General features: G+C 39.1%; 1 non-coding gene across 1 annotated transcript; it reads right to left on the reverse strand.

Annotated features, from left to right (window-relative positions):
- Positions 1-30,762: 30,762 nt before the first annotated feature.
- Positions 30,763-30,869, reverse strand: LOC115803186 (U6 spliceosomal RNA). The gene has a single exon (XR_004023852.1). It is a non-coding gene; the product is annotated as a U6 spliceosomal RNA (small nuclear RNA).
- Positions 30,870-72,089: the final 41,220 nt, after the last annotated feature.

A 72,089-nucleotide genomic window follows, 5' to 3' on the forward strand; every position in this document is an offset into this window, starting at 1 on the left:
GAGAAAGTTACCTGTCTGAACTGACTGGTTTCCTGTGAACACACCTCAAATGGACCTTCACCACGACTCAGAAATGTTTCCTCAGTAACTTTGCTCCCCAGCAAGATTTTAATTTCAAACCCTCTCTCTTTTCACACTTCCCACCCTCTCATTCTTAGCTGAATACCTCACTTCATTTTTCATTCAGAAAATAGAAAACATAGAATGAAAACTCCATCTGCCCACAGCTAAATCTAGAAACCTAAGTTCATTTGCCCCCATGTTTGTTATGTTCCCACCTGTTACTATGGAGGCCAGTCTCTGCACTGTTGCTCTGAATCCCATCCACAGACTCTCAATCACCTTTCCTGATATACATCCACTTTCCTACATCCTCAGTCTTTCCCTCTTTCCTTGCTTATTTCCATGTACATGTAAACATGTCCCGCTACTTACCTTCTTAAAATATAGTGTTTCATTGATCTGACATCCCCATCAACCACAGCTCAATTTCTCCATCCCTTTCAGGAGCCCACCTTTGTGAATCATCAAGCCTTATTTTCTATCTCACCTTCTATTTGCTTTTCACCCAACTCTAATCTGATTGTCACCTTCACCATTTCATTGAAGGTAGTGGGTTTGTAGTATGGTGCGTTAAGTTTAATTTAGGAGGACATATTAGCAAAGTCATTTAGCTTTAAATCCAAGCCAGTCTCTAGTTTAGATCCATCAGTAAATGATAATTTGATTTTCAGTTTGGACTCCCATTAACATCTTGGCAGATGAAAAAAGAAAGATCATTTATTGGCCCCTTAAAAACCCTAGCAACTTTATGAATCAGCTAGGAACACTGGAAAACAGACAAGTACTGGAAATTGGGACTTAAAGTAATATGGAGATAAGCTTTTCTGAATGATTGGTTATTCAGTTTTCATAAGTACACATCATGTTGATTTTGACCTTGGTGGGTCACAACAGCTAAATATGACTGATGTCTCAGAAGCAAGGATAATTTTGGTTAGATGAAGGCTTTTGTAAGCAGAGGCTTTATGGACAGACTGGGGCAGCAGATGCTGACCTGAGCCAGGCAGGTGCAATTTCTACCTCAATGGCATAGTCAGTGTGTGGTTTAGATTAGCTGGAAAAATCATCTTTTCATCCTAATTAAGATCTGCCTCAAAACAAGCAGAGTTTTAACATATGGAGTCTAAGTAATTGGAGTTGAGGAACTCAAGAAATTGACAGAGACTGTGTCAGATGGCAGACGAAATTGGAGAACAGGACCCTGAGTAGAAATAACAGTTTGTAAATTCGGTTGAGATTTTCTATAGAACAAGGCCAAGAAATGTTTTGTACAATTTTGAATTATTTCCATGAAAAAAAACAAGAACATTTTCTTAAAATTTCAGCATTTAAAGTGTGTCAGCTCTTTGGAAAATTTACTCAAATGAATTACATGAATCACCCCGATCTTAATGAGTACTGTTGGCTCAAACCTCTAATCCATATCTTGAATACAGTCACTTTTTCTACATCTCCACTGCTTCCACCACAGCCTCAGGCATCATCATCATCTTTTTCCTGGGTATTGCGATAGCTTCCTGGTCTCTGTCGTATGCGTGCCCCTCTAGAGCCCAGTGCTCTACACAGCAGCCAGAATGACCTTTTACAAATGTAAATCAAATCATACCATTTTCCTGCTTAATATCCTGCAGTGGTTCCCATAGCAATTAAGTTAAAATCCGTTATTACTTACCATGATTTACAGGGACCCTACATAATCCACTCCCAGCCACCCTTTATCATCTTTTCTCCCGGCAACTTTGCTTCCACTGCAACAGGGGTCCCCAACCCCTGGGCCACGGACCGGTCTGCGCCTGTTAGGAACCGGGCTGCACAGAAGGAGGTGAATGGCAATGGAGCGAGCGAAGCTTCATCTGCCGCTCGCTCCCCACTGCTCCCCATAGCTCCCCATCGCTCGCATTACAGCCTGAACCATTCACCCCCGCCAGCACCGCCACCCCCCCGTCCTGTCCCCCATCCATGGAAAAATTGTCTTCCATGAAACCATTCCCTGGTGCCAAAAAGGTTGGGGGACCGCTGAGCTACGATCTCAGGTCATTCTCTTTTCAGAGATTATGCATGTTTTATTCCTTTGGCCTTGGAGTGCTTCCTCTTTCTTATCCCCTACCCGTCTCCATCCTTCCATTCAGACTTTAGTTCCAATGTCATCTTCTCAGAGAGACATTTCCTGATCTCATTATCTAAAGCAGTGCCCAACTCATTCTTTCACCTTGTCACTTTCTAACCCATGACCTTGTTTTCTTCTTTCTGTAACACCTATCACTCTGAAATTATCTTATTTATGTATTTATTATTGTCTGCCTATCTCACTGGAATGAGGCCAGGGACTTTGGTTCATGGTTGCATCCCTAATATCTAAAAACCATGCCTGACAGCAAGGAGCATCTGTCACGCTGGTGATTAAGCGATTTGCCTCTCAACACCAAACTCTCCTTTCAATGTTGCGCTTTGTGCTGCTGGGGCTGGGAACCTGCCAATCACATTTCTCTCCCAGAGTTGGGCTCCTCTTAGGTTCTGCCGATTGGCGGCAACAGAGGAAAATTACAAGGCTGGAAAAGAAGAGGCCTCCTCCTACTCGTTCTTCTGTGATTCCTGTCAGCATCCCTGCACCAACATTCCTTCACCATGGCAGTGACACTTGATTCAGCAACAATCAGCTCCAATTTGCAGACTTCCATGCCTCCAGAACCAGCCCCATCACTCTCTCTCAGACACATTAACACCAACCTGCAGCACCCTCTCAAAAGACTCCAGTTCCAGGGGGCCTTCTAAGCCTGTAATCCAGTACTGCCCAGTAGAAAGAAAATGCAAGTCATTTGTAAAATTTGGTTTCCTTGTAGTCGCAGTATAAAAGTAAATATAAATAGATGACATAAATACGTTATTTAACCCAACATATCCCAAAATATTGTCATTTCAACATGTAATCAATATAAAAATTATTAATGAAATACTTTACCTTCCTTTATTCACACTTAGTCTTTGAAATCTGGTATTTTACACTTTCAGTTCATCTCAATTCAGACTAATGATGTTTCAAGCTCTCAAAAGCCGAATGTGGCTGGTGGCTACCATGTTGGACAATACCACCCTACCTGTGATAAAACCATGTTTCCAGTTTTTTAACACCTACTTAATCATTCCTTGTATAAATCATCCTTGATTGAAATAACTAGTCTGCTTTCTATTCCTTAGCTGAATTCTATTCAATACTTTTGTCCAATAAATGAATGATGCTGTTGGGAAAATAAGATCATTATAACTTAAAATGCTACACAGATGATATGGTTTAATTATTTGGAACAGAGTAAAAGGACTGAGCGTTGCTGAAGAAACAGAGCCTGGCAGAGTAGTCATGTAATCTGAGATCTACTCACTCATGAGCTGGGGAAATGTCTTTTCTCTGGACTGTGGAGCAGTCCAATTTTGTCACCTGCCCTCTCTACTCCCCTTCATATCACAAAGAGAGACATGACTATTATCTGATGGAATTTGGCCAAGGTTTTTGTAAAACCACAAGATGGTTTTGGAATTATCCAGTACAAAATCAAAATGCATTATAATACTTTGCTTCTAACGATTTAGAGAAAATTTGAAAATGTTACCTTTTGTAGGCACTATTGTCAGCTACATCTATGGAAAGCTTAGTCAACTTAGGTTAAAAAATAAACAGATAAACAAGAAAACTAACCATTTACTTGATTATAGGAGCCTGGAAACCAATTTAATTGTATCCAACTTTTTAATGAAATTCTGCCAAATTGCTTTTTTGTGTGCAAATACAGCTTTGGTGGTCAGAGTATTTTATGTTAGGAATTCTGAATGTGAATAAAATATTTCTTTTTGCCATATGCCAAGAGGCTAGACTATCTCTCTATTTGGTTTGGTCACATTGTTTTTGTAGCAGGAAGGTGACAGTATGGGCTAGCTCTGATTTCATAAAATCAGGACAACAATGCTTGCCCTTAAAATAGATTGGGGACTAAAGGCCTCTTTTCTTAGACCCTGTTATGGATTTCATGAATTTCATTCTCTATTGTCTTATCATGTCCCTTTCCCTCTCTTAACCATTTTTGTTCTTTGTCTTCTTTTCCCTTTTCTTATGCCCTGGTACTCTACTGCTGCTTTCTCTTTTCTACACTTGGAATCATTACTCTTTTGTTGCCTAAAGGATACACTTCCCATTAGGACTGGAAGAGCCTGCCTAAGCCAACACAGATGGAGGAAAAGTCTTTTTTTGGGGGGCAATCTTTCCTACCCCCTACCTTGATGCATCTGATCTCTCATCTTTCCCTTAGACCTGCTTCAATTTATATTTTTCATTATAACTTTCTGGAACTTTCCATTCTTTTTTCCATTCTCCAGTCTTTCCCCTCCCACTAATGTAAATTTTCAGCACTTAAGACTTTTCTCTTCAAGGCAGTATGTGAACTTTAGTTAATCCTCAGCGTATGCTCTTTTATTACCACTGCTGTATAAGGCAGGAAAGAGATTGAGACTTTCCCAGCTCCCAGAGGGGTCAATTTGGCGTCAGAACTACAAGTCTGATAGGCGTTATGCTTAGTTCTTTATTAAGACTGGGAGATAAAGGCTCTGTCTCTCTCACATAATTGTTCCCTGGATTTATACAGTGCCCTATTCCTGAGGATCCAAAAGCGTTTGAACACAATTTGCCAACAGCTTCACAGGGTTCAAGGAAATTAACGCTTGCCAATATACCTGTTTGTGAAACAGAATCAGAATCTGTCAAATAGGATTTCATCAGTAGGACTGAAACAAATGGAAGAGACTCCCTCTCCCTTTCTTTCATTTTTATTTGGATTGTGCCGAGAACCTGTGTTTGTAAGAGAATTCTGCATGGGTACTTACTGCAGGCAGATGCTTGTTTCCTTGGCAGAGCTGCATGGTATGCAAATCAGTAGCTCTGGGAGATACAAATCTCACAGGCAGAATGGATTTTCTGTAGACCAAAAGGCATTTCCAAATTAATCGCAAAGCTGCCCTATGACACTGTTGTGAAGTAGGCTAGCAACTTGCCCAAAGTCACATTGCTTGTGAATGCTGGACCTGAGACAAGGGCCTCCTTCTCTGGAAGGCTTCCCATCACCCCACACTTGGCCTCTGATTTCTCCCTACTGGTGAGTCGGTGAGTCATACAAACTGACTTGCTACCAGAATGGGTCCAGGGGCAACTGGCAGCAGGAGTGCATTGAAAAGGATATAGTCTCTTACCCACCGCCTAACTCTGCTCCTGAGTGGGGCTTGGCTGTTCTGATTGCACAGAAGTTTCAACTTCCTCTTGGTGAGGATACCTGGGAGACTCTCTTCAGTTAAAGCAGTTAAAGCTCTGCCTCTTTACGAGGTAATATGCCCAAGGCCGTGAGTGCATTGTGTAGGAGAACTGCTGAGTGGAAAAGTGAGTGATGAGAAGCATCTCCATCCCCCAGTATACCCAAGATGTCTGTATGGACTTCCTGTAGCTGCTGTGATAAGTCACCACAAACCTTGTAGCTTAAAACAAGATACATTTATTCTCTTATAGTTCTGTAGGCCAGAGGTCCAAAATCAGCATCACTGATGTTGGCAAGGCCTGGTCCCTCTGGAGGCACTAGGGGAGCCTTGTTCCTAGTCTATTCTAGCTCCTAGTGACTCAGGGGTCCTTGGCTTCTGGCTGCATCACTACATTCTTTGCCTCCGTGGTCATATCACCTTCTCCTCTTCTGAGTCAAATCTCCCTCTTTGCCTCTCTGCAGAGACACCGTGATGGCATTTAGGACCCACCCAGATTTTGCAGGATCATCTTCCCATCTCAAGACCTTTAACTTAATCACATCTGCCAAGATGCTTTTTCCACATAAGGTAAGCTTCTCAGGGGCCTTTATCCTCCCAAGGCAGGGTGTTAGATCAAGGTAGGTATTTGTCTAATTTCTAACATCTCTAAAAATACTTTTTAAAAAGTTTCATCTCAAAAATTTAAGGCAGTTTCTTTTTTAAGGGATGTAGTAACAATAAATACTACTCAGAGGAACTTAAAATATTCCTGGTGTTTGCTGTGTGGTTCCATTGTAATGGTTGGAGAAATTTCTGGCTTGGCCATATATTTGCTGGGTTATAACCAAGGGTTGTAATGTTAGGATACTGTTTTTCCCAGACTCAAACCTATCAACATGTATTTACTAGATTTTACTTCTGACCATTCAGAGAAGGAGCAGTAAAAGAATAAAGTTCCCTTGAGTATTATGTTGGTTAATTTGTTATGTGGGGTTTGGGGAAGAATTTTGCTTATGAACAACTCCCTTCCGTCTTCTCCCTTCTTGCATTATAACTGATCATTTTAGTGCCTCATGGCACTTCTCCCTTCTCAGAAGTCTGGTTTACTTTTATTTCCTTAAAGGAGACTATCAGTGTGGTCTGTTTAGACTTTCACTGTTATTGGAACATTTTGAAATTTGCTTATATTTATCTTTGGCTGAGAAGGCTCTTAATAGGGAACTATACTTTCCATATAGATTTCATGGAAATGTGAAAAGAATTTCAATCTATTCTCAGATTTTAGAGGAAAAAACCTAAAGTCTTGTGATTAGATTTAAGGTTTGTTTGAACTGTAGGTTCAAAGAAAAAAACATGGGATGTGAACTCATATGAAATAATAATCATAGAAACTTCTTTTGTTATGAAACAGCAAAACTAAATTCTGAAACACATCAGATTCATGGAGGTATTTATGGATGGTTTATAAACTGCTAGTAATTTATATGGAGAATAATGATTATAAACCTCAGTCCTTGTTCTTCTTACTTTTCAAGTATTTTTCATTTATCTTCCTAAACATAATGTTGAATGTTCCATTTTCCTAGAGCAGTGAAAAAATTCCTGTTAACTGGGCAGGATGTTTCATTTCTTTTATCACTGTTCCTAGGCCATCAATATAAACAACTGGATGCAGCCCACACTGCAGCCTTCCATGGCTTCATAGGGTGTTTAACCACCATTAGTGCTTAGCTTTCATAGATCATGTAAAAAAAAAGGAAAAGACATGGTATAAAAAGCCTAGAGAGCAATTTCTTCTGGTTTAACTTCCCACGACTACATATCAAGTTCTGTCACATCTTCTTCATTCCTAATACCATCCCAGTATCTCCATGTCTTTCCACAGCATCACTGCTCTCTTGAATTAGGCCATCATCATCTCTTACCTAGGTTATCAGAACCATCTCCAAACTGTCTCCAGTCTTGTCTTATCCCACACTAATGACCTACAGTCTTTCTAAAACCCAAACTATGTGATTAAAACTGTGGTGCAACCCACAGTCCTCAGGATAAAATCCAACTCCTTCACTTGTCCTTTCAGATTTTTCATGATTTTGCTGTTTATCTTTTCAACCTCATCTCCTATCTTTTCTTCCACCACAATATAAATTACAAATATTGAAATGTTGGTAAATCCTTTACAAATATGCTTTTTTTTTTTCTTTTTTTTTTCTTTTGCAGATACTGTTCCTTCAGACAGGAACATCCTCTCTGTCCTCTGATTCCTTTTCCCTGTTGCTAAGCCACTCTTCTTTGCTTGATTATGTCAGTTTAGCAATTACCTCCACCTGGAAATCCGCACTCTAGCCCCTCCCCCAGACTAAATTATATTCTCTTTCTACCTGCTTCCTCAATTTAGCCCTTATCACACCTTGATTTTGCCTTTGGTTAATTTACCTGCTAAGCTTCAGGGCAAGGACTGAGTTTTGTTAACCGTTGTGTTTATGTAATAGGCATGCAATAAACATTTATTGGCTAAATGAAGAACATTAGTCACATAGGTTTGTCATGAAAATGATAACAGAAAAGGAAAAGACAAAACCTGCTGAGTGGAAGTGTCAGCCCCATTACATATATGCTATCATTAAGAAGAACCTTAATTTTCTTTGTTCTTCTTTCTTCTCCAATGAAGCAGAAGTGCTAAAAGCAGAACTTTGCAGAATAAAGTTTCTTGTTTTCTTACAACTTACTTATATAGTACTTTAAACTGGTCTTGATATCTCTTATTGTCCTAAGCTCTTCCTGCTGCTATAACTTATTTAATTTAACTATAATGGGTTTATCTTTTTAGAGTATTTTATGTGTTCTTGTTTATTCCTATAAGAATTTTTTGAAGGAACTTTGACTTCTGTCAGAGAAAAAGTAGACTCTATTTTAATTTTTGGAATGTTGTTTTTCATGATTCTCACCGTGGCCATGAAATGCAGTTGCCCAGAGGGAAGGCAGCAACCAGACGATGTACTGGAGGGATGTGATACTCTTCTAGTAATAGAGGGAATTGTCAAATACTTCATAAACATAGTCAAATTTGACCTTATTTACTTTTTATAGTTGCACCATTTAATTGAAGAGCAGACCTTTTCTGACTTGCATAACTCCATAAGTCTTAGGAGAAAGTTAAATATTTAATAAAACATGGCTTTTCCTAAAAGATTTGTTTTTACTCTTCTAAATTAAAATGCAATTTAAAATGAACCCTCTAGTTATTGAATTGTTTCTGAAGGTTTGGTAAAACAAAGTATTTAGCAGGAAGACAGAGGAATAGAGGCTCAACCTTCCACCTTGTGGTTCTGTTGGACATGTCCCAATGAATATTCTGTTGAAAAACTTAATATGTAAAATACTGAACTTGTTTTTTCCTTCCTTGCTTTCTCCTTTATTTCCCTCCCTCCCTCTCTTCTTTCCTTCTTTCCTTCCTTTTTTCCTTCAACAGTTACTGAATCTATGTATATATCATTCACATAAAGACCTGTGCCTGCATCTTAACATCTATATAGGAAACTTAGCAACTGTCAAACTGAAAAAAAAAGGCACAATCTAAAAGTTGAGAGTTATGTTTTATTCAGGGCACAAATCTGAGGACTTAAGCCTAGGACACAGCATCTCAGGTAACTCTGAGAGACTTCTCCATAGAGGAAAGAAGGGGAGCCAGGATGTACAGGAGTTTTTGCAACAAAGACCAGGTAGTCAGAACATCAAAAGATTATTGTTAATTAAAGAAAACCAGATATCTCAAATTAAGTAATTTAGTGCTTTTCTATGTATGGGAAGTTGCAAGAGTCTGGGCTCACTGAAATCATTCCTTTGAATATGCACCTCGGCTATCTGTGGCCAGTATCCTGTGTTCTCTCACCCTGAGTTCCCTCAGGGCTCACCATCAGGGCAGCTGTAATGTGATGGCTTGATGGTTGCAAAATCCTTTGTTTACTGATATGGCAGGGAATATTTTTCATTCACACATCTATATAGGAAAAAAAGATAAATCACCATTATAAAGCAGTTTGATAAATACAGAGTTAGAAATATGCATAGATACTATGGGAAGAGTCTTCTATTCACCCTGGCCCAGTTTTGTAATGAGAAGAAACGATTAATATTAGGAAAAGCTATTTGCAGGAAGGAGGCATGAGCTGCTATTTTGAAATATAGATAATATGTAGGAATATATCTAAGAGGAACAGAGGAACAGAAGGAAGGGAGCAAAGACTGTGTGCAAATGTGAGGAGAAAGAGCAAAAAATATTCAGTTACCAGCAAATAGTTTGGAATACTTGGAATTAAAACTTGCATGAAAAGTAGGTAGGAATTTATGAGGCTGTGACAGGACACAAAGTTGGAGAACTAAGCAGGGTCAGATATGGAAGGGTTTTGTACAGGTCAGAATACATTTTTGAACACTAAGGCACATTGCTATGCTTTGAAACAATGCGCAAATAAATTAGACAATGTTCCTGAATAAGAGAACCCAGAATTTAGTAGGATAGTAGGATACGACGACAAATAATTGCAATAAATTTAACATTGTCAAGTATTTGGATGCTTTCCAAATGACTGGGAGCATGTGGAGGGCTTTAAGTGAGAGGAGAGAGAATTACATTGCATTTTAGTATCTCTCAGTATTGTAAAGAATGAAATGGAATGTTGTGAAGCCACAGATTATGACATCATTTGGGAGATGTTACTGCACTGGTCTAGGGGAAATATGAAAAAAATACCAGTGGGGATAGGCAAATGAGGACAGAGTTGGGCTGTGCTCAGGAGATAGAGCTGATCAGACTTCAGCATCACTCAACTGCTATGGGAGAAGAGAATGTTGTCCAAGGTGCCTCTCAGGTGTCTGACTTAGAAAATAGAGGAAGGAAGTTCTCTGTTCTTTTTACTCTGTTGGAAATTTGACTTTTGCAGGGACATGCTGGGAAGGAAGCTTCTGCTTCTCTCTGTTTCCTTTGAGGAGGAGTATTCAGCTTGGTCAGAGTTTAATACTCATTGGACAACCATTTATTAGAGGGTGGGACTAGTGTCCTCAAAATAAAGAACCAGGCAGAAGACGTCCCCTTTCTTTGTTGGCTCTTATGGGGAGGGCTTCTCCTCTGCATCCTGTCTGCATCTGGGTGGTGAAGCTGCCCTTAATGCTGCCTGGGAAGTTGACTCAGGGTCTGCCCTGTGGACATGTTACTTTTTCCCCAAAACTTGACTTGAGGTGAAAAAGGAAAGTTCTTCTGGTACATCTCCAATACAGTGTCCCAAACCTTATTTTTCGTTGTTGTTCTTCACCAGTTGCTAATAAAGTTGATGTTTTAGCCTCATGTGCACTGATGTTTGCATGTATGATCTAGGGTCCAGAAAGCTGAACAAAGACTTCTTAGCTTCTAATGAGCAATTGAATGCCATTCACCAAGATAGGAAAACACAGAGTTAACTATTTTATCCCTCTAAGTCTTTTCTTCATTCTCCTTTTCCTTTCTCAGGTGATGGGGTAATATCCTTCACTGAAACTCTAAAGCTTCATCATTATCTGTAATAGCTTCTTCTCTCTCATCACCAAGTTGCAGCAATTTCATTCTTGAAATGACACTCGAATCCACTGCTTCCTTTCTATTTCGGTCATCACAGGTCTGGTGCAGACTGCCATAATCTCCAACTTAGATGACTATAGAAGCTTTTTCATCAATCTTTCTCCCTCCAGTCTCTTCTAACTGTTTTCAAAGTTTTCCTTGATGTATGTATATCTGATCATATCACTCTCCTGCTCAACAACTTCACACTCATTATTGCTTACAAGGACAGACTTCCAGAAGGTGATGCCAACCTACACATGGAGTGGTGCAAAGGAAACTGGTTGACAGAAGATTTGGGTTCAGTTCTGGCTAGATCTAGTGATCCTTGGGACCTTACAAATTATGCTAGCTACTTTTTGTTTCTTCATTTATGAAGCAAGAGAGTAGAATCAGATGTTCTCTCAGGTCCTATTCAGTGGTATATTTTTTGATGACCACATTTCTACTTTTCTAGCCTCTTATTTTTCATATAAGACTTACAACTTACAACAGGATACTTGTGGCACCATAAACACACTCTGCTCTTTCTTGTGTATTGTGGCTTTCCTCTCACATTTGCTTAACACGAACTTCCATTCCCATCCATTACTAATTTCCTCTGTTAAAATTTTACTCATCTTTCAAGGCCCAGATCAAATTCAACATTCTTAACCAGTCCTCTCATTAATAATTCCTTTGTGGGTCCTCTCAGCTCTCTCTGTAAGTCATTAAAGGCATTCTGCAATTGTCAAGGTTATCTATTTTTCTCTCCCGAATAGACTTTAAGCTCCTTAATGGGTAGGGTGCACATGTGTTCTTCTTTGTATCTCTCCATCTTGGCACCTTACACAGGGCAATGTCTCAGTCCATAAATGTTGCCTCACTGAGTGGATGTGATAAACATGGTGCTTACCAAGAAGTATTGTTTTTCAACATGATCACTTTGGGGGCTCTTATTCGTCAGATGAGAAGAATTTCCATATGAGCTTTGAAAGTTTTCAAAAATCACATTCTGCCTCAAGGGACAAATATTTAGTGAGTGAATGTACTCTAATACTTAAATAAAAAAACATCAAAAAGGTCCAGTGCAGCGGAAGAATGCTTGGATTAAGTGTAAACTCTTATGGTAACACTAATGGGCAACGCATTTTTGTTGTGTGTTCTTTGCACTTGTTTTATGAAATCACTAAAAATATATTCATTTGTACTTCATACGCCTCCAAAGATGATTCAATAACTTTCTGGTTTTTAAAAAATGATTTGTGCTGAAAAATTCCTGTGGAGATAAAAAAATTTGCTTGTTCACGACACTCTGCATAAGCTCTTATTCTGATGTTGAAGATGCTGACTATATTGCTATTTCTTTACCCTAAATACTCATCAAATAGAGTTAGCATACAAAGCTCTAATTTTGTCTTTGTAGGCAGAGGAGGGTGATTAATTGCTGCTTATTCAAAAAGTCAGTTAATGGAAAGAAAAAGGAACTAACCCAGTGTGGGACTGCGTTCTCCTTTTCTCCATCAGAAATGCTCACGGGGCACTAGTCTGATTTAGGCTCTTCAGATGTGGAGATAAAAACTTGCGCTAATTGTGTCTTTAAAATGGGATAAACACTTCGGCCTTTTTCTGAGCTTTAGCAGAGAGGTTCACTATCATGGACAGTGCTTGCCATCTGAAATTGTACTGCCACAATCAGAGTAATTTTCCATTTAGGAGCCCCCTGCAGCAGCTGAGCGCTGGCAGATCACTCCAGTCCCCTGTGCTTGATAACTTCCTGGGCTATGTAGAACTGGGGGTGAGGAAGAGGATAGAGAAAATCTTCTTATATCTTAGCAACTAATTGATTTAGTAGGATTCATGAAATTCAACAGATGTACTTATTACTTGCCTTGTCTTGTCCTAAATCCATCTCAGACCACTGTGACATGGAAATGCAACTCCTTTCTGGAGGTACTTAATCCCGCATTGCCTAATGATGTCCAGTGCTCAGTCTGTCTTCCCAGCATGCTACTTCTTCAGTTTCGTGACCTGATTTGAGTGAATGACATCTGTTTTGGGGGAGGAAGTCTGATGTGTGGAGGATTCAAAAAGAGAAAAAAAAAAAGAAAGTAAAAGAAACTTTGAAGAGGAGATTTCATTTTAAAATGGGACAAATGATGCAGTACCAAGAATTTCGATATGCAAATCAACTAAAATAAACTGTGCTGTAAGGTGGTGACATGCACAATGTCATTTAAAGAGGCCTGTTTATCCTAGTTATTTCAACTGCTTAAAAATCAATCTCTGCATCTGGTAAGAATCTGCCAAGTTTTACAGCTAATTTTCACACACACACAGGATGGTTTTCTTGGTTACAAGACAGAATAGATACACTTGCTTGTTTTCTTGCATAGAGCTCTTTCTATCAGTTTTTTTTGTTTGCTTGTTTCTTTTTTTTTTGTGTGGTACGCGGGCCTCTCACTGCTGTGGCCTCTCCCGTTGCGGAGCACAGGCTCCGGATGCGCAGGCTCAGCGGCCATGGCTCACGGGCCCAGCTGCTCCGCGGCATGTGGGATCTTCCCGGACTGGGGCACGAACCCACGTCCCCTGCATCGGCAGGCGGACCTCCAACCACTGCGCCACCAGGGAAGCCCCTTTCTATCAGTTTTAAACTAAATTCTCAATGGTTATTCCCTGACTCAGGAACTAGTACTTTGTGCTAACCCCTTTTTACTTATGGTCCTATATTTAAATATTGGGAAAAAGGTTGTGTAAGTACCTGAGGAAGCTGGCTTGATATGGAATTAGGTAAATGGTGTGTAGGTAAGAAAAATAAAATGGGATTGGATTTATCCATTGAGATGAGAAAAGGTTACTGAGGTTTCTAGAAACAAACATTCTCTGTATCAGGCATCAGTTATCAGTGATACAAATAACCATTCTGGCTATGTTGTTGGGTAGAGTAAGATTTTGGGGTGAAGGGAGAGGATATAATATTCTAGGTACAGGGCTCATAGAAGAGGCTGCATCCAGTCATTCATTCACAAGAAAAACACATTTCCAAGTTGATTTTTTATAGTTGGATTTTGAGGAGTTGCCACGTTAATCAAAAAATACAAACTTATCCAAGTAGTATAATCCATACAATAATCTTGGTTTCCTTTCCTACATAAATGTTGTCAAAAAATGTCACCACATTACCAAACCAATTTCTTCTTTCCTGAAACATATAAAGTGGTTTTCTAGAGGTTCCCACAAGGGGAGTTTGTTTGGAAACATCACTCTTTCGTCCTGTTGGCTGGCCTTAATTATTTTTATTTTCCTCTGCGGGGTCAGAAGATTTGGCTGCTTTTTCTCCTTGAGGTTAAAACAGGAACTTCCAAATGCCCAGGGAAATAAATGTGTTCCTGATTAGTTGCCCAGTAGAATACCGTAGCTGAAATTATTGTTTTTTTCACGGTTATTAATACTGAATTATGCTGGCAAAATGGTCTAAGATCCTACAATGAGAAGAACTGTATAAATATGAAATCACAGTGTTAAACAACAGCTACATCCTCAAAGGATATTGGAAATTCATTTATCTAGATTTAAATATGAGAAAGAACATGAAATATGTTAGCTTTTGAGATAGCGATGTGGATAAATTTGCAGGTTCATATAGAGTGATTATTTGAAATCTGTTCTGATTTATCCAGCTGGCTCTTGCCTCCTGGATTGGTAGTAGATTTTAACATAATGCATTTCTTTCATGTTTCAGACACCCATGTGACTTTCACCGGTAGGTAGTATAACACAGGGTGTGCTCTGGTCATTGATGAACTTCAGTAATCAGGGAACATCATCTTTGCTCTAAGTAAATGGAACACAGGTGGCAAGCTTAATGTGCTGTTCTAAATTCTTTATATTTAAATTGGGAATTTTTGAAACATTTCATTAGAAAAGATTTTTTCCATCTTCCATTTTTTTCTTTTTCTTTAAAACCTGTTAGGGTGGAAAGATGTAGAACATTTATTTATCCAGAGCTATGCCAGAGACCCCACAGGGGAGGCCAGTCCTGTGAAAGGCCTGCAACAGGATAGGGTTGTTGTCCTGGGGACCATCCCTAAGAATGTCTCCTTTTTGTCCCATGACTATGGAATCTCGTTGAAACCACCTTCTAATGGTTACCATATCCAATCTCTTGTACTGTTTCTCTCTCCATTCTGTAAACCATCATTTGAAATTGTGGGGACGTTGGGAATAATGGAGTGTATTGGGCAAAACAGAGAGGAAGCACCTTAGGTGACTATTGGCTTATTTCAGCTTTAGCTGTATACTTCCAGACTCAGTTGGTGACACAGGAAACCTAGAATGGGTAACTTGGGAGAAGGAGGCTTTAAAATTTTTCCAGTGTTTCTGAGACATATGCATTCAGGCCTTGTTACTCTAAGACAGACCACTGTTAGCCATCTGAACATTTCTATTAATTTTCTAAAATTCCCTTGGGGTAAGATTGTCAAATATAGCAAATAAAAATACAATAAAGAGAAATATTGCATGGGACATACTTATATTTTGAAAAATTATTCATAGCTTATCTAAAATCCAAATTTAGTTGGTTATCCTGTATTTTACCTAGCAACCCTATCTGGGAAACATATGGAATTTACTACCAAACCCTTGTTTCCTCAGGTTGAGCTTGATGTGTTAACACTCAGAAAAAAAATAAAATAATAATAACCAAAGGAGACCAGCTAAATCTCCTTTGAAGCTGTAGGCTTCTCAATATTCCTTCCTTCAAAAAAATTTTTTTTGGTAAATATTTCATATACTCTAATGAATGAAATATATATATGTACTCTAATGAAACAAATATATGTGGATGTATGGTTAGGGTTTTCCTTAAAACTCTCCACAAGCCACCTCAGCTATTTTGCTCTCTTTGGACGACCTTGGCTACCGCTGTAGTGGGAGGTGGACACCAGAAGGAGGGCTCACTCTTGCCTTTGCAGTCTCTGCAGCCTCGGAGCCTTACTGACAGAAGTCAAGAAGGCGTCAGAACACTACGGACAGCCACTCCTCTGCAGGCCACAGCAGCAGGGTTTAGGAGATTAGCTGTGCCTTAAGAATAAGACTGCCCCTCTGCAACTTCCACATTTCCACAATTAAGAGTCTAGAACTCTTGAAGTTCCTGAACAAGAGCTCACTCGCTGGAATGAGAGCCCACTTATAAGGATGAGAGAGCTCACAGCCTTGAAGCCATGAGGACTAACCTCACCATGCCTTTCACCCCTGTTCAGGTCAGTTACCACAAGAAGCCCAGGGACCCCAAGTCATTCCAGACTCTCATACTCATTGCCTCACTTCTTAGCTCCTGAACCATGTTAACTTTTCTGGAACAAATGGTCAACTGCAAAAACATCCCTATATTCTCAACCTCTTCTGTCAAAGTTCCTTTCATTTTTCTTGTCTAACTAAAGCCTGGCTTACTTCCCCTGGACACCCTCAAATATAGCATTTATCTCCCACATTCCTTGTAAAAAGGATGAGATGGATTAGGCTGTTTCATTTTGACCACTTTCAGATCATTCTGTCTACCCTCCTCTTCCTTAAATAGACTCAACTTTTACCCCCCTGTCATCAGACTACAGTATCACCTGCTACATCTTTTGTTGCCACCATCCACTGTCCCATCCATCCCTTTGGCTAGTATGCTGCATCCCTTGAGGATTTATCTTACTACTCCTCACTCCAGTACCACTCATGCCACATGCTTAGTGATTACAAGTCCACACAAATCACCTTTCCAGTCAGTCCTCTGCACTCCCAGTTTCTTAGCCTTCATTGGACCTCAGCCAACCACTCCTATGGCTATAATCTTGATCTTTTTATTATCCAAACACATTTTACCTCAATCATCTCATTAACTGATTACCAACCCCACCCCTTCTTCCCAGTTTGCTTCCTCAGTTACCTCAACTGCAACCATTTTTCACTCCCGCCACACCCCACCCCCGCCCCGTTCCTACTACTTTTTCACTTTCTCTAAATCCCTAACCTCCTCTCCTAACCTCTTATCTAGTTTGAAATCTATGGCCAATCATTATACTCATTCACTTGTCATCTGCAAATACAGTCATCCGTCAAAATCCAGTATCCATAGGGGATTGGTTCCAGAACCCCCCTCACCGCCCCGGGATACCAAAATCAGGTGATGCTCAAGTTCCTTATGTAAAATGGAGTAGTGTTTCCATATAATCTGCACACATCCTCCTGTATCTTTAAATCATCTGTAGATTACTCATAATACCTAATACAATGTAAATGTTATGTAAGTAGTTGCTGGCACACAGCAAATTGAAGTTTTGCTTTTTGGAACTTTCTGGAATTTAAAACAAGAAAAATTTTCAGTCTGCAGTTAGTTGAATCCCCAGATGCAGAACCCATGCATATGGAGGGCCTACTGTACCCTCAACTCCCTTGTTCCCTTTCCCTTTGTTATACTTGGCTAAATCACAACCTTGGTTAAAACAAGCTTTTGAGTACTTCTGTGACTGAATCCAGGCAGCTGGTACAAGTGAGACAAAATCAAACTCACGATGATTGTTTTCACTTTAAACACATGATCATTACTTTCAAGGCAGAATTTAAGGCTGCCAGCCATCCTACCAATCCATTCATTCTCCCAGTCTCCTAGATTCGTGCTATGTACCTCCTCTCTTTCAATCATCCCAAGCACCCCCATCCCATTCTAACTCTGGCCTAACAATGCTGCTTTTTACTTCATTGGTAAAATAAGAGCAATCAGAAGAAATTTCCACATGCTCTAATCACCTACCTTTATCTCAATTCTACCTTCTTTCTCTTGCTGTAAGTGAACTTCATATTCCTGGCTAAGGCTAAACACTCCTTGAATGATTAGAGCCTATCCTGCCTTCCCTACTCAGAGACAACACTTCAGCAATTCTCCCCCTTTTTTTGTAGCTCGCCAAACCTCCTTAAATTGGATTATTCCAATTAGATTATAATTGTGTCCTTATTTTTCCAATATTAAAAAAACAATACCCTCTCATGTCACTACTTCCTCCTTTAGGTATGATCCCATTTTCCCTTGAAAGAGTTATCTATGTTTGCTGACTTTCTGTTTCCAATTACTCTTCTCCTCTCTCTTTTTAATCCACTTAAATTATCCTTTAATCCCCACTATACCAGTGAAACCATTCTTAACAAGGTCACCAATGATCTCCTTGTTGCTAAATCTAAAGATTATTTCTCATATTTAGCTTGACCTATCAGAGGCATTTGACTTAGATTATCACTCTGTCTTTGAAATACTTTCTTCACCTGACTTCTAAGATGCCACATTTACCTAGATTTTCTTTTACTTTTCTAGATATATCTTTACCATTTTTTTTGTCTCTCCAATTTCTGCATGTTGAAATGTGCAAGGCTCACTCCTTAAACTTTTTCTCTTTTCTAAGCCTTCTCTCCCACTCCCCAGGGGATCTCATCCTGTTTCATTTCTAAATATTATCTTTACCACCTACATGCTTATTAATTCCTATGTTTATGTCTCCTGCCTGGGCCTCTTCTCTGAACTTCAAAATCCAAATGAATCCAAATATTCCATATACACAATGCTACTTGAGGTTCCACAGGAATGTCTAATAGACATCACACACTTAACATTTCTCAAGTAGATCTGCTGATATTCCCCACCTCCAAATCTGCTCTTACACTTGCCTTCCATATCTTCATTAATAGAAAATTCATCTGCCTACCTGTTCTAGCCAAAATCTTTGTGTTATCCCCGACTCCACTCATTCTCTGGTATTCTATGTATAATTTGTCATAAAATCAACTGATTCTACTTTCAAAATATATCCTAAATTTATCCCGTTCCTACCACATTCACTATGACTCCTGAGTCACTTGCCTGCATTAATGCAATAGACTCCTAAATGATCTTCCTTCTTCTGCTCTTGCCCATTTTGGCCTAGTTTCAACCAATCAGATAGATATCTTGTAAAGTATAACTTAGTTCATATCATTCTCTTCACACATGGTCTCCATCTCCTACCAGGCCCTATATTATTATCATTCTAGTGTCTCTCTGACTTTACTTTCTACCACTATGTCCTCCTTAATTCCACTCTGACCACACAGGCTTCTTTGTTCTTGCTTGAAACACATAGTCAGACCTCCACCTCAGGGCCTTTGCACTTGCTGTTCCTTTATATGAAATACTCTTCCCTCAGATAGTCACATGGCTATCTCTTTTGCTTCATTGATTTTCACTCAAAAGTCCATCTTTTCAGTGAAGCCTTATCCACTTTATCAAAATTTTATCTACTTGCCTCCATCCTGACACTTTTTTCCTTCTTTACCGAATTTATATTTTTTAGACTCTATCACTTCTATAAATTCCTTAGCTACTTTGTTTACTGTTTGCCTTCCCCACTAGACTCTAAGCTCAATAAGGTCTGGGATGTTAGTCTGTTTCATTCTCTGCTACATATCCTCAGTGTCTTGGAACATAGAAAATGCTCAAATATTTATTGAATAAATTAAAGAAGATATGAACACTCATATGGAAGATGTTCCTGAATTTGTGAGGCATATAAAATGACTAACATTGTGGATTTGATTCACCTTATCTGTTCCTGGGTATTTTATGGATGCAAACATGATTTTTCAGAAGACTAGGGAAAGAGGCCTAGAGAAATGTGTGTATTAGGGATAATTGCTTGGGGTATGAGATTATTTTAAGTGAATAAAGGTTGTTTTCATGGAGTAAATAGCATTTAGTAAACTAAAGCTATAGAAAGAAACAGCAGACCATTCTAGATGTGGTAGAGCATTTAAGTAAAGTGGCAGAGGAAGGAGGGAGATTTGTGAATAAAATGGCCAGCTTTCTTAGCTATAGTAAGTCATCTTTTGTATTGAAAAGGACCAGGAATCAGAAAGTATAAGCGCTTGAGCAGAAATGAAGCTTGATTTCTCATTTTTCAACAGGCTATGTTAATATTTGCCCTACCCTGACTTTCATAGTGAGCTTCTATGATTATCAAATGATATGGATACAGAAATATGCCGTAACTTCTGAAGTGCTACACCAATGCAAGGGATTATTTCAGGGTGCCACCATCCAAGAAATGATCCCGTAGGGAGTGTGAAGCAATACACAGTCAACAGAATGAAAATCCTAATTTATCTAAAAGCCTATTGTTGGCTACTGGGGAGAGGCAGAATGTGGTTAAACCTGCATCGTCTGATGGATTATTGTGGTCTGTGGTGCATAAGAGGTTAAAGCAACTGATTTGAAATCTAATGGCATTTCTGGGTGTAGTTTGGAGTCTGCTCCCAGTATCTCCTCAGGGCTATAATGTGACTTGAAGTGGAGGAGAGACTGAAGACGTAAAGTAGCTTTCAGAAATCTGTGTGCAAAGTAAACAGCATCTGGCCAGTCACTTTGGTGGACGTGTTTCCAGGGAGGTATCACCAGGGAGTCTGTGATAAATGCCTTGGTAATGTTACAAATGGGGAAGACAAAAGATGGTGAGCCACACAGAGCAAAGCAAAAGGTCATGGGCTTTGAGGTTGAACAGTTTCTGGTTTGGCTAATAGGAGTGACAAATCCTGGTAAAGCTAAAGAAAATGTGGCAAATCAAAATACTCTGACTAAGCCTACACACAGGTCTTATGACTTTTGTAGTTATGAAGTTTTTCCTCATTTCTAACCTCCTGTAGCAATTTAAGCCTGTCTCCTCTTTTATAGTGGTCATAAAATTATTCAGCTTCCTTTTAAAATACAGCTGCTGCATTTGACTCTGATCTCCTGCAGCACTGAATTCCACTGTGTGCAGAAGTATTTCATTTTATTGGTTTTTAAATTTTCTTGCTGTGCCATTCATATGAGTACTTATTCTCATATTGTGCGATGGCATTTTAAGCTTGGAATTGATAACTTTGTTCCCCTTGTACCTTTCCTAATCTTAAATGGTGCAATTAAGTTCCTTTCTAACCATACTCATTGTCAGACTGGAGAAACCAGGTTTTTATAATCTTTCATTGCATGTCAGTCCTGCCAGACAACTTACCTCCCTCCCAGGCCTAATCTGGATCTTTCCAAGAAACACACTGCTCCCTACCCTATAATCACCACCAGACAGCAATTGTGAGATACGGTGAAAATCGTGAGGTCATTACCTGACAAAATCTTGCATTTAGGTAATGCTTTTATCTCTAAAGATACCCGTTGTTCTTTGCCGACAATCTCAGCATTGCAGACGGCACTCAGCCTGGGAGGAGGAACGTGCCTCTCAGTGTGTGTCTGTGGTGACTCCTTGTAAGAAGTTCGTCCCATCTTTGTTCCCCACCAGGCAGAGAGTATGAAGATCGCTAGAGAGGTCTTGTGGGTCTCCTGGAAGGGAACCATGTTTGCTGTCGCTGCAGGACGGGCTTGTAGTGTGGTCAACCAAAAACCAAATAAAATAAAACAGAACACTGAGCAATTGCTAAAGGCAAAGTAGAGTGTCAGTCCAGCTTTTGCTATGGCTGTGCTTTAAGCATCAGTGCATGTAAGAAACCCCAGACTGGCGCTAGGATGATACTGTGTAATTGGAAGCAGGCAAAGCAGAGATACTGGTTCTTATTAAATATTTGCAGGTTTTAGTAGTTCTGTGTACCTTCTTTTTAAAAAGAAGAAAAATCCTCCAAAGGGGTTCACAACTGAGTATTCACCCCATTTGCAGCTCTTTGACATGTCCATGTGGCATCTACCTCAAGGATGGCTGGACCAACTCTGTTATGAGCCTGCCTCATGAAGGTAGGGGCTTGTATTTTTGAGGACAACAGCAAGACTGCTTTTATGTTGTTTAATGTCAACTCTTCAGGCATCATGCATGGCACAGGCTTTTCCTATTGTCAAATAATAACGTGAAGCAAGGAAGCATCAGCTGGTGACTCATCTCAGATATTCTAAGGTCCAGAAATGCAGATAAACTTGGCAGAAGTCACACAGATAGCCAGTGCAGGACTCTGAAATGCAGGGCTAGGACTAGGATGAGACCCCAAGACCCTTTTATCTATCCTCATCCAATTTTGTTTTGGGTGCCAAATGTAAGGAGGAGCAATAGAGATAAATAATGTCCCAAGAAAATATTTAAACCAAAAGTAGGACAAAAAAATCCACGATGAACAAAATATCAAAACTTTAGATTTTAAATAAAATTTTAAATAAAGACAGCCCAGGACAACTGATTTTTTCCTTTGCCTCAGGCTCTGATACAGGTTGGCATGATACTGCCGCAATGGTACGGACCTCCTTATCTGTGCAGTAGATGTACTGGGGCATGATAACATCTAACTGCGCTTGGTTGTGTAAAGCTTATTCCCTGGCACTTTTCTTAGGAATATCTAAGATTCCACACTCAAAAAAATGCCAAATACCTGGAGTTTACTCTTGTTTCCTTGAGCATTACATTCCTATTTTCATTGTTGAAGACATTGCTCAGTGGATTGAAAATGGTACAATATTGCGATTCTTTTTTTTTCAAGCTTAGATCACTAATATATAGAGAGGTGATGATTTGTGTGTGTGTGCTGTTTTATTGGATATATTTTTTAAAACCGCAGACCCAAAGAGGAAGAAGAAAAAAAGAACATATTTTTTAGAATCATAGTTACTTAAAATGGACAAATATATAGAACTGGAGTATTAAGGACCACTTCCCGATTTGACTTTGCACTGATACACTGAGGAGAAGCTCAAAATATCATTGCTGGGGTGGTCTCATTACTCACCTCTCTTCTCAAGGCCTAAAATTGATAACGGTAACAACAGGGCAGGATAGGGATTAAAGTAACTGCCCTATTCATACATAGTTTAGCTAAATTGTAGAATTGGCCTTGGCTCTGAGCCTAAAATGGGTCTTTCTGTTCCATCCACACTGTCTTGAAGTGGCCTATCCAACTATAGGAGCAAGGGAGGAGCCTGACTTATTCTTTCTTCAGAGCCTGGAGGTTGAGAGTAGATGTCCATTGTTTTCAGGTGGACAGAGCCAAGAGACTGGGCCATGAGTGAACAGCGATCCTCCTCGTGTTAATTCTACCCAATAGGTAAACGTGGCCAGAGCAAGTCAGGTTCTTACCAGAATGAGTCACTGGAAGAGAGCCTAAAAGTGCAGGCTGGTAGACGGATTTCTTATAGAAGGCAGAGATATTGATGAGAAAGCCAATTTTGTAGGCCTGGCCTCTTTTCCTAAACAAGGTTCATGCACTTACTTGAGACCACTATCCAAATAACAAATTATCAACAGTTTTAAGCCTAGAGGTTCAAGACTGGTATTGTACCAGGAGGTGGATTTCTTCTGATTTGCTCTACCATTCATATCTTTCATTCTTAAGGTCACCTTATGGTCCAGAATGGTTAGTCCAGCTTCTGTTATCACATTAGCACTCCAGAAAACATCAAGAAGAAAGAAGTAAAAACAGGGTAAATGGTGAGATTAGATGACTCTTTAAAAGAGCATTTGGAAACTGCCACTTGACTTTTGTGCCATAGGCCTATGGTCACACCTACCTACAAGGGAGGCCAGAAGGATGACATTATCTGGGCAGGCAGGTACCTAAAAAAAATTTGGAAGAAGGAAATATTAATGAAGAAGAAGAGAACAGCTATTGAGGTAGAGCTAAGTCTTCACATGAGAACTACTATTGGCCTCAGAACTTTGGGAAATACTAAACTGTTACTAAGGGCATCAGCTCATAAATCTTCATTTCTTGTTGAAGACTGAATCACCATATTTGAAAAGCTGGATTCTTAACAATAACAGCCTGATTATTTAATCATTTGATGGTTGGAATTTTAAGTGCATTAATTTTTTTGTTCAGTTCTTTTATCTTTGATAAATCTGTTTTTATTTTCTGATCACTTTATTAGCACATATTACACTAAAATTCTTCCTTCCTTTATATTTCTTTAATGATCATCTATTTGATTATTTTCTCTTTGTTTCCTTTAACTTCATAACCGTAGGTAAAATTACGTGTGATTAACTATTTCATTCCACTTCACTGTAACTTATAGTTGACCCTTATTTACTTCTTACTTTGCAGATTATTTTAAAAGATTCCAAGGTGGACTTCCCTGGTGGTCCAGTGGTTAAGGCTCTGTGCTTCCAATGTTGGGGGCACGGGTTTGATCCCTGGTTGAGGAAGTTCTGCATGCTGCATGGCAAGGCCAAAAAAAGAAATAAATAAAGATTCCAAAGCATTGTAGAAAAATACCATATGGATCTACATACATACACATGTTAAACATGAAGGGTTACATTTTGGTATTCAATAGAAATCTATAAAACTTTACTCAACATTTAATTAAACATAACATCAGGTTTAATTTATTATTGCCTTAATACTAAAAATGCTATTTGCTCTTATCAAAAGCAAAAAACATTAAGTTTAGGATTTTTGCAATTGTTGGCATTAGTAAGTTTAGTATTTATAGTTCTGACATTCCTCAAGGGATCCAAATGTCCATAGATGGAATAAGGAAAAACATACCTACTTCCTAAAGACATTAAATGATATACCCCTTGAAAACAAAAATGTGAATTTGAGTCACATGGCTACTAGCCTGGAAATTGGATGAATTCAATTTACTGGTTAGGAAGCCTAGCCAGCTTCCCAGCATCTGCATCTCAATTAATGGAGTTCATAATTTTGAGGATCGTAGAGTTCTGAGGACGTACCCATTGAGAATGCCAAAGACATACAGTATTATATCGATTTCATGGAGTTCAAATGCCTGTGTGAGATAATATCTCTTCTAATTTAGAAACAGAAGAGTCAGCTATGTTGGAAGCAGCAGAATGTTTATGATTCTTCAGCTCTTTGCTAGAAGGAATTAGTGACCAAGCCAGGTGAATAGGGAGAAAATTTGTCTGTTCCGGTAAATGAATGGTACATTTAGAAATTTTGGAATAAGGCAATAGTAAGATATGGTGTAAATATACATTTATTAAATTCTAATGACTGAATAACTTTGGTGATATCTATTATTAAGGATATAACAGCAAATTCTTCCCTTTAACCCTTGGTTTAACTCATTATTTTGGTCACCACACAGCCAGAGTCTATTCTGTTCACTCTATTCCTGCATAATAAATGATAATTAGTAAGTTGGCAGGAGGTGGGACAATCAAATAGAATCAATTAATATTGAGACCACCTCAACTTGTCACAAAGCAATATTGTATGTGCTCCCTATGGTGGAGTTCCAGTTTCAGGAGTCCTAGCACTGCTGCCCCTTACGAGTTTACCTGGGTGAGAGTCATGAGTTTCTGTCAAGGCTTTGATCCTCAAACATAAGTGGCTATTTTTTTTATGATGTAAGTCTCTCTGATAAAGTTTGGATCTGTGCTTATTAAGGTTAAGCCTCTAGACTGTAAATTGTGACATTGCATTCAAGATTAACGAGGTGAGGCTAGTGAGATTTTTGTCTTGGCCAAATAAAAAGTAGTCTCAAAGTCAGATTTTAAGGATGGTCCAGGAGGCTTAAGCAAGCTCCTTATATCTTGTGGATCATATTAATGTTCCTTCTGGATAACTGCTGCTACATAAGCTGAATTTATCTGCCAATGAGAAAGAACTAAATCAATACAATTGGCTAAAAGAAAGAAAGCATATGGTGCTCTTGACTATATAATTCATTGCCTAAGTTGATAACACATAAGTAAATAACTTGGAGATACAGCCAGCCTCACCACACACTAGGAAGTAGAGATAAACAGAGAAAGCCAAGTGATCCAAGCAAACTTTGGTGCTATGTTATTTGTTGCTTTGATTAGCACCAAGCTTGCAATGCCAGTCAAAGGACTTGGAAGCTTAGATTAACAACACAACTAACATTTTCAGCAGTGTTAGCTTTTGCTCCAGTTTTGAACTTTCAGATCTCTTGTTTCCCTTTGTATTAAATGTTTGTAAGCTTTTAAAATCATTATAAAATTAGACTGATTTTTGAATGTTGTTAAAAAATGTAAATTTGTGGCTGTCTTTTACACGTTTGCTCTGTCACCATTTTATGATCTGTAAAATAAATGAGGAATTTATAAAAATACCAGTAGGACAGCAGGAATTTTTGTTTTCCTTGCATAGTAAAACCCTTATAATCTGAGACTGCCTCAAGCAGGGTTTATGATAAGTCCTTGATAAGAGGGATATAATAACGATCTTAACAAGTCTTTTTTAAGGTGCTGTAAATATGCAGGGTCAAAAAATTTCTATTTTCTTCTTGCTTGGGAATTTCAAGTAGATATTCTTCTCTAGACACCTTTCTATTGCTTGAAGAACTATATAGAAAAGAACATTTCCGTATTTTTGGCTTTCAGAGAGTTCCCTTCTCAAGAAGCATCTTGTCCTGAGGGAATGTTTGGAGATCCATAACTGTGTTATGAAAAGAAGTGTTGTTCAGTGAAAACACACTTCATTGTAACTTGTGACGTGGCAATGCCAGAAAATGATTCTAAAAATGAACATTCCCTTTTTATTTTACTTAATTTTTCTTTGCCAGGGAATTAGTGACCAGACACATGACTTTCACACAGACATGCACACATGCAGACGTATACACATACACACGCAGGCACACACACACAGACTCACATTTATACTCAGAGCTAATTGAGGATAGAATCATGACACTAAGTGTAATTTACTATCCCCTTGCTAGTGTCTGTGAGTGGCCACTTTGCTACAGGCTACCCTTTTTATCACTAGTAGGAGTCAGTAATAGGCATAGAATTATTGCCTGATAATGACACCATTACTGCATGTCGCTACTGTATTTGGACTTGGGGCTATTTGTAACTTGTTTGATTCCCAGCACAGAGCTATAACTGAACAGAATATTCTAAATGTGCACATTTGTTATCCAGATACCATAGATCAGGGTCAGCTGGGAAGCACCAGACAGTACATTCAGGGCTGCTGTAAACTCATGCTGAGTTATGTCTATGCACCCAACCCAACACCACTCACTCTTGGCATTTTCAGATGGCACAGCCTCTGTACTGGTAATTGGTGCATATTTGTGATAAAAAGTTGATCCAGTAAGGGAAGCCATATGGTTTGCTGCTCAAGTCCAATGTTTGTGAAGTAACAGATGCAAAATTGAGCACACCTGGAATTCAGAGGCAGAAGCCCTGGCAGAGCAATCTGTTGTGTAACACCATATATGCTTGAGGATTTGTGGGAATGAAGTCCCTGCAGAAATAACCTGCCTTGATATAACCCACATCTTAATACATAATCTACATTGGCTGTTGGGCATTTATTTATTTCTTATGGCTGGCTACATTTATACTTGCATTAGTTTTCTGTGACAATTGAATAAATATGGTAGAAAACACTGTATTTGAAGGAATAAAAAGAGTAGGATGGATCATCTAAAAATGCGGACAGTGCCTTAGCTCTATTCTTTTGCCATGCTGTAGTAGGGTCTTTGTGAATATAGAAAGTGCACTTACATGTGGTGGGTGCAGTGTGTGGTCATTGCTGAGTTTTGTATAGCTAAACATAGTGGCTTCTTTTGCATTATTTCTGTGCTCTACTAGTAGTGGGAACATCTCTGGTAGAGAGGTTGCCAGTATTGCCGAATTTCACATGGATTACACAGGTCAAATATTATTGTATAAAGATGGGCTCAAGGGGGAATTAATTGGACCGGGATACAATCTAGTTCTAGTGCATCTGGCAATTAAAAATCCCTCTTATATCTCTATTGCATATTAATGCAGTAACCTCAAATGACTGACAGTCAGAGGGATAGCATAGGCACATAGAGACATAGAAGCTTCATGACCTAAGGATATATAGAAAAGGCTCCTTTGGCTTGGTGCTATGGTCAACATCCTAGCTGCCACCTGAGAATACATTAACCCATCTTGGAAGAAACTTCAGGATTTTTTGCCCATGGGAAACAATTGAACAAAGAAAAAGAATAAAGATGTCTACAGTGGTCAAAAGATGTGCTTTTGTATTCAGGAATTGTGTTAGGTTAGGGGAATGTCACTGTGTAGATTGAGAAGAAATTCCAAGTTTGGACATCATTTTATAGTTTTGTATAAGAATTATGATAAAGGAGAGTATCATTATTCTTCAAGAATACTATATTCTAATAGCAGTATACAAATTGAAAAAAATGAAATAAGCAATTTTTTAAAGGTAAAACTCAACAATGGGCCTAAATTTTTTTTTATATAAGAAGATAAAATTTTAGAAATTTCTTTAAAAAGTGGAGAGATGTTGAAGAGGTGTGGGTCAGAGGAGCAAATCTGTACAGGTCCCCCAGACTTGGAGGAATGAGAGACAAGACTAGGAAGGAATGGCTCCATTGCAGAAGGATTTGCAGTACTTTAACCCAAGTGTGAAGGCAGTCAATACAAGAAGTCCTCTGACCAAATGGAGTTCAAGTTCTTAATCCAAGTTTCCCCACTGATGCAAGTTACCCCATTCCTGTTGCCTTGGCAATAGGACATTTACCTTATGGTAATGACATTATAATTAGGAACAAAATGTGCACCTTTTAAAAAAGGGGGGTACCCAATTACCTTCACTTTGGGGAAAGTCTGGGAGTAATTTGGGAGGTTTTTGTCCTACAAAGTATGTAATTGATGGAAAGAATATTACTTTTAGAGAAACTGATTAATCATATTGCATGCACAAGAGGGCCTCCAGGGACTGCTGGTCCCTTGCTACTCCACTTACTCTTATTATGTCACTGCTCTATAACCACCTGACCTCCCTGGTACTTACTATCACCATGACTGCCTGGAATTAAAGCAGAGAAATCAACCCCCCCCTGGACTCGGAACGGCAGAAGCTCACACTCTTGGAGTCTTGGGAAGGGTTTGGAAACATCTAGGTAGTTGCTGGTTGGGTTTCTCCCCGTCCTTGACATCACAGCATAAAAATCCCTCACAACTCTGTGACAGCTTAGTTCATGCTCTTTTTATCATAGTCTTATGCATTTGGAATATAGTTGCCAGGACATATATTTTGTTTCACTAGTAATTATGCCATGTAACAGTAATATATTTTGAACAGCTAAGAAGAGAGTGGGGGTTAGTTCAAAACAGTTTTACTTTAATATATTTATCAAATGCTAATAGGGTGCTCTGTATGTGCCAGGAACTATTCTTAATACTTTTACCAATATTAACATATTATCAATTAGATAGATGATTCCTGGCGGGGTACAGCAGAATTTATTTTGACTTGAATAATTCAGATTATTGGAAAATTTATTATGTATATGTTGAGAAGTTCAAATGTTAATGTAGAGAAATCTGACTGGAAATCCACATTATGTGGGGTCTGTGGTCCTTAAAGGAGTCCATGAATGGGCTTTCAGGTGACAGCATTTATGAGTCTGCCTATAAAGGTCTGCCTGTCATTTGTTCTTATCAGACTCCCAAAGGCATCTGCAACTCACAATGGCAGTGGTGCTTCCCACTATTTAGCTTCCATCATCATTTCTTCCTTTTAAGTTTGGTCTCATACAAACAAATTCAAGAGGAAAATTAAAATATTTACAGTGTTTGCAGAATGCAAATTGGTGATGTTGGTGTGGAAGGATTTTAGTTAAATTTCCTCTCTTGGAATGCATCAAAACCTGGAATAGCAACAAAAAGAAAAATAGAGGTTAACTATTTAAAAACTGTCATCAGTGCAATGAGGATAAAGAAGCAAGCTCTAACTGCAAAATATTAAACAAAACTCTAAAATCCTTCAGGCTTAGCTTGAGACAAGAGAGTCTGCTGGGATATGACACAAGTCTTCTCCAATCTAGAGAGAAGAACAGATTTCCTCTAAAGTGTCACAGTCCTGAATAGAAGTGGTAAACAAAACATTCCTGCCATCATGGAATTTACATGATTCTGTGGGAAGACAGAAAATAAAGTGCTGAACAAGGGAGTTTCTGAGAGTGATAAATGCTCTAAAGAAAATTAAACATGGTGATATGTTGAGTATCTTGAGGGTCAGTGGTCAGGGAAGCCTCTCAGGGAGGGTGAGGTTTGAACTGAGACCTGACTAATGAGAAGATGCCAGCCTGGCAGATATTTGAGGAAGAGTATGCTAGGAAGAGGAAGAAATAAGTAAAAGGAACCCAAGGCAGGGATGATCTTGGCAGGGATGAGAAATAATAAGAGGGTCAGCATGGCTGACTTGAGACAGTGTGAGAGGTGGTAGGAAGATGTAAATGTTATATACCACAAAGAAGTAATTGAATACAATCTTTTTAAAAATCAAGAGGTGGATAGGAACAAACCTGCCTAAGGGAGGTGAAAGAGTTGTACTCAGAAAACTATAAAACACTGATGAAAAAAATCAAAGATGACAAAAACAGATGGAGAAATATACCATGTTCTTAGATTGGAAGAATCAATATTGTGAAAATGACTATACTACCCAAAGCAATCTACAGATTCAATGCAATCCCTATCAAACTACCAATGGCATTCTTTTTTTTTTTTTTTTTAAACTTCTTTATTGGGGTATAATTGCTTTACAATGGTGTATTAGTTTCTGCTTTATAACAAAGTGAATCAGTTATACATATACATATGTTCCCATATGTCTTCCCTCTTGCGTCTCCCTCCCTCCCACTCTCCCTATCCCACCCCTCCAGGCTGTCACAAAGCACCGAGCTAATATCCCTGTGCCTTGCGGCTGCTTCCCCCTAGCTATCTACCTTACTACATTTGTTAGTGTGTATATGTCCATGACTCTCTCTCGCCCTGTCAAAACTCACCCTTCCCCCTCCCCATATCCTCAAGTCCGTTCTCCAGTAGGTCTGCGTCTTTATTCCTGTCTTACCCCTAGGTTCTAAAAATATGGAACGCTTCACGAATTTGCGTGTCATCCTTGCGCAGGGGCCATGCTAATCTTCTCTGTATCGTTCCAATTTTAGTATATGTGCTGCCGAAGCGAGCACACCAATGGCATTCTTCACAGAATTAGAACAAAAAATCTTACAACTCGTATGGAAACACAAAAGACCCTGAATAGCCAAAGTAATCTTGAGAAAGAAAAATGGAGTTGGAGGAATCAGGCTCCCCAACTTCAAACTATACCACAAAGCTATAGTAATCAAGACAGTATGGTACTGGCACAAAAACAGCAATATAGATCAATGGTACAGGATAGAATGCCCAGAGATAAACCCATGCACATATGGGCACCTAATTTACGACAAAGGAGGCAAGAACAAACAATGGAGAAAAGACAGCCTCTTCAATAAGTGGTGCTGGGAAAACTGGACAGCTACATGTAAAAGAATGAAATTAGAACACTCCCTAACACCATACACAAAAATAAACTCCAAATGGATTAGACTTAAATGTAAGACCAGACACTATAAAACTTTTAGAGGAAAACATAGGAAAACCACTCTTTGACATAAACCACAGCAGGATCTTTTTTGACCCCCCTCCTAGAGTAACAGAAATAAAAACAAAAATAAACAAATGGGACTTAATTAAACTTAAAAGCTTTTGTACAGCAAAGGAAACCATAAACAAGACAAAAAGAGAGCCCTCAGAATGGGAGAAGATACTTGCAAATGAAGCAACAGACAAAGGATTAACCTACAAAATAAACAAACAGCTCATGGAGCTCAATATCAAAAAAAACAAAAAATACAGTTAAAAAATGGGTAGAAGACCTAAACAGACATTTCACCAAGGAAGACATAGAGATGGCCAAGATGTGCATGAAAAGATGCTCAACATCACTAATTATTAGAGAAATGCAAATCAAAACTACAATGAGGTATCACCTCACACAGGTCAGAATGGCCATTGTCAAAAAAGCTAGAAACAGTAAATGCTGGAAAGGGTGTGGTGAAAAGGGATCTCTCCTACACTGTTGGTGAGAATGTAAACTGATACAACCACTATGGAAAACAGTATGGAGGTTCCTTAAAAAACTAAAAATAGAACTACCATACAACCCAGCAATCCCACTACTGGGCATATACCCTGAGAAAACCATAATTCAAAAAGAGTCATGTACCACAATGTTCATTGCAGCTCTATTTACAATAGCCAGGACATGGAAGCAACCTAAGTGTCCACCGATAGATGAATGTATAAATAAGATGTGGCACATATATACAATGGAATATTACTCAGCCATTAAAAGGAACAAAATTGAGTTATTTGTAGTGAGGTGGATGGACCTAGAGTCTGTCATACAGAGTGAAGTAAGTCAGAAAGAGAAAAACAAATACCATATGCTAACACATATATATGGAATCTAAAAAAAAAACAAAACAAAGCAAATGGTACTGATGAACCTAGTAGTTTCAAGGCAGGAATAAATAGGTCGGCATAGAGAATGGGTTTGATGACATGGGGTGGGAGGGTGAAGCTGGGGCTAAGTGAGAGTAGCATCAACCTATATACACTGTTGAACGTAAAATAGTTGGCTGGTGGGAAGCAGCAGCATAGCACAGGGAGATAGGCTTGGTGCTTTGTGATGACCTAGAGGGTGAGACAGGGAGGATGGGAAGGAGGCTCAAGAGGAAGGGGATATGGGGACATGTTTATGCATATGGCTGATTCACTTTGTGTGCAACAGAAACTAACACGGTATTATGAAGCAATTATACTCAATAAAGATCTATTAAAAAAATATCAGGAGGTGGAAAGAATTGGAAGTGGACTAATTTCTTTATCTTTAATAGCATGGCATTGGTGTGTGCTTCTAAAGTGAATACATGTTGCTAAACAGCATAATGATCCCAACCTCTTAAAAATTTAAACTAATTTCCTAGTATTTAAAAATAGTAATGTCTCTGTAGTAAAGAAAATGGTTAAGTAGTTTTGTATATGTGTTTTCTTCTTTTTCACTTTATTTCTAGCATTTAAAATTTTTACCCAAGATCTTTGGCCATCTTTTATAAATTGTAGCTTTCTTATTTTTTTCAGAAACACTGCAATATAAACAACCTTATCAAGATATTTCCTATTTCTACACTCATGAATTTGAATACCTTCTTTGAGCCCACATATTAAATAGAATTTTATTATTTTATTTTACTTATTTATTTATTTATTTTGCAGTACACAGCCCTCTCACTGTTGTGGCGTCTGCCGTTGCGGAGCACAGGCTCCGGACGCGCAGGCTCAGCGGTCATGGCTCACGGGCCCAGCCGCTCCGCGGCATGTGGGATCTTCCCATACCGCGGCACGAACCCGTGTCCCCTGCATCGGCAGGCGGACTCTCAACCACTGCGCCACCAGGGAAGCCCACATTTTATTATTTTTGCATTGATTTTTAATATCTTTCTACTGGTGAGATCTGTAAACTAACATCTTATGATAAATTTTAGTAGCTAATGGCTATTGATATGACAGATTTAAAAATGACTCTTGCTGATAATCAATTTTTCTTTGGATATGGGAACTTTGGAACTGCCAGCTTCTATTTCTGAAACATTCTGTTTAATAATATTCTTAAAACAGTTGTATACACTTATCTTTAAGTTTATATGTAAACTTACATCTCAAAATAAGCATTTTTGTCAATAAATTTATTTTAAAAGGGTTGCTCTACTTCTTTTATTTTGTCTTTAAGTAACTAGATCCAAGATTGCTCCTTGAACTCAAAGACCAGTTGTATGAATGCTGTAGTAGATTGTATCATGATTACCAATTTTTCACTATCTTTGTATTATGGGTTTATACATTCATGCCTTTTACTATGTAACTTTGTAGTACCTCACATAGTCCATTTGGTGAAATGTAATTCCTTGCCTACTTGACTTTGGACCAGGCCATGTGACTTGCTTTGGCCAATGAAATGTGAAAGCAAGCAGAAGCTTTAAATGTGTTGCTCTTTGCTTCCACTTGGTTTAGTCTTTTTTGCTTCTGCCACCTGCCCTAGATAGTTCTTGCCTCAGGCTGATGAAGAAATGTAGAAATAGACCTGAATTTGACCTTCAGCTGGAGACCAGCCAAGCCCAAAGGAATCTAAGTGAGACCAGCCAAGATCAATCAAACTGTAGTTGACACAGAGACCCAGGCATGAAAAGTACAAATGCTTATTGCTGTAAGCCATTGAGATGTTGGAGCTGTTTTTCTGCAGCGTTAGGGCAGTGATAGGTGATAAATCTGATTATTTTTAAAACTAGGTATCTTTACTTACATTCTGGTCCCATAAACACAATTGCTTGGAAAACTAAGATCTTCATTCATTAAACTGACTGCAGTTTATGATTTCAGTTGTGGTTCTGCCATTTACCAGCCTTATGCCGTTGAAAAATTTTCCTAACCTCAGTAAGTCTAAGTTTTCTCTTTTGTAAAACCTGGCTAATAATATCTTCTTTATAAGACTAAAGATATATGTGAAATAATTTAGCACAATTATAAACACTAAATAGGTGTACAATAACTGTTTTTTAAAATTCATTGGATTTATTCTGAACTATTTACCACTTTAAAATACCTCTTTACCTTGGCTTTTTGAAAATTAATACAAATATCATTGTACAAATAACAATTTTAGGTTGAATAAGTGCAGACTTTTAAAGTAAATTTCATTAAACAAAAGTCAGGCTTACTAGATCTTTTGTTTCTTTTATCACATCATCAGTAAATATTTCTAAAATATTCATAAAGCCTCTGTTAACATAGCTGGTCACACGAAGAAATGCCAAGATGCTTATTTTTGTGAGCTACATGTCAGTCAAGATGAGGCCACAAGACCTTTGAGATCAACCCACAGCCTATGGAGAACAGAATCGGCAGAAGGACATAGCAAAGAGAAGAAAATGGGTCATGGATTCCCTAAAAAATAGTTAAGGTTGAACCAAGATAACAAAATTATGCACAGATAAGTATCAGTGACTACAAATATACCTGTGTATGTGAGGTAGTTAGATACAAGTTTCTGTAGAAAATACCACATATTTTCTGCACTGTTGAGAAAAAGATTAAATCAAGTAATGTCCAGAGTGACTGTGACACTGGATTCCAAAGGCCATAAGTCATGTCCTACGTGTGTACTGGGTGAATTTTCTGTGTCAGTTCTGTAAGTATCAGGCCAGGTGAACTAGTGGATAAGACAGTTAAGGCCCTACCACCACGGAGTCTACAGTCTCACACAGAGACACAAAGGCTGTCTTTTGAAAAAAAAGAATTTTCAGCTTCTTAAACACACATAGCTCTTTCCCGTCTCTGATCAGAAGCCTTGCACATGCTGGCATTTGCTCTTACCTCTGCCTGTAAGGCTCTTCTCCTTTCTCTTGGCAGCCAACCGTCTGAAATTGCCAACTATGAATTGTTATAAAGCAATGGAGAAACTGGAGGGAGGAGAAGGTGCAGGGAGCTTGAGGAGGTGGGGAAGTAGCGTGACACCTCAGAAAGGAAGGAGATTTGCCTCTCCTGGAAGTGAACAGAGATGCCACGACTGGTGCAGGGGAGCAGGGATGAGAGTGAGAGGTAAGTCATGCAGGCTTGGGGGTAGTACACAGTACCTAAAGGTGACAATTCTATTTGAAGTGCAATGGGAAGCTACGGACATTATTTGGTGGGTGGGTGGGGGAGCACATAATCCATTTCTACTTTAAAAATCTTTGCTATGTGGAGAAGAGATTGGGGTTGGATAAAAGAGAAAATGGGGAGAACTTTGGAGTAATTGCAGAAATACAGGTAAGAGGTGATCAGTGAGCTGGAGGAGAAGGATGGTTATGGGAAGATTCAAGAGATATTTTGACTGTAGAAACAACAGATCTTGGTGATGGATTGAATGTAAGAGTGACTTAGAGGGAAAACTTAAAGGCAGCTTGTAGGTTTCTTCAAAGTTGAATAACAGTGGTCAAAGGAGATTATTGGTAGCTTTGCAGACCAACCTGCTGTCTGAAGGCATGCCCGGATGACTGATCAGGAGCAACATTGATTTAAAGAGGGGCTTTGATCATAAAAACTGAAGTGCAGACAGAGCACAGTGGTAGGTGGGATTCAGAGAAGAGAGAGGCACAGACAGGCACAAGTCTAGACAGGTCATGTTCACAGGCTATTCTTAGTCTGGAGACCTGGTCCCATCATCATGTTTCAAAACCTCACTAGGCCACCGAGGCAGGGTGGGAAGCAGCATCAAGGGAGACAAAGTGATGGAGTGAAAAGAGGTTGCAGAATCAAGCGTGTCTGAGAAGCAATTACTGGTTGCATGATCTTGTGCGAGTTACTTGAATTACTTAAACTTTCAGACCCTCAGATTCCGTATTTACAAAATAGGATGAAAATATTTACCTTTATGTTTGTTATGGAGATTAATTCGAGCGATGTTTACAAAATACCTTGCATATAGTAGATGCTAAAAATGTATTCTCTCAGACTCCCCACCGTGTAAATTAATTCATGTCGTTCACTCATTCAGCTACAGGGCTAATGAGACCCTGACACTAAAGGGCTTGTTCTCGTCAGGCTCCCCTCAAGCTGCGGAGTAAGTAGTGGGGAGATCGGAATACATAGAAATTACGGTACATTCTAAATCATATGGTATAGTCCATATCATACCACCTTATACACCGTATTACATGGTATTCAATTCTTTAATTCTTACATCTTCACAGTAACACTGTGAGAACGGTGTTATATTTGGTTTCTTTTCTAAATGAGGAAACTTAGGCGGAATTCTAGAGATCTGAGCAAGGTTACCAAGCTCCTGCCAGAAGAGCCAGGATTGGAACATGCTGGGTGTGATGCTTATACATTTCTCCCTCTTGATATTGCAGCCTCTGCAAAAGACAGGCCTTTCTGAACTTTAGCTCCTAAGGCTTCAAACAAGTCCTGAGTCCCAAAGGAGGAAATTGTCCTCATCTAAAGAATAACCTTTCCCCCTCTGCCCCTGGGGTAGACACGAGAGCTCTATTTGTGAGCAGTGGCTTGGGAGGATTTATATACTCTTTGAATTTGTAAGAGCTGAGTCATTCATTCATGGAATTTAGTCACATTTCTTTTTTTTAGAGGTGAGAGATCTCCCAGTCTCTGAAAGGTTGGCTGACACCCTGAGATCATTCAGCTAACGTCATTTTAGCTTTTCCAGTTCCAGAGCCTTTCTGTATCTCAGGTATCTCCTCTTGAGAATTTTTTTTTTAATACATGATTTAATCCTTACTATCAGCAATAATGATTTTTCTCAGTAATATGACCAGGGAAAGATACACACCCACTTTCCTTGGATATCTAACTGTCATCTCAGTTTCGATACGATCAGAATAATTCCTCTGTCTCAAATCTGCTCACCTTCCCCTACAGTCTTCCTCTTCTTAATAAGTGGCAACTCCAGGATATAAACCTCAGCCATCCTTGACTCCTCTTTCCCTATGGAAAAGGATCTATGGAGATCAGCACCCGGATGTATGTCAGCTGGTCCTGTCTTTAAATTGTCACACCCTCCACTGTCATCTCCTACAACATCTTTTGCCTGAAATACTCCAACAGCTGCCTAAGTGGTCCTCCTGCCTTCACTTCTCCTCATCTGCCTGCTCCCACTGTCTGCAGACAAGCCCCTTTGGTCCATTGGCAATGTAGGATCCAAGGTCTGTACAACAGCTTCCCGCGCCCTGCTTGATTTGAGCTTTGACACGATGGCCAACACGATGGGCCACGGTCTCCCACACCTTCTTGGCTCTAGCCACCCTGGCCACATTTTCGTTCCCCAAACCTGCAAACACTTCCTATTCTTTCTGCATGGAACTCTCTTCTGTCAGATAGGCACATAGCTTATTTTATTATTCCATTTCTTTTTAACATTTCTGCTAAAATATCACCTTGTCAGAAAGTCTTTCTTGACCACTCATAAAATGGAACCACTCTCTCCATCCTTCAGTTCTCTCCACAGCATTCATCATTCATAACATTGGATATATTTGTTCATTTTTCTTCTCACAACACCCTCCATCCCACTTTCCATGTACAATCCACGAGGACAGAGACTTCTCAGATTTGCTTAGAATAATGTTTGACTTGAACTAGCAGCTCAATTTGTATTTGTTGAATGAATGAATTGATGTTAATATTTGTAATATAACTTGTCATTCTTATAGATTGGGTCAACGTTCTTAAGTATAAGAATTTTAACTACTTTTTCTTTGATTGCTCTTGTACCACTAACCTCTGGCTTTAGTATAATTGACTCGGGCTTTGATAAGAAATATTCCCAACTTTGGAGAATAGCAATTTCTACAGTAAAACCTTACAATTGAATGGATAATATTATGAACAAGTCATTTCTGGCAAAAATATTGTGAAATAAAATGCATCTCTTTAGAGCTCATTTCTTTGGTAAAATTTTTCCTTATGCCCATATAACACTAGATTCTCCTGCATTTATTTTATTTGCTTTAAAATTTAATGCTTATTATATTTGGGAAACTAGAACTGAGTAAAAAATGAAAACCTTTTCCAATGCTATCAACAGATATGGTATCAAGAGTTTTTACCTATTTTTAGTAAGTTTTAACATGCAGTGGAACAAGTAAGGATCCTTTTGTCCCGACTTAATTCCCATTGACCATCATTTCTGCTGCAAAGATGGGGCTCTGCACTTTAGCTTGACTTTCAGACAAACTCAGACTGTCGTATTGAATTTCGAAGCATGTGCACTTGAAATTGGAAGTCTGCTGTCAGTGAGGACAACCCGCTGTAGCCACATCCTGCCTCCTCTCCTGTGATGTGATACAGCTAATCTCAGCTGCAATACTTGAGATGCCTGTTTCTGCTGCAATCTCAGTGAATTTAGAGTGGTGATCAATTAACAGTAAATAGGTTTCTTTGTCAATTTGGAAGCATCCCAATGAAGGTAAAGAGAGTGGAGTAAGGTGATGAATAATTTATAGCTGGAGAGAATCCCTAATTCCCTCTACCCACTTAGAGGTTCTAAATCATATTTTTAGGGGAAACATGAGACCAATAACCAGAAACTTGGGACACAAATTAACTCTGTTTAAGAAAGAGATTTTTTTTTTTTTTTTTTTGCGGTACACGGGCCTCTCACTGTTGGGGCCTCTCCCGTTGCGGAGCACAGGCTCCGGACGCGCAGGCTAAGCGGCCATGGCTCACGGGCCCAGCCGCTCCGCGGCATGTGAGATCCTCCCGGACCGGGGCACGAGCCCGTGTCCCCTGCATCGGCAGGCGGACTCTCAACCACTGCGCCACCAGGGAAGCCCCAAAAGAGATTTTTAAACTTAAGGATGTGCCAGCTTTGCTGTTTACATCTGGATTTTATACAAATGCTGTAATTTCAAAGGGCCATTTGTCTGTGACCCTCCTGAGGAACTCTTTGCCATGTCTCTCTTATTATTTTGCCTTTTCCCTTGATTTCTTCTCCAGGAATATTTTGACTTGCTGGCATCTCATTTCGTACCGGTAAAGTACACACGCCATTGTGAACAAAATCGCTGTTTTTATCCTCCTCTGGTAAGTCTTTCTCTGTGCCTCTCAGGGTCTCATCTTGGCCCGGCTTTCCTTTTGTTAGTACTGTATCTTGACAGCTTGATGATGGTGAGAAGAACATTTAGAGCTCTGAGGCGTGGACGCCTTATAAAGAGTCTCGCCCAGCATGGAGGTAATTCCCCATTCATTACCTGTCTTCCTCGTCCTGCTCTGCCTGTGTGTGGGTAATGAAGACCTGTCTCACCTCGCTCAGTTCCTGAGGTGACGGGGAAGCTGTGGTAAGGTTTCAGCAGGTCCTTCCTCACCAGTGACCTCTGGGGATAGTGGATTCATAGTCTAGCTTGCCCATCCTCACTACACACCTAGAAAGTCGGTCGGCTGACCAGGAAGTCTGGCTTCCTGGTCTTTCCCTCAACCCTCTACCCGGTCCCCTAACTCTAGAGGCCAGTCCTAACTGCTGACTAGGGCTCTGTGCCCCTCTTTTAGATGTTGCCAGCTCCTTAACCTGGTTTGGATCCCACTTTTGATCTTTTTTGTTTTACATTGTCCTATAGGTTTTCCCTTACCTGGGTCTCTCCTACACATCGTAATGAGAGCTGCCCCCACCTTGAATGTCCTCACCACATATGTACCTGCCCTTCCCTCTTGAATATTGACTCCCTTAGATATAGACTCTGGCCAGAATTGGAAAATGAGAGCTCCCTGACCCCACTGAACTCGGTGAATTTTTATTCCAGGAGGGGGCAGCCCTTCTGTTCTTCCAGAGGTACTCACTCTATGCTAGTTTTAGTTAGCTGAGAGCTTTGGGGATTTAGGGTGGGACTAGGTAGCGATGCTAGTGTACATCCAATAAAAAATCATCACCATCTCTAGAACCAGAAGTGGATTTATGTGAAGGTAAAGAATCTTAAGTTTTGGGGTTTTCATTTGCATGGGCCCCTTCTGATGCACAGGCAGGGACTTCTGCGATGTGTTGGCATAGACAAATGATTTTGTAAATGTGCAAAAGTAAGATAGTTTAACTTCAACCAGTGAACCAAACCACTGTGTCTTTTCACTCTGAGTTCTAATCTGTCATATTTCCACTTGTGGCTGGTGGCATTGCAGTAGGCCCTGACAGTTTTTTGGATTTGGCCAAGGAGAATGTGAGTAAGATACATTTAGCTTGGGTACATTGGAATGGATTTACATGTTTAGCAGTTACTTCTAGAAGTAAGCCATGGCTAGTGGAGCAGTCTTGAAGGTTCACAGCTGAGACCTCCCTTCAAGAGAGTATATCAGCATGCTGCCTCCAGCCACACACCTTCAGATCCATCAGGGCATCACACCGACCATGCTCTCCCTAGGCTGCTCTCAATCAATGACTGAGCATGGCCAGAGTTCTAGAGCTGGGACATTCCTGCCTGGTGCAGAATGGGCAGTCTTTGTCCTGGAGCTTCAGCTTTCTCAGAGCTGCTCTGCAGTCTTAGGATCCTCCCACCCAGTTCTCTTTCCTTCTCTCTTCTCACAGGTGTCAGATCTTCATCATGTTTGAAAGATTCTCTGTATTTTCTGTTCACCCTCTTTTTTATCTTCCAAGGGTATTCCCCTTAATCAGTCTCTGGCACACCTACTTCCATCTTGGTGTCTGCCTGGCAGAGGATGTGAACTGATGCAACGAAAAGTTTCACAAGCTAGTTTGTGTCAGATCTTTGTTTAAACTGATGTTTGGCTGACTCTGATGCTAATGATTTTCACACGATACTGTCTTTTATGTGCTTCGTGGTCCATCAACCAACTTTTGATTCCTTAACCCAAAGTTCAATTCATGGTCATCTATTCTTAGTTGCTGGCCAGCATGTAACAGTATTTCCCAGCTCTCCTCCTGACTCCAGAGTGTTTTCTCTAATGTTCTCATCTCAAGCTGCTGCCTTTCCTATGTCTCACTCTACCCAGACTCTGTCATTGCTCAGACATACATTTGCTTATGCTCTTTCCTCTCTCTGAAGTACCTTTGCCCAACTAAACCTATGCATATTTCTTATTAATTTCTTGCTAATGTGACATGAAAATCTAACACTGACAACATTAATATAAAACCCATAATATACCACTGCAATGAGGACATCTGTGACAAACTGGTAAACACGTGTCATTAATTCAAAGAGCATTTACAATTAATCACTGTTCCAGAAAACTCAGAATGTCCTAAAATCTTAGAGGCCATTTAAGAAAGAAACTTGATATTTTCCCAAATTTGACAACAATTATAAAAATTTACATATTACCAATAAAGAGTTGTAAAACATATAGAAACTTTCCCAAAATACTAAAAAAAAATTTTGACTAACCATAATAAAGACAGTTATCTATCTGCTATAGATTGAATTGTGTTTCCCCCCAATTTCGTATGTTGAAGCCCAAACCTTCAATGTGACTGTATTTGGAGAAAGGGTCTACAAGAAAGTAATTAAGATAAAACGAGGTCATAAGCATGAGTCAATGGGATTAGTGTCCTCATAAGAAGAGATTGTTCTCTCTCTCTCTCTCTCTCCCCTCCTCCCTCTATCTCTCTCACCCTCTGCCATGTGATGAGTCAGTGAGAAGATGGCAATCTGCAAGTCAAGTAGAGGGCCCTCACCAGAAACTGAACCTGCCAGAACCTTGATCTTAGGCTTCCTAGCCTCCAGAATTGTGGTAAAATTAATTTCTGTTGTTTAAGCCACTCAGTCTATAGTATTTTGTTATGGCAGCCTGAGCCGACTATGACATTATCTTTTTCTTCTTGCTACAAAACAGTGATTCTTAACTGGGTGTGATTTTTTCCCCCCAAGGAATATTTGACAATGTTTGGAAAACATTTTTGGTGGTCACAACTGGGGGATGCTACTGGCATCTAGTGGGTAGAGGCCAGAGGTGCTGCAAAAATTCCTACAATGCATAGGATATCTTGTCTCCCCTCTTTCCTCTGCCTGCTCCCAAAAAAGGATTGCTGGCTCAGAATGCCAATAGTGCCAAGATTTCAGAACCTGAGTAACCCTGCTATAGAAAATGATATAAAATCTTGTCTTATGAAGAGGTGATCAAAAAGGATGTAGCCAATTACATGGGAGAAGAAGTATATAGGAAGATGTTGAACAAGTAATTAACAAATATCTTATATTTTCTGGGTTTTGTTTGTGATATTTTCATATTGTTAAAGCATGTAATTTATATTTTTTCCTAACCAAAATTTACTTTTATACCCAATTTTGCATTCCTTTTTAAAAAGACACCCCTCAAAATTTTATAATCTTTAGTTCCCCAAACTCTGAGTTAATCTTGGTTTAGATTTTTTTTTCACATCTTTATTGGAGTATAATTGCTTTACAATGTTGTGTTACTTTTTGCTGTATAACAAAGTGAATCAGTTATACATATGCATATATCCCCATATCTCCTCCTTCTTGCATCTCTCTTCTACCCTCCGTATCCCACCCCTCTAGGGGGTCAAAAAGCATGAGCTGATCTCCCTCTGCTATGCAGCTGCTTCCCACTAGCTATCTATTTTATATTTGGTAGTATATATATGTCAACGCCACTCTCTCACTTTGTACCAGCTTACCCTTCCCCTTCCCTGTGTCCTCAAGTCCATTCTCTATGTCTGCATCTTTATTCCGGTCTGACCCCTAGTTTCTTCAGAACCTTTTTTTTTAAGATTCCATATATATGTGTTAGCATATGGAATTTATTATTCTCTTTCTGACTTACTTTACTCTGTATGACAGACTCTAGATCCATCCACCTCACTACCAATAACTCAATTTTGTTTCATTTTATGGCTGAGTAATATTCCATTGTATGTATGGGCCACATCTTCTTTATTGACTCATCTGTTGATGAACACTTAGGTTGCTTCCATGTCCTGGCTATTGTAAATAGTTCTGCAATGAACATTGTGGTACATGACTCTTTTTGAATTATGGTTTTCTCAGGGTATATGCCCAGTAGTAGGATTGCTGGGTCATATGGTAGTTCTATTTGTAGTTTTTAAAGGAAGCTCCATACTGTTCTCCATAGTGGCTGTATCAATTTACATTCCCACCAACAGTGCAAGAGGATTCCCTTTTCTCCACACCCTCTCCAGCGTTTACTGTTTGTACATTTTCTGATGATGGCCATTCTGAACGGTATGAGGTGACACCTCATTGTAGTTTTGGTTTGCATTTCTCTAATGATTAGTGATGTTGAGCATCCTTTCATGTGTTTGTTGGCAATCTGTATATCTTCTTTGGAGAAATGTCTATTCAGGTCTTCTGCCCATTTTTGGATTGAGTTGTTTGTTTTTTGATATTGAGTTGCATGAGCTGCTTGTATATTTTGGAGATTAATCCTTTGTCAGTTGCTTCGTTTGCAAATATTTTCTGCCATTCTGAGGGTTGTCTTTTTGTCTTGTTTATGGGTTCCTTTGCTGTGCAAAAGCTTTTAAGTTTCATAAGGTCCCATTCATTTATTATTGTTTTTTTTTTTTTCCATTTCTCTAGGAGGTGGGTCAAAAAGGATCTTGCTATGATTTATATAATAGAGTGTTCTGCCTATGTTTTCCTCTAAGAGTTTTATAGTGTCTGGCCATATATTTAGGTCTTTAATCCATTTTGAGATTATTTTTGTGTACGGTGTTAGGAAGTGTTCTAATTTCATTCTTTTACATGTAGCTGTCCAGTTTTCCCAGGACCACTTATTGAAGAACCTGTCTTTTCTCCATTGTATATTCTTGTCTCCTTTATCAAAGATAAGGTGCCCATATGTGTGTGGGTTTATCTCTAGGCTTTCTATCCTGTTCCATGGATCTATATTTCTGTTTTTGTGCCAGTACCATACTGTCTTGATTACTGTAGCTTTGTAGTATAGTCTGAAGTCAGGGAACCTGATTCCTCCAACTCCAACTTTTTCTTTCTCAAGATTGCTTTGGCTATTCGGGGTCTTTTGTGTTTCTATACAAACTGCACAATTTTTTGTTCTAGTTGGTGAAAAATGCCGGTAGTAATTTGATAGGGATTACATTGACTCTGCAGATTGCTTTGGGTAGTATAGTCATTTTCACAATGTTGATTCTTCCAATCCAAGAACATGGTATATCTCTCCATCTGTTTGTATCGTATTTAATTTATTCCATCAGTGTCTTATAGCTTTCTGCCTTCAGGTCTTTTGTCTCCTTAGGTAGGTTTATTCCTAGGTATTTTATTCTTTTGGTTGCAATGGTAAATGGGAGTGTTTCCTTAATTTGTCTTTCAGATTTTTCATCATTAGTGTATAGGAATGCAAGAGATTTCTGTGCGTGCATTTTGTATGCTGGTGCTTTACCAAATTCATTGATTAGCTCTAGTAGTTTTCTGGTGGCATTTTTAGGATTCTCTATGTATAGTATCATGTCATCTGCAAACAGTGACAGCTTTACTTCTTCTTTTCTGATTTGGGTTCCATTTACTTTCTTTTTCTTCTCTGATTGCTGTGGCTAAAACTTCCAAAACTATGTGGAATAATTGTGGTGAGTGTGGGCAACCCTGTCTTGTTCCTGATATTAGTGGAAATGGTTTCAGTTTTTCACTATTGAGAACAATGTTGGCTGTGGATTTGTCATATATGACCTTTATTATGTTGAGGTAAGTTCCCTCTATGCCTACTTTCTGGAGGGTTTTTAGCATAAATGGGTGTAAATTTTGTCAAAAGTTTTTTCTGCACCTATTGAGATTATATGGCTTTTACTGTTCAGTTTGTTAGTATGGTGTATTACAGTGATTGATCTGCGTATATTGAGGAATCCTTGCATTCCTGGGATAAACCCCACTTGATCAAGGTGTATGATCCTTTTACTGTGCTGCTGGGTTCTGTTTGCTAGTATTTTGTTGAGGATTTTTGCATCTATATTCATCAGTGATATTGAACTGTAGTTTTCTTTTTTTGTGACATCTTTGTCTGTTTTTGGTATCAGGGTGATGGTGGCCTAGTAGAATGAATTTGGGAGTGTTCCTTCCTCTGCTGTATTTTGGAAGAGTTTGAGAAGGATAGGTGTTAGCTCCTCTCTAAATGTTTGATAAAATTGACTGTGAAGCCATCTGGTCCTGGGCTTTTGTTTGTTGGCAAATTTTTAATCACAGTCTCAATTTCCGTGCTTGTGATTGGTCTCTTTATATTTTCTATTTCTTCCTGGTTCAGTCTCGGAGAGTGGTGCTTTGCTAAGAATTTGTCCATTTCTTCCAGGTTGTCCATTTTATTGGCATATAGTTGCTTTTAGTAATCTCTCATGATCCTTTGTATTTCTGCAGTGTCAGTTGTTACTTCTCCTTTTTCATTTCTAATTCTGTTGATTTGAGTCTTTCTCTTTTTTTCTTGATGAGTCTTTCTCTTTTTTTCTTGATGAGTCTGGCTAATGGTTTATAAATTTTGTTTATCTTGTCAAAGTAGCGACTTTTAGTTTTATTGGTCTTTGCTGTTGTTTCCTTCATTTCTTTTTCATTTATTTCTGATCTGAGTTTTTTGATTTCTTTCCTTCTGCTAACTTTCAGGTTTCTTTTGTTCTTCTTTCTCTAATTGCTTTAGGTATAAAGTTAGATTGTTTATTTGAGATTTTTCTTGTTTCTTGAGGTAGGATTGTATTGCTATAAACTTCCCTCTTAGAACTGCTTTTGCTACATCCCATAGGTTTTGGGTCGTCGTGTTTTCATTGTCATTTGTCTCTAGATATTTTTTGCTCTCCTCTTTGATTTCTTCAGTGATCTCTTGGTTATTTAGTAGTGTATTGTTTAGCCTCTTTGTGTTTGTATTTTTTACAGATTTTCTCCTGTAACTGATATCTAGTCTCATAGTGCTATGGTCTGAAAAGATACTTGATACAATTTCAATTTTCTTAAATTTACCAAGGCTTGATTTGTGACCCAAGATATGATCTATCCTGGAGAATATTCCATGTGCACTTGAGAAGAAAGTGTATCCTGTTGTTTTTGGATGGAATATCATATAAATATCAATTAAGTCCATCTTGTTTAGTAAGTCATTTATAGCTTGTTTTTCCTTATTTATTTTCATTTTGGTTGATCTCTCCTTTGGTTAAAGTGTGGTGTTAAAGTCCCCTACTATTACTGTGTTACTGTCGATTTCCTGTTTTATGGCTGGTAGCATCTGCCTTATGTATTCAGGTGCTCCTATGTTGGGTGCATAAATGTTTACAATTGTTATACCTTCTTCTTGGATTGATCCCTTCATCATTATGTAGTGTCCTTCTTTGTCTCTTGTAATAGTCTTTATTTTAAAGTCTATTTTGTCTGATATGAGAATTGCTACTCCATCTTTCTTTTGACTTCCATTTGCATGGAATATCTTTTTCCATCCCCTCACTTTCAGTCTGTATGTGTCCCTAGGTCTGAGTGGGTCTCTTGTAGCCCTGCATATATACGGGTCTTGTTTTTGTATCCATTCAGCCAGTCTGTGTCTTTTGGTGGGAGCATTTAATCTATTTACATTTAAAGTAATTATTGATATGTATGTTCGTATTACCATTTTCTTAATTGTTTTGGGTTTGTTATTGTAGGTCTTTTCCTTCTCTTGTGTTTCTTGCCTAGAGAAGTTCCTTTAGCATTTCTTGTAAAGCTGGTTTGGTGGTGCTGAATTCTCTTTGCTTTTGCTTGTCTGTAAAGATTTTGATTTCTCTGTCAAATCTGAATGAGACCTTTGCTGTGTAGAGTAATTTTGGTTGTAGGTTTTTCCCTTTTATCATTTTAAATGTGTCCTGCCACTCCCTTCTGGCTTGCAGAGTTTCTGCCGAAAGATCAGCTGTTAATCTTATGGGGATACCCTTGTATGTTATTTGTTGCTTTTCCCTTGCTGCTTTTAATAATTTTTCTTTGAATTTAATTTTTGATGGTTTGATTAGTATGTGTCTCAGTGTTTCCCTTTGGGTTCATCCTGTATAGGACTCTGTGCTTCCTGGACTTGATTGACTATTTCCTTTCACATGTTAGGGGAGTTTTTGACTATAATCTCTTGAAATATTTTCTCAGATCCTTTCTTTTTCTCTTCTTTTTATGGGACCCCTATAATTCCAATTTTAGTGCTTTTAATGTTGTCCCAGAGGTCTCTGAGACTGTCCTCAATTATTTTCATGCTTTTTTCTTCATTCTGCTCTGTGTTAGTTATTTCCACTATTTTATCTTCCAGGTCACTTATCTGTTCTTCTGCCTCAGTTATTCTGCTATTGATTCCTTCTGGAGAATTTTTAATTTCATTTATTGTGCTGTTCATCATTGTTTGTTTGCTCTTTTGTTCTTCTTGGTCCTTGTTAAATGTTTCTTGTATTTTCTCCATTCTATTTCCAAGATTTTGGATATCTTTAGTATCATTACTCTGAATTCTTTTTCAGGTAGACTGCCTATTTCCTCTTCATTTCTTTGGTCTGGTGGGCTTTTACCTTGCTCCTTCATCTGCTCCATAGTTCTCTGTCTTCTCATTTTGCTTAACTTACTGTGCTTGGGGTCTCTATTTTGCAGGCTGCAGGTTCATAGTTCCCATTGTTTTTGTTGTGTTCCCCAAGTGGGTAAGGTTGGTTCAGTGGGTTGTGTAGGTTTCTTGGTGGAGGGGACTGGTGCCTGTGTTCTGGTGGATGAGGCTGGATCTTGTCTTTCTGATGGGCAGGACTGTGTCTGGTGATGTGTTTTGGGGTGTCTGTGAAGTTATGATTTTAGTCAGTCTCTCTGCTAATGGGTGGGGTTGTGGTCATGCCTTGCTAGTTTTTTGACATGGCGTGTCCAGCCCTGGAGCCTTCTGGTTATTAGGTGGAGCTGGGTCTTGGCATTGAGATGGAGATCTCTGGGAGATTTTTGCTGTTTGGTATTATGTGGTGCTGGGAGGTCTCTGGTGGTCCAATGTCCTGAACTCGGCTCTCCCACCTCACAGGCTCAGGCCTGACACCGAGCTGGAACACCAAGACCCTGCCAGCCACATGGTAATCATTCTTTCCAGTGGTGGACCAACAGTGGGGCAGGGAGAGTTGTTTGTCCAAGCTAAAGTCCAGCTGGAGGAGGTCATGGAGAGGACATAATGGCTGGTTGAACGGAGAGGTGTACCCAGGCCATGCAGTGACTTGACTCTTGGGTAGTGGAGGTGCCTTCCCGCATCCTGGTTCCCTGGTTTAGAAATGTGATTAAACACTTTTATACAACACCAGTAAAATTTGACTTCATTATGATTCTCTTTCTCAGTTTTTTAATTTTATTTTTGGGGTTTAGTCAAACAATCTAAAAATGCTTGGTAAAGTGTAATGAAATAGAACATTTTTATAAGTGGAATAAAGTGCTGTTATTATTGTATATGTAGGCAAGAGATTTGGTCTTTCTCACTAAATCCTTTTTGCTCTTTGTGTGTGTGTCGGGGATGTGGGGGTCAATTTTCCAGGAAGCAGTGAGGGAGAAAAGGGAGGACTGGGTGAAGGAATCTTGGGTGCCTATCCTTGCACACCCTGCAGAGCACCATTTATTTCCATCTCCATGACTGAAAGACACTTCATCCTCATTGCAGCAACTTGATGGTGATTCCCCTTCTAAATACATGATAAAACCTATGAAGTACTGGACTTCTTGAATCTGTAACTGCTAACAGGATCCAAGGAGTTTTCAATCAATGACAGAAAAAGAAATGATACAGAACATAAAACTGCCAAGAATTCCTATAGACAGAGTTATCATAGACTCTTTAACAACAACAACAACAAGAGGAGTGGGCGCATTTTTGGCTTCTTAAAGGAGGGAGGCCACATTCTCAGGCAGGTTGGCTCACCTGGGCATTTTCCTCAGGTGACTGGTCCTGACGGCACCGTTAAGGTGATGCACTAAACACACAGGAGGAGGCCTTCTTGAATGACCTTCCCGGGAAATGAGGGCATGATTCTGGCAGTGAAAATTGCTGCCCTTAGCTTCAGGGTGACACGCGGTCCTGATGGCACCAGGCAAACCCTCCCCTCCCTCCCTCCCTCCCTCTTGGGGCTTTTGGCCTCCTTACTGAAGGGAGTAGCCCAGGGCCCAGCAGGAAAGACTTTCTGGTGATGTGTTGCATGGGGGCTACCATTTTACAAACGTGAATGGGATATGTAGACACAGTCATCCCATGTTTTACCTCAAGCTGGAGAAACAGAAACTATCATCTAAAAGCCTACCTTCATGGTGTTTCAGTGTTCAGGGCTCTTCCTCACGTGGTGTGTCCTGGGGTCTCTTCTTTAGTGGTGGAGGTACACATGGGAATCCTCCATAATTTACCCACACCTTTCACCCCACTCTTGTAAAATTAATTACCGCAAGTCTTGCCAATTTTGAAATTTCTTGTATATTTCCCATTGTTTCATTACCTTATTTAGGGCCTTCATCAATCCTCTTTTGGACAGCCGAACAGATTCTTATTTGGATTGCCTACTCTTCTTAGTCTACACAGCTACCAAATGATCTATCTATCCCTCTATGGTACAACAGAACTCATTGTATTTTATTACTGAACTTATCTTAGTAGATTATTGTTATGTTATTTAGTATCCCTTTTCTTCATTAAATTGTGAGCTCTCAAGAGTAGGATCATACAACAATGTGTAGCACATAGTAGTTACTTGGTAAGTGGCTGATGAAGAAATAGGTTGGTACATGAATGAATGAAGATGTTGTTCATGACTTCTCCTAATTCTGTTGGCTTCCAAATAACTATTCTATGTTCAACCTCAAATTATCTGACAATTTATTTTTACCAAGTGATTATAGTGTTATGTTGTTTAGAAAATTATCTAAAGAACATAATGGTATATGGATATTAAAGTCCTAAATCATATATATATATGTTTGGAAATCTCATCATATGGCATTTTTGAATTACAAAAGAGCCTAGAAATCCCCTAGATTTCTACATTTTATAGATGAGAAACTGAGGCTCAGTATCTCATTTCTCAGCAATTCCTCAGAAATAGAACCTGAGATAGCAACCCCGGGCTGTGTTCTTGACACATTTCTAAGTCCCTGGCCCAAGAGCTAATGCCTGGCCCAAGTGTTAGGGTCAGGCACTAAATAAAACGACTATAAGTCATAATGTTGTAGGTTGTATTTCCTAGGAAGCAGGCTCTGAGATGGAGTTTAGCTTGCAGGATGTTTATTAAGGAGTACCTTTGGGGTGAACACCTGTGAAATGGAAGGGAGGAAAGCAGGACTGAGCAGAGGAAGAGGTTGAGCTGCAATACATTCCTGATGGTTGCCTTAGCTGATCTCAAAGGAGCTCCAGAGCAAGAGTGGGCTTTCAGAGTTGTCCCGAGTTGGGTCAGGATGGCCAGCATTTTATAGTCCTGCATTGAATGTGGGCCAGCTTAGAGAAGGTCTGAGGCAGTTCTCTGCATTTGAGTTGATCCCCAATAGGCTGAGAGCTGAAGGCTGTCTTTTGCTAGCACTCCTAGCATCTGTCTGGGAAACACATTCTTCCTTGAAGGAGAATCTAGGTAGCAAACCACAGTATTATCTCAATAAGTTTTCATAAGAATAGGTTGTTCTATGGATGTAGATGAGGATTCTGGTTTGGATCAAGTAACCTCAGTTGACAGAGGCAATAGAGTGGTTCTGTAGCTGTCAGTTGGGTCTCAGTTCAAAATGCAGCTGTATATATAGTGACACAATATAGCAAATTTATATTAGAGACTTCTGAAATTCTGAGATAATTTTTTGATAACTATTTTTCTTCTTTTCCATTATTTGATATCTTAAGAGATTTCTTAATATGAAATAAACTTTTATGGCATTACAATAATAAATGTTGCAAGAGGTCTATCTGGCTAATCAATCAATCAATCAATCAATCTTGCAATCGTGGTGAACAATTTTTTTTGTTTTTTGAAAATTTACCAGAAAAGAGAGATCTCAGTTATTGTGATTATTTTGCCTCCAAACACTGGCAGGAAAGGAGGCTCTAGGGGCAAAAACTTGTCTTAAAAAATACCCAGGAGACTTTGAAAAGGAGGAAGAGAAGAGCATAAACCTTGAGGAGGTATTAAAAGGTATTATCAGGTAGCAGAAAGATCATCCTCTGGTCAAGCAGGATAATGGTCCAAGTTAACCTCAGATCTTTCAGATTTCAAGTGTGCAGGGTAAAAAAACAATAATAAAAATGTTTTGTCATTTATGTCTGAAGATGATATTGGTGACTCACACCTGTAAGGTATCTTCTACTTATTTTTCTTGTAGGAGCAATAGATTTGTGTGAGCTGCTCACTCTTTCCCTGTCCCCTCCCTACAAGAAAAGAATGTTCTCTGAGAAGATTGAGCAGGGTTAGGGGCAGACTGCGTCTTTGCACAGAGCAGGTAAGTGGCCGGCCTCCTTTGTAATCCCTTTAGGCCCCAGATTCCCTCAGTCATGTCAACATCGTCTGAAGTTCCTGACCCTAAAGAGCATTCCCAGCTTTTCCAGGCTTGTGTCCTGTCCCTGGTCCCTTCTCCAAAATGACCCCTCTCTGATCTGCCTTTAAGCCTCACTGCCTTTACCCAGGCCCTTCCCTACCCTGGATAAGCTTCTTCAGCTCAGCTTGGTAAAATCAACCCATTTGTCAAAGCCTCTCTCAGTTGTCACCTCCTGTGTAAATCCTTCTGGAGCCCCAACCAGCAGAATGAGCTGTTCTATGCTCTGTGTGCCAATGGCATCTTGTATGCATAATTTGTATGCACTTGGGGTGAACAATTTTTAAAATATAATACTGTAATACCTTTCATAAGAGTCTACCTAAATTTTTCAAATGTTCATGTATATGTGAAGTTGGTCTGAACTTTTACTTTGCCTATTTTTATATTTAGGTATTAAATTATGCAAAAAATTATAAGATAAACTGTAAAATAAAGCTAATTGTTTTTGTTTTCCAGAGTGGTTTATGTAGTATGATACTTTGTTTTAAGTTGGCACATTTTTGCTGAGTGATTCATTAACTTTTAAATTCCTTCCATGATTTCTACCTCTCCTGGATCAATTTTTCTAATTATATTTTCTAGGAAAAAAGTATATTTCATTGATATTATCAAAGTTTTAGCATAAGCTAATACATGGTATTATTATATAATACATTATATAATATTATATATTAATATTATATTTAATATTATGACATTAATGGTATTATTTTTAACCACCTCTATACTGTATTTATATATTAGTATTTCTTTTTTGGAGAATTATTCTTTTTTGGAGAATAGTTATTTTGATTGATTTATTTTCAAAGAGGTCATTCTTAGATTAATTAATTCTACTTTTTAACTTTCACATTAAAATGTTAATTTCTGTGCATTTAAAAAAGAATTAGTTTCTTCTGCTTTTCCTAAAATTGCTTTGCTGTGCTTTCTTTCCAATTTATATAAAGGTTTAGTTAACATTTTTCTCTTTTCTTTTCTTTTCTTTTCTTTTTTTTTGATAATGAAAGCACTTAAGTTTGAGAAGAATAGTCTTTTGAATAACTTTGGCCACTTCCCAGATGTTTAGTATGCAGTTTTATCATGATGTTACTTTAAAATTTTTCCATAATTATTTTTTTACACCAGCAATTTATGAGGTTGATACATTTTTCAAACGTTTGAAAATTTTTTGTTTAACATTTTAATATTACTTTGTAGGTTTTTTTGTTTTGTTTTGTTTTGTTTTGTATCAAAGACTCTGCATGGAATTTCTGGAGTTTTCTTTTAAATTTATTTATACTTTTTAAAGATGGCCTTATAGAACTATTTTTGCAAAAGTTCTGTGGACACTTGAGAAAAAAGTTTAGGTATTTATGTTTTCCATATAAAGTTCAATATAAATATGTTAAATAAACACTGTTAAGTATTTAGATTTTTCATACAATTTTTAATCTTATTTATTTACCAAAGCCTATGACTGTTGTACTAAAATCTCTACCTCCTATTGGGTTTCTATTTATTTCTCATATTTTTAACAGTTTTTGCTTCATGTATTTTATATTAATTATAAAGTATAATTGTTTTTGACTCCAGTATAATTATTATGGATTGTACCTTCATAAAAAATAAGATTACACATATTTTAATTTTTGTTGAAGGCTATTTTTCTGTTATTAATATAATTTGGCTGTTTCTTCTTCCTTGGGTTTAACTGTTGCATTTTGTCCAAATATTTACTTTTAGTATTTCTCTGTTATTTTATTTTAGAGAGGCCTATTACTGCTAGCTTTTGTTTTATAGATAAGTCTAGCAGTTATCTTTTAGCAGAGGTGTTTGTTAACAATAAATGTTATGTTTGATTTTATTTTGTCATTTTGTTTGGAGATTTCTATACTTGTATTCTGTTGTTTTGTATGTTTTGCCTCTCAAAACTTTTTTTTGTTTGCTCTTTTTGTCATATGAAATGTGTTCATTTAAAATTTTGTTGCCTAACAATTTGGAAGAAAGATATCCCTGAAAACAACATTTTAGAGGGTACCTTTTTTAAAAAATAAATTTATTTTATTTATTTATTTTTGGCTGTCTTGGGTCTTCATTGCTGCACGTGGGCTTTCTCTAGTTGCGGCAAGGCGGGGCCTACTCTTCGTTGCAGTGCACAGGCTTCTTACCACGGTGGCTTCTCTTCTTGTGGAGCATGAGCTCTAGAGCGCAGGCTCAGTAGTTGTGGTGCACAGACTTAGTTGCTCTGTGGCATGTGGGGATCTTCCTGGACCAGGGATCGAACCCATGTCCCCTGCATTGGCAGGCAGATTCTTAACCACTGCATCACCAGGGAAGTCCTGGGGGTACCCTTAAAATTAAAAAATGGCTGAATATCAATGTCATGAATGAACCAGAAACTGTTGCCACCCTCCTGCTCCACCACATGCCCACTTTTATTCACCCCTTCTGCTTCATAAGTTTTTTCATATGATATGAGATTTCTGAAGATATTATTAAATTATCATATGTTGACATTACATAGCTATTCTTTCTAAATCATTTTTTTGTTTGTTTCACAATTATTATTACATTTAAGTGATTTAATGCCTTCTGCGCATCCTCCTACAACACAGGCTCACTTTTTGGCACTCCCATTTTTTTTTTTTTTTTAACATTTTTATTGGGGTATAATTGCTTTACAATGGTATGTTAGTTTCTGCTTTATAACAAAATGAATCAGTTATACATATACATATGTTCCCATATCTCTTCCCTCTTGCGTCTCCCTCCCTCCCATCCTCCCTATCCCACCCCTCCAGGCGGTCACAAAGCACCGAGCTGATCTACCTGTGCTATGCGGCTGCTTCCCACTAGCTATTTACCTTACGTTTGGTAGTGTATATATGTCCATGCCTCTCTCTCGCTTTGTCACAGCTCACTCTTCCCCCTCCCCATATCCTCAAGTCCGTTCTCCAGTAGGTCTGTGTCTTTATTCCTGTCTTACCCCTAGGGTCTTCATGACATTTTTTTTTTCTTAAATTCCAAATATATGTGTTAGCATATGGTATTTGTGTGTCTCTTTCTGACTTACTTCACTCTGTATGACAGACTCTAGGTCTATCCACCTCATTACAAATAGCTCAATTTCGTTTCTTTTTATGGCTGAGTAATATTCCATTGCATGTATGTGCCACATCTTCTTTATCCATTCATCCAATGGTGGGCACTTAGGTTGTTTCCATCACCGAGCTATTGTATATAGAGCTGCAATGAACATTTTGGTACATGACTCTTTTTGAATTATGGTTTTCTCAGGGTATATGCCCAGTAGTGGGATTGCTGGGTCATATGGTAGTTCTATTTGTAGGTTTTTAAGGAACCTCCATACTGTTCTCCATAATGGCTGCACCAATTCACATTCCCACCAGCAGTGCAGGAGTGTTCCCTTTTTTCCAAACCCTCTCCAGAATTTATTGTTTCTAGATTTTTTGATGATGGCCATTCTGACTGGTGTGAGATGATATCTCATTGTAGTTTTTTTTTTTTTTTTAAACATCTTTATTGGGGTATAATTGCTTTACAATGGTGTGTTAGTTTCTGCTTTATAACAAAGTGAATCAGTTATACATATACATATGTTCCCATATGTCTTCCCTCTTGCGTCTCCCTCCCTCCCACTCTCCCTATCCCACCCCTCCAGGCTGTCACAAAGCACCGAGCTAATATCCCTGTGCCTTGCGGCTGCTTCCCCCTAGCTATCTACCTTACTACGTTTGTTAGTGTGTATATGTCCATGACTCTCTCTCGCCCTGTCAAAGCTCACCCTTCCCCCTCCCCATGTCCTCAAGTCCGTTCTCCAGTAGGTCTGCGTCTTTATTCCTGTCTTACCCCTAGGTTCTTCATGACATTTTTTTTCCCTTAAATTCCATATATATGTGTTAGCATACGGTATTTGTCTTTTTCTTTCTGACTTACTTCACTCTGTATGACAGACTCTAGGTCTATCCATCTCATTACAAATAGCTCAATTTCATTTCATTTTAAGGCTGAGTAATATTCCATTGTATATATGTGCCACATCTTCTTTATCCATTCATCCCATGATGGGCACTTAGGTTGTTTCCATCTCCGGGCTATTGTAAATAGAGCTGCAATGAACATTTTGGTACATGACTCTTTTTGAATTTTGGTTTTCTCAGGGTATATGCCCAGTAGTGGGATTGCTGGGTCATATGGTAGTTCTATTTGTAGTTTTTTTAAGGAACCTCCATACTGTTCTCCATAGTGGCTGAACCAATTCACATTCCCACCAGCAGTGCAAGAGGGTTCCCTTTTCTCCACACCCTCTCCAGCATTTATTGTTTCTAGATTTTTTGATGATGGCCATTCTGACTGGTGTGAGATGATATCTCATTGTAGTTTTGATTTGCATTTCTCTAATGATTAATGATGTTGAGCACTCTTTCATGTGTTTGTTGGCATTCTGTATATCTTCTTTGGAGAAATGTCTATTTAGGTCTTCTGCCCATTGTTGGATTGGGTTGTTTGTTTTTTTGTTATTGAGCTGCATGAGCTGCTTGTAAATTTTGGAGATTAATCCTTTGTCAGTTGCTTCATTTGCAAATATTTTCTCCCATTCTGAGGGTTGTCTTTTGGTCTTGATTATGGTTTCCTTTGCTGTGCAAAAGCTTTGAAGTTTCATTAGGTCCCATTTGTTTATTTCTGTTTTTATTTCCACTACTCTAAGAGGTGGGTCAGAAAGGATCTTGCTGTGATTTATGTCATAGAGTGTTCTGCCTATGTTTTCCTCTAAGAGTTTGATAGTTTCTGGCCTTACATTTAGGTCTTTAATCCATTTTGAGCTTATTTTTGTGTATGGTGTTAGGGAGTGATCTAATCTCATACTTTTATATGTACCTGTCCAGTTTTCCCAGCACCATTTATTGAAGAGGCTGTCCTTTCTCCACTGTACATTCCTGCCACCTTTATCAAAGATAAGGTGTCCATATGTGTGTGGGTTTATCTTTGGGCTTTCTATCCTGTTCCATTGATCTATCTTTCTGTTTTTGTGCCAGTACCATACTGTCTTGATTACTGTAGCTTTGTAGTATAGTCTGAAGTCAGGGAGCCTGATTCCTCCAGCTCCTTTTTTCGTTCTCAAGGTTGCTTTGGCTATTCGGGGTCTTTTGTGTTTCCATACAAATTGCAAAATTTTTTGTTCTAGTTCTGTGAAAAATGCCACTGGTAATTTGATAGGGATTGCATTGAATCTGTAGATTGCTTTGGGTAGTAGAGTCATTTACACAATGTTGATTCTTCCCATCCAAGAACATGGTATATCTCTCCATCTATTTGTATCATCTTTAATTTCTTTCATCAGTGTCTTATAATTTTCTGCATACAGGTCTTTCGTCTCCTTAGGGAGGTTTATTCCTAGATATTTTATTCTTTTTGTTGCAATGGTAAATGGGAGTGTTTTCTTGAGTTCACTTTCAGATTTTTCATCATTAGTATATAGGAATGCCATAGATTTCTGTGCATTAATTTTGTATCCTGTTACTTTACCAAATTCATTGATTAGCTCTAGTAGTTTTCTGGTGGCATCTTTAGGATTCTCTATGTATAGTATCATGTCATCTGCAAACAGTGACAGCTTTACTTCTTCTTTTCCGATTTGGATTCCTTTTATTTCTTTTCTTCTCTGATTGCTGTGGCTAAAACTTCCAAAACTATGTTGAATAAGAGTGGTGACAGTGGGCAACCTTGTCTTGTTCCTGATCTTAGTGGAAATGCTTTCAGTTTTTCACCATTGAGGATGATGTTTGCTGTGGGCTTGTCATATACGGCCTTTATTATGTTGAGGAAAGTTCCCTCTATGCCTACTTTCTGCAGGGTTTTTATCATAAATGGGTGTTGAATTTTGTCGAAAGCTTTCTCTGCATCTATTGAGATGATCATGTGGTTTTTCTCCTTCAATTTGTTAATATGGTTTATCACATTGATAGATTTGCGTATATTGAAGAATCCTTGCATTCCTGGAATAAACCCCACTTGATCATGGTGTATGATCCTTTTAATGTGCTGTTGGATTCTGCTGGCTAGTATTTTGTTGAGGGTTTTTGCATCTATGTTCATCAGTGATATTGGCCTGTAGTTTTCTTTCTTTGTGACATCTTTGTCTGGTTTTGGTTTCAAGGTGATGATGGCCTCGTAGAAGGAATTTGGGAGTGTTCCTCCCTCTGCTATATTTTGGAAGAGTTCGAGAAGGATAGGTGTTAGCTCTTCTCTAAATGTTTGATAGAATTCACCTGTGAAGCCATCTGGTCCCGGGCTTTTGTTTGTTGGAAGATTTTTAATCACAGTTTCAATTTCAGTGCTTGTGATTGGTCTGTTCATATTTTCTATTTCTTCCTGATTCAGTCTTGGCAGGTTGTGCATTTCTAAGAATTTGTCCATTTCTTCCAGATTGTCCATTTTATTGGCATAGAGTTGCTTGTAGTAATCTCTCATGTTTTTTTTATTTCTGCAGTGTCAGTTGTTACTTCTCCTTTTTCATTTCTAATTCTATTGATTTGAGTCTTCTCCCTTTTTTTCTTGATGAGTCTGGCTAGTGGTTTATCTATTTTGTTTATCTTCTCAAAGAACCAGCTTTTAGTTTTATTGATCTTTGCTATCATTTCCTTCATTTCTTTTTCATTTATTTCTGATCTGATTTTTATGATTTCTTTCCTTCTGCTAGCTTTGAGGTTTTTTTGTTCTTCTTTCTCTAATTGCTTGAGGTGCAAGGTTAGGTTGTTTATTCGAGATGTTTCCTGCTTCTTAAGGTGGGCTTGTATTGCTATAAATTTCCCCCTTAGAACTCCTTTTGCTGCATCCCATAGGTTTTGGGTCGTTGTGTCTCCATTGTCATTTGTTTCTAGGTATTTTTTTATTTCCTCTTTGATTTCTTCAGTGATCACTTCATTATTAAATAGTGTATTCTTTAGCCTCCATGTGTTTGTATTTTTTACAGATCTTTTCCTGTAATTGATATCTAGTCTCATGGCGTTGTGGTCAGAAAAGATACTTGATACAATTTCAATTTTCTTAAATTTACCAAGGCTTGATTTGTGACCCAAGATATGATATATCCTGGAGAATGTTCCATGAGCACTTGAGAAAAATGTGTATTCTGTTGTTTTTGGATGGAGTGTCCTATAAATATCAATTAAGTCCATCTTGTTTAATGTATCATTTAAAGCTTGTGTTTCCTTATTTATTTTCATTTTGGATGATCTGTCCATGGCTGAAAGTGGGGTGTTAAAGTCCCCTACTATGAATGTGTTACTGTCGATCTCCCCTTTTATGGCTGTTAGTATTTGCCTTATATATTGAGGTGCTCCTCTGTTGGGTGCATAAATATTTACAATTGTTATATCTTCTTCTTGGATCGATCCCTTGATCATTATGTAGTGTCCTTCTTTGTCTCTTTTAATAGTCCTTATTTTAAAGTCTATTTTGTCTGATATGAGAATTGCTACTCCAGCTTTCTTTTGGTTTCCATTTGCATGGAATATCTTTTTCCATCCCCTTACTTTCAGTCTGTATGTGTCTCTAGGTCTGAAGTGGGTCTCTTGTAGACAGCATATATAAGGGTCTTGTTTTTGTATCCATTCAGCCAATCTGTGTCGTTTGGTGGGAGCATTTAGTCCATTTACATTTAAGGTAATTATCGATATGTATGTTCCTATTCCCATTTTCTATATTGTTTTGGGTTCATTATTATAGGTCTATTGCTGCTCTTGTGTTTCTTGTCTAGAGAAGTTCCTTTAGCATTTGTTGTAAAGCTGGTTTGGTGATGCTGAACTCTCTCAGCTGTTGCTTGTCTGTAAATATTTTAATTTCTCCATCAAATCTGAATGAGATCCTTGCTGGGTAGAGTAGTCTTGGTTGCAGGTTTTTCTCCTTCATCACTTTCAGTATGTCCTGCCACTCCCTTCTGGCTTGTAGGGTTTCTGCTGAGAGATCAGCTGTTAACCTTATGGGGATTCCCTTGTGTGTTATTTGTTGTTTTTCCCTTGCTGCTTTTAATATGCTTGCTTTGTATTTAATTTTTGACAGTTTGATTAATATGTGTCTTGGCGTATTTCTCCTTGTATTTATCCTGTATGGGACTCTCTGTGCTTCCTGGACTTGATTAACTATTTCCTTTCCCATATTAGGGAAGTTTTCAACTATAATCTCTTCAAATATTTTCTCAGTCCCTTTCTTTTTCTCTTCTTCTTCTGGAACCCCTATAATTCGAATGTTGGTGCGTTTAATGTTGTCCCAGAGGTCTCTGAGACTGTCCTCAGTTCTTTGCATGCTTTTTTCTTTATTCTGCTCTGCAGTAGTTATTTCCACTATTTTATCTTCCAGGTCACTTATCCGTTCTTCTGCCTCAGTTATTCTGCTATTGATCCCATCTAGAGTACTTTTAATTTCATTTATTACGTTGTTCATCATTGCTTGTTTCATCTTTATTTCTTCTATGTCCTTGTTAACTGTTTCTTGCATTTTGTCCATTCTACTTCCAAGATTTCAGATCATCCTTACTATCATTATTCTGAATTCTTTTTCAGGTAGACTGCCTATTTCCTCTTCATTTGTTAGGTCTGGTGCATTTTTATCTTGCTCCTTCATCTGCTGTGTGTTTTTCTGTCTTCTCATTTTGCTTATCTTACTGTGTTTGGGGTCTCCTTTTTGCAGGCTGCACGTTCGTAGTTCCCATTGTTTTTGATGTCTGTCTCCAGTGGCTAAGGTTGTTTCAGTGGGCTGTGTAGGCTTCCTGGTGGAGGGGACTAGTGCCTGTGTTGCGGTGGATGAGGCTGGATCTTGTCTCTCTAGTGGGCAGGTTCACGTCTGGTGGTGTGTTTTGGGGTGTCTGTGGCCTTATTATGATTTTAGGCAGCCTCTCTGCTAATGGGTGGGCTTGTGTTCCTGTTTTGCTAGTTGTTTGGCATAGGTTGTCCAGCACTGTGGCTTGCTGGTCGTTGAGTGAAGCTGGGTGCTGGTGTTAAGATGGAGGTCTCTGGGAGATTTCCGCCGTTTAACATTATGTGGAGCTGGGAGGTCTCTTGTTGACCAGTGTCCTGAAGTTGGCTCTCCTACCTCAGAGGCAGAGCCCTGACTCCTGGCTGGAGCACCAAGAGCCTTTCGTCCACACGGCTCAGAATAAAAGGGAGAAAAAGTAGAGAGAATTAGTAGAAGTATGAGGAAAGAAAGAAGGGAAGGAGGAAAGGACGGAAGGAAGGAAGAAGCAAAGAAGGAAAGAAAGGAGGGAGGGAGGGAGGGAGGAAGGAAGGAAGGAAGGAGGGAAAGAAGGAAAAAAGACAGAAAGAAAGAAGATACAGTAAAAATAAAATAAAGTATAATATAGTTATTGAATTAAAAAATATTTAGAAAAAAAAAAAAGGGACAGATAGGATCTTAGGACAAATGTTGGAAGCAAAGCTATACAGAGAAAATCTTACACAGAAGCATACACATACACCTTCACCAAAAGAGGTAAACGGGCAAAAATCATAATTTCTTGCTATCAGAGACCACCTCCTCAATTTGGGGTGATTCGTTGTCTAAAGGAGGGAAGGAAGGAAGGAAAGAAAGAAAGAACGAAGGTAAAGTGTAATAAAGTTAGTACAATTAAAATTAATTATTAAGAAAAGAAATTTTTTTAAAAAACCAGGGACGGAGAGAGCCCTAGGACAAATGGTAGAAGCAAGAGTATACAGACAAGATCTCACACAGAAGCATACACGTACACATTCACAAAAAGAGGAAAAGGGAAAAAAAATCATAGATCTCGCTCCTAAGTTCTACCTCTTCAATTTGGGATCATTCCTTGTCTATTCAGGTATTCCACAGATGCAGGGTACATCAAGTTGATTGTGGAGCTTTAATCCGCTGCTTCTGAGGCTGCTGGGAGAGATTTCCCTTTCTCTTCTTTGTTCTCACAGCTCACAGGAGCTCAGCTTTGGATTTGGCCCCGCCTCTGCGTGTAGGTCGCTGGAGGGCGTCTGTTTTTTGCTCAGACAGGACGGGGTTAAAGGAGCCGCTGATCTGGGGGCTCTGGCGCACTCAGGCTGGGGGGAGGGAGGGGCACGGCGTGCGGGGCGGGCCTGCGGCGGCAGAGGCCAGTGTGACATTGCACCAGCCTGAGGCCCGCCGTGCATTCTCCCGGGGAAGTTGTCCCTGAATCCCGGAACCTGGCAGTGGCGGGCTGCACAGGCTCCCCAGAAGAGGGGTGTGGAGAGTGACCTGTGCTCGCACACAGGCCCCTTGGTGGCGGCAGCAGCAGCCTTAGCGTCTCCCGCGCTTTTAGCCGCGGCTCGCGCCCGTCTCTGGGGTTCGCGCTTTTAGCCTCGGCTCGCTCCCGTCTCTGGAGTTCCTTTAAGCAGCGCTCTTAAACCCCTCTCCTCCCGCACCAGGAAACAAAGAGGGAAGAAAAAGTCTCTTGCCCATTTGGCAGGTGCAGGCTTTTCCCCGAATTCCCTCCCGGCTAGTCGTGGTGCACTAACCCCTTCAGGCTATGTTCAAGCCGCCAACCCCAGTCGTCTCCCTGCGCTCCGTCCAAAACCGAAACCCGAGCCTCAGCTCGCAGCCCCGCCCGCCCCGGCGCGTGAGCAGACAAGCCTCTCGGGCTGGTGAGTGCCGGTCGGCACCGATCCTCTGTGCGGGAATCTCCCTGCTTTGCCCTCCGCACCCCTGTTGCTGTGCTCTCCTCCGCGGTACCGAAGCTCCCCCCTCCGCCTCCCGCAGTCTCCGCCCGCGGAGGGGCTTCCTAGTGTGTGGAAACTTTTCCTCCTTCACAGCTCCCTCCCACTGGTGCAGGTGCCGTCCTTATTCTTTTGTCTCTGTTTTTTCTTTTTTTCTTTTGCCCTACCCAGGTACGTGGGGAGTTTCTTGTCTTTTGGGAGGTCTGAGGTCTTCTGCCAGCCTTCAGTAGGTGTTCTGTAGGAGTTGTTCCACGTGTAGATGTATTTCTGGTGTATCCGTGGGGAGGAAGGCCATCTCCGCGTCTTACTCTTCCGCCATCTTCAAGGTCCCCCCTTGGCACTCCCATTTTTTAATTTCTAAATTGAAGTATAATTGATTTACAGAGTTATATTAGTTTCAGGTGTGCAACGTAGTGAGTCAACATTTTTATAGATTATATTCCATTTAAATTTATAACATTATATTATATATATATATGCCTATATTCCCTGTGCTGTACATTGTATCCTATATAGTAGTTTGTACCTGTTAACCCCCTATTCCTATCTTGCCCCATCCCCTCACCTGTCTCCCACTATGAGTCTGTTTCTATTTTGTTTTATTTTTTACCTTCCACACGGAAGTGAAAACATATAGTATTGTCTTTCTTTGTTTGACTTATCTAACTAAGCATAATACCCTTCAGTTCCATTCATGTTGTTGCAAATGGCAAAATATTGGCTATCATCAAAAAGACAACAAATAAATGCTGGAGAGGATGTGGAGAAAAAGGAACCCTAGTACACTGTTGGTGGGAATGTAAATTGGTGCAGCCACTATGGAAAGTAACATGGAGGTTCCTCAAAATATTAAAAATAGAACTACCATATGATATAGCAATATATTAGAAGAAAATGAAAACATTAATTCAAAGAGATACATGCACCCCAGTGTTAGTAGCAGCATTATTTACAACTGCCAAGATATGGAAACAACATAAGTGTTCATCAATAGATGCTCGGCTGTTTTTTAGATTGATCTTTTGAACAGTTAACATTTTGGGGGAGTACTCTGGGAGATATCCTTTGTGAGCCTGTGCATTACTAAGAATAATTTTTTCCTATCATTACTGGAATGATAACTTGGTTGAATACAGGGTTTGGTGGCAACTTTTTTTCAAAATACCTTTAAGTTGTTTTGTTTTGTACCTTTTTAAAATTGGCTTTTAATGCTATAGAGAAGCCCAGGGACAGCTTCAGAGATTTTCTTCTGAGAGAGGTTTTCTCCTGAGAGAGGTTTCCCTCTGTGTGTCCTGCCCCCAGTCTCAGAGATGCATAATTTGCTCTTTTTTTTTTCCCCTTAGAATTAACAGCTTCACCATAATATGATGAGAAAAAGGTAGGACCTTTTAATCTAAGCCTTAGGTCTTGAGATATTTTTGAAGTTCCCTTATGTAACTTAGGGAAACGTTAGGAACATTTTAATCTATTGAGAGAAACATAAAAACATTTTACTTTATTAGGAAACTTCATTGTTTTATATCATTTGTTATTTATTATGTCATATTTGTTGGTTTTTCTTTTTCAGGAAATCAATTATCCATTTCTTATGTCTTTACTTTCTGTCTTCCATTTTAATCATCTTTAATCATATAAGTTTTCTTCTCTTGTCCTTCTGTTGGAAGAGGCTGTTGAGAAAACATGACTGCCTGTGACTCTGCAATCAGAGGTTCCTCCCCGCTCCTCTGTCCTTGGCATGTACATTCTGTCCACCATTCCCACACTAGGAGCTGTTTCAAGGACACAGACTTGAGAGAGCAATGTGGTGTTGAGACCATCTGGACAGTATACCTAACTAAACCCAGTTAAGGCCTTTATATAATCTTTAAGATTTGGTGGGTGTGGAGATCTACTTGTCTTGCAGCTGCCCATAATAAGCCTCATATATGAGATCCTTTGCTTATTAAACCTACCACCGACCAATCTGGAGTGGCCTGCATCTTTCTTTGGTCTCTGCTTGCCCTCCATGTGCAGGAGCCAGTTTTAGAACCAACACCTTCTGCATTCTTGAAGTGCTTCCTAAGTTTGTTGCCTATTGAATTTAGTTTTCAATAATATCGCTTCTAATATCTTGCTCATCTTTTTATCCTGATATTGCCTTTCTCTTCATAAAGACATATTAAATGAATGATTTAATTTTATGGCAGTTTTTATCATTACAGTCTTTCCTTCTTTCAAAAAAATCTAGCTCCTTGATCCAGTCAGTTCCCTTTCTATCTAAATGTTAACATTATATTATTTCATAGAGTCCATGTTTTCTTCAATTTCATTGGGAATGAAAACCAGGTTTCTGCAAAAACAAACCTACCATTTTTTTTTACCACTTCCTATAATAAATCTTTTTCAAAAGTTTTATTTTTCTTTTGCATTTTTAGTACTTATGTCCTCTTCCTTTTTAAAGTGTAGACTATTTTCATAAGTACTATGCATATTTTTCTTTGGTTTTATTATTTTCTTTCCCTGAATGAGCAGAGTAAGTACTACAATGATATTTTCCAGCAAACAGTTTTGGTGGTTTCTCTTGGGTTAAACTCACTGTCCATTTGACAGCTGTTGGAGCTGTCTCAGACTTTAAACTGGAGGCAAGTGTTGTTGATGTTAAAAAATTCCTGGTGTTTAGGTGTTCCTTCTGTAATACGGTCAAGCTGGCTTGGGAGGGATCGTTTCCTGGTCCAACTACATTACGTTGCTGTGAGTTGGGGAATAAATTCCGGGGTAATTGAAGCACTCTTTAGTTCTTCCTTTGCCAAAGACAATGAGTAAACAATCAACAACATTCCCACTCCTCCAAGATCTTTCAAGCTGAGACCTTCTCTTTGGCTGCACTAATGTCCCTGGAAGTCAAGCATCACATTTTGATAAACATCCCATCCCAGCCACATTTTTTAAAATATTTACGGTAATTATTATCTAATAGTAGGTAGAACAAGTGATATTATTTTCACTTGAGCACTAATCACAGGAACACAGGCAGATGTTGGCAACATGACTCTGGTTACATGAGAAAGCAAGCTGCAAACACATAGCTGGAGTTTTCCCTTTATTGGTCAGGAATGTCTCCAACGAGGTAAGGACAGAAGTCAAGTACCAGTAAGGCTGGTACCCTTAGCACTGAAGCACGAACCTGCTGATAATAATCCTTTACCTTCTGACTCATGGGGAGATCTGGAAGATGCCAGGGGAAGGGTGGGGCACTCGAGGGACTAGAGCAAGTGGCAATTAATCAATCAGCTGAGAAGTATTTCAAAATTTTACCAACTCATATGACCATACCAGTATAGGCATCTCCTACATACTCCTGGCCTCTGACCTAGAATTTTTCCTTGGAAAAATGCCTGTTTAGTTGAAATTACTGATGGAATCAATAATTGTTTCTAGTGGGAGTAAAATTTTGCAACACTTACTGAGTTTTCAAGAGTATTTCATTGTGGGATACTATGAAGGCGGTAAGTCATGGAGTACTATAACTATCCAGGGGTTCCCCACCCCTGGGCCACAGACCGGTACTGGTCCGCGGCCTTGTTAGGAACCGGGCTGCATAGCAGGAGGTGAGTGGCAGGAGAATGAGCGAAGCTTCACCTGCTGATTACCACCTGAACCGTCCCCCCCAACCCCGTCCATGGAAAAATTGTCTTCCACGAAACCAGTCCCTGGTGCCAAAAAGTTGGGGACCACTGATGTAAACTATTTCACAAGGAAAGAAATAGAAACTAAACAAATTTTTCTAAATTAACATGGCCTGTGACTGGAATCCTTATTTCATTTATTTGTCTGCCTCCTGCTGTATTGAAATCTTGTGTCATGTACTTTCCTGTGTGCAGCTGATCCTATAAGAAATAGAACTATTGCCAAAGAAACTTTGGTTAGGAATTATGGGGTGTTTGTCTGTTTGTTTTTACTTTGTTTCTTACTTAGCTGTCTGATCTTGAATGACTCAATATCTCTGAATTTGGTTTTGTTCACCTGTAAAATATGCTGTCCAGAAGAGCAAATAAAATAAAGGGTGTGGGAAAGCCTTATATGTTATAACATTGAAATGTTAGTAGCTTATGAATGCATGTATGTTTTCTGTTTTCTATGAGGTTTAAGCATCCCTGATGTTATGTGTTTGAGCACCATTTAAGGAATTGTGCATGGTATTATGCATATTTGTACATTGAGTGAGTGCATTTATAACTTGTCAGCCTGCTTTCAAATGACTGTAATGAAATTTTTTCTCCTTGATTTTCAGGTAAGTTCTATAAAATCCAGCAAGAAATAAATTAAGGTTTTCACAACTGTATATATTTATTTTGAGTAGTGTTAATGCCCTAAAATTATTCTTGATTATTTATCACTTCCTCTAACCTTCACTATTTAAATTAATGCATACTTACTACACTATTTTACACTGATTACACTTGTTGCTTATCTCACTAGTGTAAATGTCAAGTTTCTTTTATTATAAATGTTTTACTCTTGTTTCCTTCCTTTGCTGCAGTTTTAAACATCTAGGCATTCTTGAATATAATGGGGGAGAATAGTATCTTTTACAGAATGCTCAAACATTCTTTCTATCTTGACTTTTTTGTTTTCGTTTTGGTAGAAGTATGAGAAAGTTTACTGATTTCTTTAATAAAACAAATGCCAGACGTTCTAAGGCCAGCAGCTCAGGAAGCGTGCTCCAGGCGGAAGAGCTACAGACCCTTACGGGTGGCAACCTTCCTCTCTCGTGATTTCTCACTGGTCTCTTGTCACAGCTCTGGCTTTGGGGTGTTTTTCATCTCTTTACAGTCAGGCCTCAAAGTGGGCACTGATCATTTGTTTAATTCTGCCTAACTCAGCTGAGGACAGCAGACTTCTCTGCATGTGAAAGGGATACACCAGTTGCTACGGCTTCCTAGTTCCGGTTGAGCTCAATTTCGGCTCTCCAGTGTGGACCCTACGCTGGGGTCCCTGCCTCACCATAGGGCTGCTGTTCTGGCCAGCCCCCAGCCTTCCCATCCGATGACCTCAATCTATGTACAAGAGAACATTGTCGTCCGCTCTGAGTAAGAAAACAATATAATTTATCATCCAAACCAAAACACTTAGAGTAAAAGGGGTGCTGTTAATAATTTCACCAAGATAACAAGAATAAGCTGGGATTGTCCTGGGCAAACTGGGAGATATCATTTCTAAAATGGTAAGAGAATCACATACAGTAATGAGCAGGAGTGAGGAAGTTGCAGAGGGTGTCATTTCCTTAAAGAATAGATTGATTTTATTTTTTTTAAAGTTACCTCTGTAGAAGAGTGAACTTACCATGCTTAGGTCCAGCCAGCCATTAGCATTTTGATGTTCACATTTGAAAATAATGATTTTATCTTGCTATGAGAACACTAATCTGAAATTTGAGATTTGGCTTGCTGCTATTCCTTTTCAGAGGACCCACACAAATTCAAGAACTTTACATGAGAGATTAGATATTACATTTGTAAAAATATTAGCTCATAAACTTAGAAAATATGGCTTCCTATTCAGAGATCTAATGTATAAAGTGCTATTTTGCCATCCACTTTTAGCTGTGTTTGTTAAATAGAAACAATATTGTCCCCCATAATGACTCTTGGAAATGCATGCATCCATCCTGGTTTATTCTTTAATTCCCAGACACTCCTACTGTTTAAATTGCTCACGGTACTTTTGAGGGAAACTTTACCTGACACCTAAGCAAAGCACTGAACCATCCACTCTATTTTTCATCAAATGCTTGCTCTCCCTTCTTCTTTCTTCCCCTCTACCCTACACAGACCTTTATCTGGCAGTAGAAAGAAAAATACATCTTATGAAAGCTTTGGAAAAGGATTCAATTCCCTACATCAGAGCTCCACCTCTCCTGGGACCTCATTATTTCTTTGAAGTTCTTGCCCTGCAAATCAGTTCTGTCCTACTGGCCCTCCTTCCTGCTTTTTTAGCCCTCTGCTCTCCCATCAAATTTGTCTAGATGTGCGGAATGTAGTGTTTTTCCAGCACTGACCATGTAATTGTATTTCTGATGTTTAAAAACAACATATGAAAAATACTAGATTTTGAAAATATAAAAAAACAAATGCCTATGAAGACAAGAGAAGTTTGGACTTTAAAAAATTTCTTAAGATGAGAAGATCAAGAGGACACATGGGTTTAGGAAAGTTTGATTTTCTGTTAAGTGCAAAGCAAACAAGGCAGGGAAAAGAAAAGCCAGGTGGGGTTGGGGACTGGGTATCCTGACAAATGTTGCCAGCCGCCTGAAACCAAAGAACATACTTAAAAATCCTGTCTGCTCAGGTGAAAACTTGAAAAGTGGCACCCTGAAGCTAGCTTGGACGTGTTCAGTCTGCTCTACCCTGTGGCTTCTGATGTTCCCGAGCCTTCTTCCAGCAACCAGACAGCTCAGGTGGTGTCCGGACAAGGTAACACACACTCCTGTCCAATGTTTCCAGGACATTAGTACCTGGAGGCAGTCGGGGCCTCGCTCTCAGTGGAGGACATCTTTTCCTTTTTCCTTTCTGTCACTGGTGGTGCGGAACCGCTTCTGCTCATCATTCTCTTTTAATCTGGTCCAGTGATGAAAAATACCTACTGGGGCCCGCCTGGCAGGTGAAGCATACAGATGTTAAGCTCCAGGATTAATTTTGCTAGCACTGGCATCTGGGAGTCAGCGTCTTTCTCCTCTGCTTGGCTGGTGGACTGGTTAACCCCTCATGGTCCAAAAGGCTCATTTGATGTGTCAAATTAGCAGTCCAGCTCTCTTGGCAAGAAAACCCACACTGATGCTTTTTCAATGCAAGAATCTGTATTTAAACTTCAGAGCCTTGAAGTTTTATCAGAGCCTCTGTGAAGGGCAAAGAACCACAGCTCCTGAAGATGATAAGGAAACTGAGTGATGTGCATGCTTTTCTCAGCAGCACCTGCAGAGTGTATTCTGAACAGGGGAGGCTGTCATCAGTGTCCATCGAAGAACAGAAAGGCAGAGCCTAGGAAGAATGCCCCCCCGAGTGGGAGTGATAGTGGATAAGCAATTAGACGCCGTTCACACCTCCCACCCCTCCACCACGCACACACACACTGTAGTTGCACAGTCGTCACTCAATTTTCACCCTCTTTTATTTGAATTTAGCTTTTGTTTGGTGCAACTGTCTTCCTTGTCCCCAAAAGTCAAGAAAAAAATTTACAGTCTGACTCTGCTTCGTGAAATCTTGCCTCTACCATGGTGTTTTCTGTTGTTGGAAAGTTTACGACTGAGTGTCTGCAAGCAACAGTACTTTTGAAAGGGGCTCTAAATATTAAACTCATTTCAAGTGTGACTTGAGACTTGGGCAGACTGCAGGAGAGGTGACAATTTATTACTCTTCAGAAGCCCTAAAGCAGAGTAAATATAGATTTAGCAGTGATAATACGAGAACAACAGATCAATTTGATTTTAAGTAAATCTTTCCCCCCAAAAGCCAGAATTTGATTAATCCATCAAAGCTTGCTGCAGTCACTGAGAACTAATTGAAACATAGATTAGTTCTTCTTCTCTCCACACAGTTAAATGTACCTGTCTGCAGAAGAAAACATTCTGAACTTTTTTTGTTAGTGGTGCAGATTGTCAGTTTGTCAGTAATTGCTTACCCCAAATTTAAGTGTCATATGTCTAGTTTCAAAAGAGTCTGGAAGCTTGATATAATTTATTCATTATGTATGTAGGAAAAATAGCCTCATCCAACAGTCTCATAATGAAATTCTGATGCTCTGTATTCAGCTTTGGCCCCTGTCTGTGTGCATAGGTGGCTGTCTGGAACTGCTCTCAAGGACCCAGTAACCCTCATCCAATTTATTCTGCTTGTGTCCTAAGGATAGAAAAGCCCTACAAATTCTAGAGAGATGTGGTAATACTTTATTATCATGGAAATCTTACTAGAACTTTGAATTTTCAGTCTGCTTTTTGCTCTGAGTCTCTCAGGGAACTTTTGAAACATTTATGTGTTTCACAGATGTTTGTGACTAGTGGAGATCAACTCAGATTTATGGGAGGGAAGAATGAGAAAACAGAGGGTAGGGACCCATCTAGAAGTATCAAGAAAGTCAATGCCAAGATGGTCTAGAAGTAAATATCCAAGGGATCAATTGATGAGCCCTGTATACAGGAACTCAAGGTCACACAGACTTGATAAAAGTGGGAAAATAGTGACCTCTTACATTTTACAGTTTACAGAGTGCTTCTACATATGTTTTTCAAATTGATGCTTGGCAACTTCTAGGATTCTACTTATATTTTTTAATTTGATGCTTGAACAATCCTAGATTTGATTTTTCAGGTGAAGAAACTGAGGAACAGAAAATCACCTCATGTCAACCAGTAAACTGAGTGTGTGGCCAAGGTCCTTTGAATAATTGCCCAGTATTTTTTCCTCTAGTTTGACTCATTAGTGAAATTAACCTGGGGAGTTGAAAGGCTGCTTTTTTTCTCTTTTTAAAAAGTGTCTGCTAGGGGCTTCCCTGGTGGTGCAGTTGTTGAGAGTCCGTCTGCCGATGTAGGGAGCACGGGTTCGTGCCCCGGTCCGCGAGGATCCCACATGCCGCGGAGCGGCTGGGCCCGTGAGCCATGGCCGCAGAGCCTGCGCGTCCGGAGCCTGTGCTCCATAGCGGGAGAGGCCACAACAGTGAGAGGCCCGCGTACCGCAAAAAAAGTGGCTGCTGATGACAATAAGTTTTTAGCTAGGGAACTAAAAACATTTTTTTAAACATTGAGATTTTAGTTTCATTTCGTTCATGGGCTCTGTCAGTTAATTTACTGTTTTTCCCAGGAGGTGGCCCTTATTCCATTTATTTTAAGCAATAACAATGGCAATGATATTAACTTCACTAAGTCATGGGTTGAAGAATATCTGTATAATGGCAAAGTCTTCATATTTAGGCCTGATTTTTATTCTGGGGAATTTGATAAGCACTCTTTTATAGGGTTATTCTTGAGAGTTAAATGGGTATTTTCGGCAAGTGCCATGAAGTTCTGATTCTATTCATCTGAAAAAAAGAGGAATGATTTATGCACAACTGCATATAAATGATATGTGCACTATATTTTAGTGTGTCCTGGAAGTGCTATTGCTTTTTAATATTGCTTAATAAAATTGAATATGAGTTTTTTTTAAAGTCTTACTTTGCTTTGCAAAATAAATAATAGGTCCAAGTGGCTTTTGTTCTGCTATAAATTTTATCACAACTTCAGGAAATTTCCCCAAATCGTGTTGCTGCCCACTTTTGTAGGTGACATGTGGGGTGAAGGATTTACTTTTCTTTTAATCACTTCGTCCCGGAATTTCTCAAGTGAGAAAAGTAGTTGTAGGAAAGGGCTATAGAATTGTGCTTTGACTATTAGTAGAAAGGGAGTGTCAGGGAAGCTGTTGACTAACGAATTTTTCCCAGTGAATTATGAGGCCTGTAATCAAGGCTTATCAGTTGGCTGCTCCATGGAATCTTGTTAGCTAACAATTTTCACCACTATTAATCCCAGGTTGGGGTTCAGTGCTTTGGATTAAAGCTCTGACTCGTATGGAAGAAATAAAGTCTAGAGAGGTAGTCTACTTTGAGAAAGATTCTGACTCAAGGT

Source organism: Delphinapterus leucas, chromosome 18 (genome assembly GCF_059928025.1).
Source record: "Delphinapterus leucas isolate spDelLeu-1000000601 "Yukka" chromosome 18, BTC_Dleu_Yukka2, whole genome shotgun sequence".
Classification (NCBI taxonomy): Eukaryota; Metazoa; Chordata; class Mammalia; order Artiodactyla; family Monodontidae; genus Delphinapterus; species Delphinapterus leucas.